Source organism: Maylandia zebra, linkage group LG9, assembly GCF_041146795.1.
Source record: "Maylandia zebra isolate NMK-2024a linkage group LG9, Mzebra_GT3a, whole genome shotgun sequence".
Lineage (NCBI taxonomy): Eukaryota > Metazoa > Chordata > Actinopteri > Cichliformes > Cichlidae > Maylandia > Maylandia zebra.
Genome location: NC_135175.1, coordinates 5,778,754 through 5,848,044, shown reverse-complemented (window position 1 = coordinate 5,848,044; position 69,291 = coordinate 5,778,754). Strand labels below are relative to the sequence as shown.

The following is a 69,291-nucleotide window of genomic DNA, read 5'->3' as shown; positions in this document are numbered from 1 at the left end:
TTAGATGGAATGTTATGGTTTCAGATCTGTTAGATATTCCCAGTTTAGGTGATTCCTTAGTTTCCGTCCTTCCCATCTCTGCTCAGTCTGTATTATCACCACGTATAAATAAAGCTCACTCATCCCATCTAAGCCAGTGCCTGCATTTTGGGTCCATCTCTCATTTCCACATGGTTGCCTCGCAAATCGTGACAGTTTTGAGAACTGTAAAGTAAGAGATACCAGCAGCCATAGTAAAATGTTTTCTCAGGGCTAGAGCAGATGACATTGAAGGACCCCTGAAACTGCTGGATAGAGATCATTTCAAATTTTGTAAAATTAGAATTCCCAGGTTCTTAGCTTCTTTTGAATGTTTTTATTTGTATTATTTGTCTGTGTGATAATGTTGGTGCTGTTCCTTCAGAAAACATGTGCAGTAATTTTGGGCCTTTTTTACTGACAGTAAGGATGATTTAGGACCATTAGGTTCTATGTCTCACCGCCTCAGACCCCAGTGTTCCTCCTGGTTGCTCAGCTGTCGTGGAGACCTTGAATGAATTATCTATGGCAGTTCATCACCGAAGATCATCACACTGCCAGAGACTGTCTTCCCCCAAAATCTGGTAAAAAATATTTTTCATGCTATTGGGCCTGTTTCCAGAAATTAATTAACACTTCCCTAAATACAGGATGTACCTCATCATGCTTTAAACAGACTCAATTTTGGTTTCAGCCTTGTTTGCACTGTATATGTTGCCACTGTGCTCTATTTGATCACATTATAAGGTTTTATTTCACTGTTTTGCAGATGACATTGAGATTTATTTGTCTTTAACAACAAAGAAAGACTCCATTTAGCTATTATTGTGATGCTTTGAAGATTTTAAACAGTGGTTGTCCTTCTTTTTTTTTTAAATGAAATGAAATGAAAACAATTGTTGTGGAATTGTCGTTTTTAAGAACTTTGTTAGTATATAAATTGACAGTGCTCTGGGCCCCTTATCTTCTTATTGTAAGTCAAATGTTAAAAACTTTGTATGTACCTTGATGGTTCCTTTAAACTGTGTAGGCAGCTGAGTGCAGTAGTCTGATCTAGTTTTATCTATCTGAGACAGCCTTCAGCCATCTTCTAGCTAATGTCTTTGAATGTGCTATTGCAGATTGGACTACTGCAACTCTCTGTACTTTGGTTTGGACCAGTCCTCTATTTATTGTGTCCAGGTGGTCCAAAATGCAGCTGCTCATCTCCTCACTGGTATGAAACAAAAGGAGCATATAACCCCAGTGTTGGCATCTCTACACCGACTTCCTGATCCTTATAGGACACAATTTAAAATTTTACTTTTTTAATAATAAAAATGGATTGCATTTATATAGCGCTTTTCGGGGCCCTCAAAGCGCTTTACAATTCCACTAATAATTCACTCTCACATTCACACACTGGTGGAGGCAAGCTACAGTTTTAGCCACAGCTGCCCTGGGGCAGAATGACAAAAGCAAAGATACCATATCGTGCCATCGGCCATCACCAGTAAGCAAAGTGTCTTGCCCAAGGACACAATGACTGAGACTGTTCAAGCCAGGGCTCGAACCGGCAACCTTCCGGTTATAAGACAAATTGCCAACTCTTTGAGCCACAATCACCCACTAAGCAAAGTTACTAAACAGCTGAGCCCTTTCTTACCTACCTGAGCTATCTCTTCATGCTCCAGAAAGAATCATGAGGTCTGTGTTATCAATTCCAAGGTCTAAACTAAATCTCACCGAAACAGAGCTTTCTCTGTGGCAGGTCCCAGACTCTGGAAGTCTGCCGCTAAATATTAGATCTATACAAACACTGGAACATTTTCAATCTCTACTGAAGATGTCTACTGAACATTTTGATGGACTGGCTTTTAGCAAATGTTGACTCAAAGCATTTTTTTTTGTTTTACCAGCCTTAGTTCTTGTTTTTAGTTCTTTTTATCTTATTGTATAATTATTTCTGTTATGTTTTTATTGCTTCACTGTCATGCATTTTATGTAATTTAGTTGCATTTTTGTTTCTAAAGCACTTTGTGCAGCATGAGTTGTTGAAAATGTCAAGTAACTTATTATTTTATTTTAACTTTATGGGGAAAACCTAGCCTTGTTAATAGAGGTGGGATTTATCCCACTTTGGATGGAGCAGCTCTCATTTTTAGAAATGTGGCTAAATATATGAAACCATGAAAACTTGACTATCCAGGTGCCAGGATGTTGAAGTCTGACATGCCACACTGGAGCTCTTCTCCTCCTGTCATGCCCTCATAACCCTATCCCCATAGAGACTGTGAATAGAATTTCAAAAAGACCCCGGCAAAAAGGTAGCAATTAATGGGGGGGGGGCTTTTAGGCTTGAATATTAAAATTCATTATTATTGAGCTGTCCTAGAAACACCCTGCTGCAGCATTCTTCAGTTGATCCAGAATGCTGGAGTGAGAGAACTCACAGGGACTAGAAAGAGAGAGCATATTTCTGCCATACTGGCTTGTCTTTATCAGCTCCCTGTTAAGTTCAATTCAATTCAATTCAACTTTAGTTATACAGCGCCAAATCACAACAACAGTCGCCTCAATACATTTTATATTGTAAGGTAGACCCTACAATAATACATAGAGAGAAAACCCAATAATCAAATGACCCCCTATGAGCAGCACTTTGGCGATAGTGGGAAGGAAAAACTCCCTTTTAACAGGAAGAAACATCCGGCAGAAACAGGCTCAGGGAGGGGCGGGGCCATCTGCTGCAACCGGTTCGGGTGAGAAAAGGGAGACAGGATAGAAAACATGCTGCAGAAGATAGGCAGAGATTAATAACAAGTAGGAGTCAATGCAGAGAGGTCTGTTAACACATAGTGAGTGAGAAAGGTGATTAAAAAGGAAAAACTCAATGCATCATGGGAGTCCCCCTGCAGCCTATGCCGATTGCAGCATAACTAAGGGAGGATTCAGGGTCACCTGGTCCAGCCCTAACTATATGCTTTAGCAAAAAGGAAAGTTTTAAGCCTAATCTTGAAAGTAGAGATAGTGTCTGTCTCCTGAATCCAAAGTGGAAGCTGGTTCCATAGAAGCAAAGTGCTCTAAAAAGGGTGATATGGTACTACAAGGTCATTAAGATAAGATGGGGCCTGATTATTTAAGAACTTGTATGTGACGAGCAGGATTATAAATTTAATTCTGGATTTAACAGGGAGCCAATGAAGGGAAGCCAAAACAGGAGAAATCTGCTCTCTCTTTCTAGTCCCTGTCAGGACTCTTGCTGCAGCATTTTGGATTAATTGAAGGCTTTTCAGGGAGTTTTTAGGACTTCATGATAATAATGAATTACAGTAGTCCAGCCTAGAAGTAATAAATGCATGAACTAGTTTTTCAGCATCACTCTGAGACAGGATATTTCTAATTTTAGAGATTCAGTTCAGAATTCATCTTAAAATCTCTCTCAGTCCTTTTTTCTTACATCTCAAATAATCAGTCCCCATCTTAGCTTAAAGACCTAAATAGTTCCACATGACCCCAACAGAGCGCTTCATTCCCAGACTGTTGGCTTACTTGTGCTTTCTAGGGTATTTAAAAGTAGACTGGGAGGCAGACACTTCACTGTCAGCCCCTTCTCTTGTGAAATCAGCTCTCAGTTTGGATTCAGGAGCCTGGGTAGTGGTGGAACTCTATTTGTTTCTACACCACTCTGCATTTATTAATTAGTTACTCCTACTCTCTGGCTCTCTTCCAGTGTGTTTTTTGTCCTGTCTTCCTCACCTCACTCACAACCAGTTGGCAATGGCAGGTTGCTGCTCTTTCCTCAGACTGGTTGCTTAGAGGAGGTCATATGATTGTAATATCATTTTCAGGAGTGTTGATATGTGAGTATTGATGTGACTGAATGATTGTCTGTCATTCTGTGTCATCCCTGTGACAAAGTAGAACCTATCTGGGATTAAACAACCTCTCACCCTATGACAGCTGGCATAGGATCCTCCTGGGATAGGTTACTTACATGATGACTGGCCAAAATGAAATTCGGCTGTTGATTTCCATGTAAACTTTCTGCAAGAAGAACTGATAAAAGAGGACTGTGCTTGGTTTCTTCCAGTATTATTGGACCACAGATTTACCAGATGGCATACCAACTTTTTCCCATTTGTTACTCCTACATATTCCTTAGCAGGTAAATTTATAAAACAATGAACACCTGGTAAATAAACAGAAGTCGCGTTTTTATGGTGTATTTCTGACCGAAAGAGGAGCCTTTATGATCCTGTGAGGCATACTTCTAAAATGCACATAAATCTGGTCCAGGGGTTTCAAGTGATGTCTCTATAGTGATTTCTTTCTGTGATGGATGATATGCTGCTAACAATAACCCTGCCTCTGTGGATTGTTATCTAAAGTTGTGTGTAACTATGACGAAAAAATAGTGTAAGCTCCTGTATGTGGCTACATGGAAGCATCAATGGTCGCTGAAGTAATGTAAAAGACCTTTCATCCCTCATTATGTGCACTATTTTTAGTTTACTTTTATTATAATTAAAGTAACAAAAAGCAAATACTTCTTAAATATGAAACTGTAGTCTGAAATCCATGCTAAGACAGAGAGACAGCCACTCATTCACACTCACATTCAAACCTATGGGCAAATTAGAATCACCAGTTAACCTAACCCCACTGTATCCCACTGAAGTGTGTTAAATACTAAATGTTTTAATCTTTTTTTTTAATGAAAAAATGAACAATATCGTCATGTCAATTCTTTATAGCCCATAGCAGATTTAAACAACAGAAGCTGACCCAAAGTCCTCTAAAGATGAAAAACACTATATAGGCAAACTGTGTTAACTAGTTATTGTGGGTACCTAAAATCACAACGCTGTTTTGTTAGTGTTCATTAAAATATCTACAATGATTCAGCTCATAAATCATTACACACTGCTCTCCCTTACATAAGCTCCCTTTACTGGTTATTTGCTTATTTTGTATCAGTATTGGTATCGACAATACTTCTCTTAATTTACTTGGTATACTAAAATTTGCAGTATCGCACAGCACTATCAATTAGTCTGTTGGTTTGTTTTCTTTGTATTATTGTAGGGTCTTTACCTTACAAGATAAAGTACCTTGAGGCAAATGTTGCTGTGATTTGGCACTATGTATATAAAATTGAGTTGAACTGAACTGAAGTCTAAATCAAGCTTGAGGCAAAGTGAGATTTCCAGGCATTACAGGGAGTTTTTCTTCATTAACTTAATGACTATAGTCCAAAACTCAGTTACAAACTATGCTACTCACTGATATACCTTTCTTAAATTTAACAGGTGTTAGCTGCATCCTCCTTTTTTAATGGTTTTGCACTTTACAGTCTCCATTGACACAATAGTTCACTAGTGGAATTTGCAAAAAGGGAGATTCAGCAGAGTTTAACTGGATGATTGGTTTCACAGTCCTGATGGAGAGAAAACAGAAGTTAGAGGGAGGAATAATTGTGGTTTGAGTGGCTGTTCAGTTCAGTCAGCTGATTGATTCTGAAATTGTGTCATGATTAAAATGGAATGCAGCAATTAGCAGAGGAGGGAACACGATTCAGGGGGCCACCAGGGAAGCCAACATCAGTGACGAAGAACCCAGTGGCCAAAGCCACTCTGGTGGACTCGAATCTGCACCACTGCAGGCTTGCCTGGAGACCTATGTTGGTAGAGGTGATGGGACACCTCAGGAGACTTGGCAATGGGCAAAGGTCTCCAGAGGCCTGCATCAGTGATGGAAACCCTCCAGAGGGTCTTAATCTCAGTTTCAGGTGCAGTCAGATATGGAGCCTTGGGCCCAGATCTTTTTTTAACTCTGGACTCTTGGATCCACTGAAGACTCTGGCAACTGGGGATGCTCAACAGGGCATCGCTGGATTCAAGTTTAGCTGGCTCTGGAGACCTTGCAGATTCTGGGTCAAGGCAGGTAGAGGGGACCTGACGTCAGCAGATGCAGGTGCAGTAGCAGTCTCTGGTTGGGGCCCATTGTCTCTCAGGTTGCATAGGATTCTCAGGTTGCACAGGCTGGGGCTGCACAGGGGCATAGGACTTGCAGTCAACAGCAAGCCCTATGCCCCTGTGAGTGCCCTCAACAGCTGGGGCTGTTAAGGGGACTCAGCAACTTTGGAGGATGGGGCAGCACAGGGCACCTATTCACCACACGGAGGCTCTCAGCCATTCAGTGCAAGTAGCACTGAGTTACAGGTCATGATTTACAGTTTTCCAAAAACTCCATGAGCCATAAAATGCTCAGAATAAATAATTAAATGTAAACAAAACACAGTACTAATTTAGTATTGTTTAATTTAAACATATTCCAGTATTTCTGATCTGATTTGATCTTTTCTTAAATTATCTTATCTTTCTTTAACTTTAAGGCCTGCCTCACTGCTTGTGTCCACATTGGTAGCTTGCCACCACAACAGGCACAAATAACCTTTTGACATAGGCTTCTATTGTCTCTGCAATGGAGGCTTCAAACATATTGCTTTTGGATTTAGGATACACAATAATTGAAGATGTGGTAGCTAAAGAGCTGTTAACCATGGATCATATACCAAATGTGTTTTTTAAAAAGCTGACTTTTGATAACAAATAAAATATAATGTTTTTTCTCACCCAGCAGTGTTCCTTCACAAATTGTGTGGCTTTATAATAATGTTTACTACTGCCATAATTTCAACAACCACAATGAATCCATACATGATTTTGAGGCACTGACTAAAAGAGTAGATGCCACCCTTCTTAAATTACTTCCTGCATGGCTCTGAGTTTGAAAAAAAAGAAAATGCATTTTTTTAATCGGCTCCCTCTAGAAGTTTAAGTTTTGATCTGAATTACTAAAATTAGTCATAAATGATGTCAACAGAATACACTGCCCTTGAGCATTAGCACTAATACAGAAGGGATGTCAAATCAATTTGCAGGTACAGATTTAAGTTACTCCAGAAGATATATTGTGAATTTAAAACAGCTGTACATAACTGCACTGAGTAGGAGATAAGGTCAGGTTCTGTTCAGGCCCTGCAGGAAGTATGACAGAGCTGTCACAATGTATCACCTTCAAACACGTAGAATTATTATTTGATGCCAATCTTTAACATCTTATGTAAACAACTTGATACCAGAGATAAATCTCACTAATAAATGTGGATTTGCTGCATGTACCTCTGTTCTTCACCTATTTTGACAACTGTTTATCTAACCTATTTTAAACTTGTTGGGTGTATTTCTGGGTATCCAAATGCAGTGTTATGTTATTTGGATGACTGGTTGTGTCATTTTGGGGGGGTTGTCCGTCTGTTGCTAAGGCAACATTATCAAAGGCACAGTGTAAGGTCGCACTTCTCTGCAACCTTACAATGATTTTACAAGTCCAGATAACATCTATTTTGATCCTCATGTTAACATGTATGCGAAAGGTGTCATTGCACTAGAGACAATGTAACACTGGAATTGTACAGCCTTTGTCATCTGTAAGTTCATTTTGTGTGGTCCTCTTGTTCTGTGCTGTGAGTCTGGTTGTAAACAGGGTTGCTTCTACCCATACATGTGGAAAATATATTCAAGCATTGCAAGCATTTACCTCCTTTCTGTGTATGTGAATCTTTTTGCTTGAAACTATGAAAGACAAGATGCATACAAACATTAATACAAAATGATAATAACTAATATCATACATCCAGTGATCTCAGTAGAGCAGAGATATGAAGAAGGGTTTCAGAGAATGCTTAGTTTGAGTAATAGCACACTATCATAAATGAAGATGCTCTTATCACAAGTTTAAAACACGTAATCTCCCTTGGATTGACTTTGTTTAACATTTAATAGTTAATATAAAGGTGTATTTTAGACTGTGCATAAAACCAAATGTTTGTTGCTGTGACTTAAGCAGACAGAAGACTGCATTCATACCCAAACACACAGACACAGACTCTCACACCACTCCTTTAGCAGCAGTTTTCCTCTCTCTGAATTAGCCTGCTGCAAGGATGTGATGAGAACTGACAGCTACTATGGACTGTTTGGACTGGATGTGATCCACTTGGCTCACTGCTGATCAAATCTCCAACAACAGACTATTAACTCCAAGCAAATTGTGCCAAGTAGTTTAAAGGGATCCTTGTCTGTTTTAATAACTGTGATATCTCAGTTTGTTGACAGAGTGTAAAAAGACTCATTTTGGTTAGCCTGATAGCAAAAGCACACAATCTGTCACAGTCTTTGTCTCTCCACCTCTATCTCAGCTTTTCCCCTTTTTTATCCTACTTTTTTAGTGTTGTTGTTTTTGTTTTTGTTTATTCCAAAATTCTACATAATGTTTTATTGAACGTTTTAAGATAATTTGTCCTTTTTTTTAAGACACGCCTTCTACCATGCATAAGAATTAAGATTATATATGTACTTCAGAAAAAAAAACACATTTCACCATATTGCATTCAACTCTTGCATTTACCCTTCATTCTAATTTGTGCTGTACAGTTATTTCATTTTTAACTTTAATTTTTATATTTTATTTTATTTTATTTTATTCCTTCCTAGTTAAATTTACCCTTTTTAATTTTCATATTTATTTCCTATCTTATTCATACCCTTTTCATTTTTCTTTAGGTCACGAGCAGTTGTGTAAGCATTTCACTGCATATCGTACTGTGTATGACTGTGTATGTGACAAATAAAATTTGAATTTGAATTTGAACTCAGTCATTAATCTGATGCAGTACATGCAAGTTATTTAAATATTTACGAGCTTGTCATCGTATTACATCTGTATCTGACTGACAGTGCTGATTTCACTGTGACAACACTTATTTAGTGTGCATTTCTCTTCCTTAAAAGTAAAGGTAGAAAGCACAATGAACAAACAACACACAGCTGCAGTAGCTTGACAAAGAATGATAAAAGAAAAGAAAAAAACAATACACTGATGCCCATGATGTCCATGGAGTGTGGACTCGAGGCAGTCACTGCAGCGCATGTAATACATGATAGAAATTTTAATTATGAGCTGGGAACTTTTTGGCATGCCAAAATTCCAGTGGTGGATCCACCTGGGTTTAACCTTTTCCATTATCACCTGACATCTACCCCTTATATATGGTATTTTCACAAATATTACATAAAAGGAAACATTATAACAGAAGATGTTTAATGCATGTAAGAGAGTTGATGTAAAAGGATACATGTTTTGTAATAATAATAATATTATTAATAACAACAACAATAATAATAATTTATTTGTCTTTTAAATGTGGATAATGCTTAAGTCTTAGTCTGATGTAAGAAAATATTCAGCAGAGCACTGAGGTGAATAAAACAAATATGAGGTAAAGGGCTGGCAAAGTTGTTCATCATGCTTTAGTTGGGGCTCTGTCCTTTCAGTTGATGGTTTGGACGTGATGGATGTTTCTTTAGTGACAGTGAAATCAATGCATTCCACTGTTTCTACTGTGAGCTATCTAGAGCTCAAAAATATATATATGTTTGAGAGCAAACACTTAGAAACATTGCAGTGTTATATAGGACATAGTGATGTCTCACTCCTCAAAGATGTTTATTTCTAGACACAGTGTCCCAGTTATTCAGGATGATGTGTATTTGCTGTTTATCCAAGTAAAAATGGGTCTTGAAACATCCAGGGTCAGTCAAATCACAATAACATGTGTATTGTGTATTGCGTAGGCTTTAGGAAAAGGAGACAAGGTCCACTCTTGTTTTATGGGAACAGTCTTTACTTGCTTGTCATGATGTCAACAGGGTAAGTAGTCAGAGTTAGGCTTTGTTAAACAGAGTGTCTCCTAGGACAAAAGTAGATTGGTATGTGTGTGTCTTTAAATTTGTGTGCATTTGATTGGGAGGGGACAAGATGGTGGTGGGTTTCTCAAAATTAAATGGCTTATCGCTTTCTTGTCAAAAGAAAAATCAATTGTGACATTCTCCTGACAGGGTACACCACATTTAATTAGCACAGAGATGCCTTGGAGAAAGCAAAATTATCCAGTAACTGAGGAGTAGACAGTGGTTGGTTTGGGCAAGGTGAAGAACAGTAATGCAGGATGCAAAAAGAGAGTAAATGGTAGATGATAGAAAGGCAACACAGGGGTCCAAAGTTGGAAAGTAGGAAGGGGGGAATGTAACAATAGAGAAGATGAAGTGAAAGAGGGAAAGTGGATGCAATGAGAAAGAAGAAACCAGGGCTGAGGCAAAAAGAAGAAGGGAGAAAAAGGGAGATTAGCGAGTAAGAGTAAGCTAAGTTTAATTCAGTTTTATTTATATAAAACCAAATCAAAATAACCAGACTGTGTCGTTCAATGTGAATATTAAACAAATGAGTAAGAATGCTTTCTTGTATTTCTGCAACATCTCCAAAATTAAAAAGTATCCTCTCTCCTCTGAGACAGGATATTCATGCATTTATTTCTTCTAGCCTTGACTATTGTAATTCATTATTATCATAAACACTCCCTGAAAAGACTTCAGTTGATCCAAAATGTTGCAGCTACAGTAGTGACAGGGACTAGGCAAAGACCATATCGGCTCCCTGTTAAATCCAGAATCCAATTTAAAATCCTCCTCAAATACGAGGTCTTGTATAATCAGGCCCCATCTTATCTTAAAGACCTTATAGTACCATATCACCCCAACAGAGCACTTTGCGCTCAGACTGCTGGCTTACTTGCGGTTCCTTGGCTATTTCAATTTTATTTTATTTATACAGCGCCAAATCATAACAACAGTCGCCTCAAAGTGCTTTATATTGTAAGGTAAACCCTACAATAATACATACAAAGAAAAACCCAACAATCATATGACCCCCTATGAGAATGCAGTGGAAATTTAATTAACAAAGTCAGCAGACATGGTCAACTGCAATCAACACTCTTTATTATTATGGGCGTATGAAAGAGAGAGCGCGCATCCAGCAAGTCCGTCAAGCAGACTCCTAGACAGAAGTGGAAGTAGAAGAAATTACAAACTGATCATACCATACAACACACGGCCCGCTATAAAACCCAGCGAAACACTCCACTACAATGGGCATGCTGTTTCATGCCCTTGCCATTATCAGCACCTGAACAAGGGGGGTTGTTTTCTTCAACTACTGAGGCCGAAATAAGTTCAGCTAGTTCTAGACTATTCAGTAGAAGTTTTCCGTTACAGTGTCACAACTGAGAATATGCAAAAGTGCTTACAACTTAAATGAAAATAATAGAAAATTTCAGTTAGAAGCAAGCACTTTGGTGACAGTAGGAAGGAAAAACTCACTTATAACAGAAAGAAACCTTAGGCAGAACAAGGCTCAGGAACAGTGTTGGGTAAGTTACTTTAAAATAGTAACTTAGTTACATTACTAGTTACTTCTCTCAAAAGTAACTCAGTTACTTCAAGTTACTCGTTACTTTCAAAGTAACTAGTTACTAGGGAAAGTAACTTTGGTTTTACTCAGAATTCTCTAGTTAATGTGTTTCTTCCATAACTTTGCCAGCCTTCTAGCTTGCTTACTTGCCACAAGTGCACTGTGCCACCTACCAATAGAAAGGAAAATATAATGTATAATGTATAATGCATATTTCCACGAGAGAAATCCCACGCCTGGACCGTCATTGACTGCTGCCATGATTCTAGCCTACGTCACAGCGTCATGTGCGCCTTTTACATGCAACACAAAAAATGCAGTCGTGGTGCTTTCGATTGTACTCAGAACTCAGAAATTCTGCCTTCTGAATAGGAAGATGTAGGCAACACCAGACTGCAGATGAGCTGCATACAGGGCTGGACTGGGACAGAAAATTGGCCCGGGCATTATAGGAAAAATCATAAAGCCTTTGAATGAAAACAAACACTGTTGTGACAGTGATGTACACTGTTTTGATGGTATATATGCATCAATCTATCAATCGTTTGTTGTAAGACTCAGATAATTATTTTTTAAAAGCGAGACATTTTGAATGAGAATAAGAAAGAAAAGTATTTCTTTGTGCCCCCCTTTCCCTGTTAATGCCCTACATGCCCCCCTGGCAACACTTTGCTAGAGCCGCCCCTGCACAGTTACCAGCTGTCAGCTACCTAAAAAAGGATCCTGGTGTTATTTGTCAGAAACAGTTCATAACTTCTCTTCAACTCATTCATGTCACCTAAAAGGTAAACCTGTTTCTCCATCACCTGTTCAGCTCTGATGATCCAGTAAGGACATCTCCTGGTTTCATCTTCATGTTTCCCTCTCACCAGATAACCAAACCATATCATGACCAGCAGGTTTACAGCTGTGGCTCCAGCAAACATCAGCTGATACTAGAAATTAATATTAAATAAACTCTAACAACAGCTGATCAAGCTTAAACGTGCTGCTGTTGTTTAGCGCGACATCCGCTGGTTTCCTCTTTCGGCGCAAAGTGAGCGATAAACAAACAAGAGAGCCGATCAGCTGATCATTGATCAGTTTTCATGATTGAAGTAGAAACGGGAGAGGGAGGGGGGAGAATGAAAGAAGAAGAGGCAGCTGTGCAGCAAAGACACATAATAACTCCAGCTTTGTGTCTTTTTCATTGTAGCTGAATTACGGGACAAACTGTTCCTTTTCACCTCAATAAGAAACGCGTAATATTTTCTCTGAATACCAGACGGGACGGTTGGCAACTCTAATAACTTATGAACAAAATAAAGTTCAACATCAGTATCATAGCACCCACCCAGCTGTATAGAAACTCTGTCATGCTAGTACGCATGACAGAGTTTACGCAGTACGGAAAAAGTCAGAATAACGAAAATAAACTCCACCTAAACTTGGTTCATATCTGACCCAGAGAGACTGCAGGTCATAACTTCTCACCTGAAGTTCAGTTCACACTTGGACCGGCAGCCGCCTCGGGTCTCTTTTCCTTCTGCGTCCCCTTTCCTTCATCCACCTGCTGGCCTCCACCACTTGCTAATGTTACTGAATCTGTGGAAGCTCCGCGATAGCCACCACACGAAGTAACGAGTAACGACCCTATCTAAATCCCAGTAACGACTAACGCGTTCCTGATTTTGGCATAATAACTAGTTACCGTGCTCGTTACCACAATAATAACGTAGTTACTGTAACGCGTTACTTAATAACGCGTTAGTCCCAACACTGCTCAGGAATGAGCGGCCTTCTGCCGCAACCAGTTGGGGATGAGGGAAGGACGACAGGACAAAAGACATGCTGTGAAAGAGAGCCAGAGATTCATAACAAGTATGATTTAATGCAGAGAGGTGAAAGGGAGGATTCAGGGTCACCTGATCCAGCCCTAATATATGCTTTAGCAAAAAGGAAAATTTTAAGCCTAATCTTAAATTAGAGATAGTGTCTGTCTCCTGAATCCAAACTGGAAGCTGGTTCCACAGAAGAGGGGCCTGAAAACTGAAGCCTCTGCCTCCCATTCTACTTTTAAATACTCTAGGAACAACAAGTGGGCCTGCAGTATGAGAGCGCAGTGCTCTAAAAGGGTGATATCGTACTATGAGGTCATTAAGATAAGATGGGGCCTGATTATTCAAGACCTTGTATGTTAGGAGCAGGATTTTGAATTCAATTAACTGAAGCTTTTCATGGAGTTTTTAGGACATCTTAAAACAGTAGTCCAGCCTAGAAGTAATAAATGCATGAATAGTTTTTCGGTGTCACTCTGAGACAGGATATTTTTAATTTTAGAGATATTGCAAAAATGGGAAAAAGTAGTCCTAAATATTTCTTTAATATGTGCACTGAAGGACATATCCTGGTCAAAAATGACTCCAAAATTCCTCACAGTGTTACAGGAGGCCAATGTAATGCTATCCAGAGTAAGAATCAGGTATCTAACCAGATTCTTACTCTGGATAAGATTTTCAGGGCCGAGTACAATAACTTCAGTTTTATCTGATTCTAGAAGCAGAAATTAAAGGCCATCCAGGTCTTTATGTCTTTAAGATGTTCCTGCAGTTTAACTAATTCGTGTGTGTTATCTGGCTTCATGGATAGATAAACTTGTCATCTGCATAGCAGTGAAAATGTATCCTATGCCTTCTGGTGATATTGCCTAGGGAAGCATGTATAATGTAAACAAAATTGGTCCTAGCACTGAACCCTGTGGAACTCCATAATTAGTCTTAGTGTGTAAAGAGGACTCTCCATTTACAGGAACAGTTGGAGTCTATCAAGTAGTAAATATAAAGTTTCTTTATATTTCTTTCTTTAGAGCTATTGATATATTATATATTTTTTATTTTCAATAAATTTGCAAGAATTTCAAGCAAACCTTTTCTACTTTTTCATTATGCAATATTGTGTGTATAGGGTATTGTATAGAGTAAAAAATTTGGAATAAGGCGGTAACATAACAAAATGTGGAACAAGCACTGGTTGGAAATAATGGTTCTGGAATAATGGAATAATTGTTTTTCCTCTAAATATATTTGTTGCAATTATAACTCCCTTGAGACCAGAGTCTAAATGTGTAGTAGGGTTCAAGTATTTTAACTTAAATACAGTATATTGAAGTTTCTGCATTTAAAATACAATATGAATAAAGTCATTTAAAAAAAAGCAATGGAAAAATTTTGACTGAGCTCAACAAACAAGTGTAAACACCACAAAGTATCGATATTAAAAGCTACTTTAGGCTGCCCCTTGTCACAGGGGATAAACTGATAATACAGGAAAAACTCCCTGGGATGTTTAGTAGTTTGGAATTTCTTAAGTGCACTCTTAAGGTTCAGCTTTCTTCTCATTTGCAGCTAGCTGGTGCCTGCTCAGGTTCAGATCTTAAGTGCTCCCGAATTAAACAAATGAGTTCAGTGCACACAAAGGTTTACTCAAGTGAATGATGGAGGAAAGGGACACGACGTCCTCCTCTGGCATAGTGGAAACTCAGAGCAGCTTCTCAGGGTAAGGTGATCAGGTTTGGGGTGCTCCAACATCCCCTACACAGTGAAGAATTGCAAAGTAAATAGCATTTCATGGAATCTTAAAACCCCAGCCTATATAAAACAGATATGTTATTGCCTTAAAATCATTTCAGTAGGGAGAGATCACTTGGAATGATTTAACATGATTTAATGAGACAGAGAAATTAATGTTTTTGGCTATTAGACTTTGATGACCCATCATGGCAGAACAAGACAGGACACCCGATTTACAGATTTACTTCCTACAATTTAAGTTCAAAGAGTCATGTACACAGATTTCTTTCATTTACTACAACAGCATTTCTTTATAATGTAGGATAACTGGGATTTACTGTCGTAATTGTGCTTCTTTTCTTATATTAAAATATCTCATTAATTAAATGTGTAGTTAAATTCTGTACACTGGCAGAAGAGGGAGTTTCACTGGTCCAGCTTAAATAAAATCACAGTTTTCTGTAAGTGGCTCACCTTGTAGCCACTTTCTCTGTTGATGCTAATGTTGCTAGATGAACTTGACTTTACATTGTAATTAGTGCTATTATGGGTTGTTTTAAACCTTTATTGCTTTAATAAACTGAAAGAGAATTGAATTGTTTGTTTTTGCTGGTTACTTTTGTTCTGTGTTAGTGTACAGCTGCAGGTGCTGCCTTGCAATGCACCATCAGTGCCTATTATACTTTGTAGTATGTCTAAAATCACACACACTTAAAATTATGAGGCTAGATGTACCAAGTAAACTATAATGTATGATAATGTGCTATTATTCACTAGAGTTCACTTTAAAGCTAAACGCACATAAAATCCATGTTAAAATATATATGGCTGATGTTTTACAAGCATAACTGATGATTAAATAAAACCTCAAAAAGTCACAATATATAAGATATAAAAAGATATGATACTCTGTGAAAACTGCAGCACTAAAATAGGCATTGCATTAAAGTATAGATTTATTAATGTGTTAGAGAAGTATTTTGATAGTTCATTTTAAATGAATAGCCATTGAATACTGGTATTTATTGATTTAATGCAATAACATCTGTTTCATACAGGCTGGTAACATGAAAATACCATATAATTAAGAAGACCCATGCTTTTTTTCACCTTCTAATCCTGAGGAGCTGCTCAGAGGAAGAGGAGACTATGCCCTTTTCTTTCATCATTTACCTGAGTTCACCTGTGTGAAAGCACAGCACCAAACAACCTAACTTATTTGTTTAATTCAGGAGCAATTTAGAGCTGAACCTGATTGGATTGGCTTATCTGAGTAAAGCTAACTGACTACAAATCAGAGGAAGGTTGAAACTAACCCTTTTCTTGAAAAGTTTAATAAGACTTTTTATAGATGTTTTCTTTATAAATGGTCCTCACTTTGATGAATTTGGCCAGATTTCTAGAAATGAGAGCTGCCGCTTCCAAAGTGGGAGGGATGCCAACTCTCCTAACAAGACCAGGTTTTTCCCAGAGAGTTTCCCAGTCATCTATAAAGCCCACATCATTTTTGGACACCCCACAGACAGACAGCAATTAATGGAGAACATGCGGCTAAACACGGCATTACTCATCCAACTGAGGAGTGGATAAGTGACAACTACAGAGTCCGACTTGTTTAATAAAGTTACACACTGACTCAGTATTAATTTTGAAAACCTACTGACACAGCCAGGTGTCGTTACTGCCGAGATGATAAGAATTTAATGACATGTATGTTTATTCCTAGCCTGCACTTTGAGTTTCTTCAGTGTCACCTGCTCTAGGCCCTAGAGGACAATCAACTATGGTTGGTTGAGTCTCTAGTTTCACATCTTGAGTATTAGGCTTATATTCTCATTGACAGAAGCTCCTTCAATATTAAAAATAAATAAACAAATAAATAAAAAAGTTTTAGCTGATTGAGTTTGTTAGGTGTGAAAACTGATTTCAATTTAGCTTTTTGTTTTCTGTCTGTTTATGGTATGTGCTGTATACAGCTTTTTTCTTAGGGCACATAGCTTAACATAATAATTAAAAGACCAGTCACTGATAAATTGTTTGTACCAAGAAAGTTTACATCTGCAAACTGCTCCTGCTGATCCTCATTCCCGCTGCTTCACACTCGGCTGCAAACCGTTCCAGTGTGAGCTGGAGGCCCTCACCCGATGAAGCCAACAGAACCACATCATCCGCAAAAATCAGAGATGAGATTCTGAGGCCACCAAAGCAAAAGCCCTCCGCCACTTGGCTGCGCCTAGAAATCCTGTCCATAAAAATTATGAACAGAACCGGAGACAAAGGGCAGCCCTGGCGGAGCCCATCACCCACCGGGAACGAGTCCGACTTATTGCCAGCAATGCGAACCAAGCTCTTGCAACGGTTGTATAGGGATCGAATGGCCCGTAGCAATGGGCCAGACACCCCATACTCCCGCAACACCTCCCACAGGACACCCCGAGGGACACGGTCGAATGCCTTCTCCAAGTCCACAAAACACATGTAGACTGGTTGGGCAAACTCCCATGCACCCTCAAGTATCCTCAAGAGGATAAAGAGCTGGTCCAGTGTTCCACGACCAGGACGAAAACCGCATTGTTCCTCCTGTATCCGAGGTTCGACTAACGGACGAACTCTCCTTTCCAGCACCCTGGCATAGACTTTCCCAGGGAGGCTGAGGAGTGTGATCCCCCTGTAGTTGGAACACACCCTCCGGTCCCCCTTCTTAAAGATGGGGACCACCACCCCGGTCTGCCAGTCCACAGGTACTGCCCCTGATCTCCACGCAACATTGCAGAGGCGTGTCAACCAGGACAGCCCTACAACGTCCAGAGCCTTCAGAAACTCGGGGCAGACCTCATCAACTTGGTGGCAGACCTCTGCCACCAAGGAGTTGTTTAACTGCCTCAGTGACCTCGCCCCCGGAAATTGGCGGGTCATTCCCCTCATCCCCAGACTCTGCTTCCTCCTCGGAAGACGTGTCAGTGGGATTAAGGAGGTCCTCGAAGTATTCCTTCCACCGCCTGACAATTTTCTCAGTCGACGTCAGCAGCGCTCCGCCAGCACTATACACAGTGCAGGTAGAGCACCGCTCTCATCGATACCTGTCGGCTGCCTCCGGAGTCCCACAGACTAACCAAGCCCGATAGGAGTCCTTCTTCAGCCTGGTGGCTCCCTTCACCTATGGTGTCCACCATTTGGTTCGGGGGTTACCACCACGGCAGGCACCAACCACCTTGTGGCCGCAGCTCAATGCAGCAGCTTCGGCAATGGAGATGCTGAACATAGTCCATTCGGACTCAATGTCCCCAGTCTTCCTCGGAATGCTGTTGAAGCGCTGCCGGAGGTGTGCGTTGAAGATCTTACGGACTGGGGCCTCTGCTAGACGTTCCCAGCACACCCTCATTACGCGATTAGGTGCACCGGATCTGTCCAGCATCCTCCCCCGCCACCTGATCCAACTCACCACCAGGTGGTGATCAGTTGACAGCTCAGCCCCTCTCTTTACCCGAGTGTCCAGAACATATGGTCGCAGGTCTGGTGATACGATTACAAAATCGATCATCGACCTACGGCCTAGAGCGTCCTGGTGCCACGTGCACTTATGGACACTCTTATGTTCGAACAAGGTGTTCGTTATGGCCAAACTGTGATTATCACAGAAGTCCAATAACAAAGCACCGCTCAGGTTCAGATCAGGGAGGCCGTTCCTCCCAATCACGCCCCTCCAGGTCTCGCTGTCGTTACCCACGTGAGCATTGAAGTCTCCCAGCAGGAAAACAAAGTCTCCAGGTGGAGCACCTTCCAGCACCCCACCCAGGGACTCTAAGAAGGCTGGGTACTCTGAACTGCCACTCGGCACATAAGCGCAGATGACAATGAGGACCCGTTCCCCGACCCTAAGGCGCAGGGAACAAACCCTCTCGTCCACCGGGATAAACCCCAACGTACCGGCAGCAAGCCAAGGGGATATTAGAATACCCACCCCAGCCCGCCGCCTCTCACCAGGGGAAACTCCAGACTGAGACAGAGTCCAGCCCCTCTCCAGGAGACTGGTTCCTGAGCCCAAGCCATGCGTAGAGGTGAGCCTGACTATATCTAGCCGGTACATCTCAACCTCACGCACTAACTCAGGCTCCTTCCCCACCAGAGAGGTGACATTCCATGTCCCTATTGCCAGTCTTGGCAGCCGGGGGTCAGTCCACCAGGGCCTCCGCTCCTGGCCGCCACCCGGGACACAATGTGGGTGGTGGGCCTGCGGGAGGATGGGCCCATGTCTCCTCTTCGGGCTGTGCCCGGCCGGGCCCCATGGACTAATGCCTGGCCACCAGACACTCGCCCTCGGGCACCCTCCCCGGGCCTGGCTCCAGGGCGGGGCCCCGGTAACCCTATCCCGGGCAGGGTAAATTGTTCCCTCGATGTTCTTTTCATAAGGGTCTTCTGAATCACTCTTTGTCTGGTCTCTCACCCAGGACCAATTTGCCATGGGAGACCCTACCAGGGGCCAAAAGCCCCCAGACAACATAGCCCCTGGGATCCCTGGGACACACAAACCCCTCCACCACGATAAGGAGGAGACAGGACAACCTTTTAAAAAGATGCAACACAGGAGGGGTTACAGATTTCAAATATATGCTTATATAAATAAGCAAAATTTATGTTAAAAATATTTGCTATAACTGAAACTTTTCTACGACCATATTCATCTACAGTGTTTCCCGTTTTCATGCTGTGAAAATGTGTTTTACTAACAGTTCTTGTGATTTCAAGAAAAGCTAGTTAGCCTTCTGCATCCAGTTACATATTTTGTGCTTTTGCTTTCTGGCCATTGTTCTCCAGATCCCTTTTTCAGGAAGATATGTCACATGTCACATGTCACAGTGTCCCAGCTGAATACAAAATCTTGAGATGTTTTCTAGAAAGTTGTTCCAAAATCTTGCTCAGTCCAAACCTATTCTTTAAACCCATTTCAAATTAATTTTTGAAAAGTCACACTGGTGGTTTTCTCAGTATGTCAGAAAGACTACAATAAAATCCACACACAGCCATAGCACGATGAAAGGGTGAAGTTATTAGCTAACAGTTGTAGGACTGTGCAAATTGCAAACAAAGCCCCTGGCTTTAAGGTTTAATAAAACCCAGTTGCTAACTAAGGGTACATCACGACTGACAAGAGCCTCACAAGAAACATCTGACAAATATTACTACTGAGTGACAATCACATGACCAGTCTGTACAAAGATGAAATCTGCAAAGTCATGTTTCAATTTCTTGAAGTGCAGCAAGAAAGCAGGTCTGTTACTTGTGACCTACTGCTACAAAGCCTAGATATGCAGGGCATCTGTGAGGAAATGTTACATTGTTACATCATTGGCATTGCAGCTGATGAGGAAGCCACTGGGTAACATAAAGTGATTAGTGTTAACGCTAAAAGCTGCAAAAATAGGTTGCTGTAAAATGCTTTACAGAGTCATTTTTTTTTACATATGTATGAATTCCCAAAGTCCAGAAGTCTGTTTGTCTCCTTCTCTGTCTCCTTCTCTGTCTCCTTCTCTGTCTAGAGATTTGTAAAGATGATGGTACATGAGGGTAAATGGCTGATGCTTTTTTGATCCTATCCTATACTATTTGAACATTCCTATGAGCCTAATTCACCTAAACATATATTCCTACAGGGACATGATTTTTCTTATGGCTTTGGCTTTTATCTAACATCATATTATTACTCGCACTCTAATTACAGCAACTGAGTATTTGGTGTACTTGCATGTACATGCAGATACAGCACCACTGAGCATCTGGTGACCTTCTGACTGGTAGACAGTCCTCTCCTGAGGCACAGCCACCCTGAGGTGACACATTACAGATGAGACCTCCTCAGAAAAGTTGAATGAAACAATCGGGCATCAACACAGACTGCTTTCTTAGGCTGAATCTACTGTTGCAGAATATTTTATTTATTCTAATTGACAGCATGTTGTGGTGCTGCATTTGAAATCTTTTTAGATCAAATATTAAAGGGAAGTGGCACACCTCTGGCCAAATGGTGATAACCTCAGGTGTGTGTGATCTGACTGGTTCTGCCACTAAACTCGTGTTATTTATACATTATGGTATAATTACTTCACTTTATTTATTAACTCTTCTTACAACTTTTCCTTTTAGCTCAGTTTTTAAAATTGCACATCTTTTGCATTTAAATAAACCCACTGACTAAAGTGAAAATCTCTAAACACAACGAGGTCAACTAATGATTTTTTTTTCTTTATATGGTACACCAAGATATAACAGAGTCTATGTGCAGTTTGGTTTTACTTGATCAAAATACATGATAAAACTTTACTGAGATAAACAGCTTTTGATGTGAAATTAACAACATGTGTGATGCCAGAAAAAGGTTTGACAGGCAACAACACAACTTAATGAAAAAGGAAAATAACTAAATTTAAGGTGAAATTGTTTCAGCTTACCCACAGGCTAATCTTAACCCATTCTTCCCTATAAACCTGTGATTGGTGTTTGCTGGCTTTTGTGCTGCTGTGCTGTCAGTCAGACCCCAGGCCTCCATCTGGATAACTAGCAGAGGTGTGAACATGGATATCAACAGTCTCCTTCATCGCCCTTCACCGCAGGCTGCGCTTTAGAAAAGGTGCTATGGTAAGTTGCCTGGACCATAAAGAATGAGATCAGTGTCATTGGAGTCTGAATCTCAATAAGTTGTGTAAAAATGGATTTATGTTTCTGCCTGAAATGTTCAAAATTCTTTTTTTCTCTCTTCACTTTCCAGTCAGCACAAATGATTGAAACTGATGGCTGCCCTCCTTCATCCAGGGCCTCTGCAGGGCCTCCAGGTCCAACCCTCATTATTTTATGTTTTTTTATTTTCAAATGACAAATTTATTTCTGATATATGTTCAAGAAAAATCCATTTAAACCTCGTTATAAATACTTTGAACCCTATTAGATTGCAAATATTCTTTCATGTTTTTTGGTGTCAAATAAAATCAACTCACATTTTTAGCAAATTCTCATTTAATGACAGGGTGTTGGCTTGGTTGCTACAATGTCTGAGAGGAGTTTCCATGTTTTGGAGACTCAGCCAGTAGTTTGATGGTGTTGTACCCTCACTGGGATCTTTGATAATCAGAATTGTTTTGCCCTGTGATAGCCAGTCTGGATCAGCACCTGCTGTTAACACCACCCTTATTTGTGCTGCCAGGCATCCATAAGCTTCTTCAGACAGTAGGCATGGATCATATCAGGTCCTGGTGCTCTCCATCTCTTCATTCTAGAGACTCACTGTATGTCTGCCTACGCGTGTGACTGGTTCTTCTTCTGGGAAGTTGTGGTCTGCTCTTAAGTCAGCCACCTTGCATTTTTTTTCACAGAGGTTTTTTCTAGTATTGCCCAGTTTTAGATCTGGGTGGGGCTGCTGTTGTATCATTGTTCCCTTTTAGCAGAGAGTACAACCTGGGTGGACCTTTGAAGAGCAGTGCATTTATTATCTTGCACTTTTCTCATATATCACTACAGCCAAGTGACCAGAGTTGTGAGCCTGTGATTGGCCATTTCTAGAGCCTCAATCTTGTTGTAATTTCTATTCAACCATGACATCCAAATTAACCAACAAACATCATATTGGACAACCAACCTCCTTGAACTCAAATATTTATCAATCATTTAGTGAAAATTGTAATGATTTGTAATTCTCTCTTCCGGGTGCTTGAGCAGGTACTCGGGTGTATGGTGGAACAGATGCTGTAGGAAATAATAATATTAGCTGCAAATGTGATTGATTGTTGTGGTTTACATAAGTGTGACTGTATTTGTGCAATTGTGAATTGTGGATGATGATTTATAGTGTAGCAACCACTCACCTCTTTTCTCCTTCTCGTTCCTTTCTGTCCTCTCAGAGTGTTCAAGCTAATGTGTCCCTGCAGGTCTGAATACTGTTTGAAGGTTCTTGTAGTTGAGTGAGGGAAATGCTTGGGGTTTTCCTAGGTGTTATTTGGGATTTGTAGGGTTATTTGTTTTATATGTTAAAAAAAAGTGTTATAGATAGATTTAACTATAAAATGTAATATATAAAATGGCGAATGGTCTTGTTGGTAGAGTGTGGGAACACCCATGGCAGATTATGAGGAGGATGTGGCAGATGGGTATAAAAACCTTCTTAAATAGCAACTGGCAGCCCAGTTGCTATTTAAGAAGTTTTTTTTTGCTGCAGGTAGAGCCACTCCATTATGTTTGGAAAATGGAAGTTCAAGTAACGCTCCATCCATTTCATATTGTCAGTCCTTGTCCATGTGTACCTTGTTCCAGTAGCCCACTTTCATTCAGTATGTTCTCAAGATGTGTTCTCTCAACAGCTGATGTGGACCTTGTTAAGCTGGGTAAAGTCAGCATGGGGTAGCATAGGTGGCAGAGCCTGGGGACTCTCACTAAATGCATGGCCTTGGCTTTTGATGAAGAATAGGATTTGACCTATAAAGACAGTTATGTTGCAAACATATAATAGTGATATCTCAAATACTTTGAAATTCACACACAGACACAGTGTTATTTCTATCCATTTTATTGAGATATTTTTGAAGTAATACTACACAGGGGACTGTTGTAAGACAGGAGGAGTGTGCAAAGTTTTCATAATATTGCACACACTTTATCTACCACACATACAATGGTCAGGCTATGACTTTACAACAAGTAATTATTGAATTAATAAGAGGATTAACTAAGCATCTCATTTCATCTACACTCTTCCAGAAAACAAAGAACATATTATATCAATACAGCATTTACAGAAGATTCCAGTATGAGCAACATTTTCAGACAGTCCTTGCATGACACCGTATTGTTGTCATATTGTTATGTCTGCATAGTAGTTCCAGTTCACATTGCAGTTCAAATATACCATATGAGCAGTATGCACTCACATTTGTACTAACTTCAGGGACTGTAAAAACTGCACTAGAAAGAAAAGTGATCTTGGACAAAGGCACAGGAAATGACAGTTTTTAAATACTTGGATACCACTGATGCTGATAACACCATATTAATATTTGTAGGTATGTATGACACTTGTTTACATGCTATATAAATACAAAGGTTTTGTTAGAAAATAGGCCATGATAAGTTGTGTTCAGCACTTATGGCTATGATATTAGTTGGTAGACCAGAAAATCTTAATTTGATTGAGAAAGATGCAGCTTTAGTGAGGCTATGATACGACAAGCACCGATGCATTTCTATTCCAGGGTGTCAGATACTGTTTTGTTAGATTGCCGACATCTTCAAATTACACGTTTGTTTGTCTTTAGCAACTCCTTCTGAATTTCATTTTGATCTGTTTATGCTGCCGTTTAGATAATGTACCATGCATCTTCTTCCTTTCCAGTTCCACCTCATCTCAGGGCAGTTCATAAAAAAAAAATTAGACTCTTGATTGACCAGTCACAGTTTTTCATGTTTAATCTTTTCTTCCAAATTCTCTCTTTATTGAAATGTAATGCAACAGGGTCCTTCACAGGTGCAGTTGTATCACAGCTGCCTGACGCCCTTGGGAATGAGAACTGACTGCCTAAGACTTAGCAAACATGGTTACCAGGGCACCCTACGTTTCTTCTAAAGCCAAAAGAGGAAGTTCCAGGGAGATTCGCAACCACCCGAAAACTCCCTGCTTGCAGGCTGAACATTGATGGGTCAAGTATGCCAGCATACATTTACCTGCAAACCTACAGTTTGTGATTTTATTTTTAAATTTACTTTCACTGTGTTTTAAAAAAAAACCTTGGTGCAAAAAAAAGCCAAACCAAAAAAGAAAAAGAAATTGATACACAGAATAACAATTATTCTAGGTCCCCTAAAGTTCTCTGCATATGCTTAATATGCAGAGAACCTTCTGTGTGAATTAGGTGAGAAGGTCTTGGTGAGAAGACCTTGGTGAGAAGGTCTATTCCATAATTTCATTAAGGCTATCATGCCAGTAATGTAGTGTGAAAGGATATTAAAGCAATTTACAAAACGATTTTATACATATTCATGATTACACCTTTAATTTAAACTTTATTCAATGTAAAGAACCTCTAATATCGCCAGTTTTTAATACAATTCTTTGATAAGATTACGGTTGTCAAGCAATTATTTCTGCTGGTACAAACACAAGTCCATATGTCAGCCAACAACCCATTAAAATATGTTGTAGTCTACATGCTTTTTAAAGTGACTTATACTGTGAAATATGGTGTATCGAGATCATGTATGACATTTTACCATCTGTTATTTGACTAATCAGTACCAGCATCTCTTTGAAAAAGACAAAATGCATAAACATAAAATTGTGAACATTTGTCTGCGCTGTCTCGGTCATCTTCATTTGTAGACTAATCAGTTGTACACTGTTAAAACTGTTCAGAAATTGCAAAACCTTTCAGAGTTTGTGCATAGTCACTGCACCTACACCAGACAAGCAATAGCAGCCATACAAACTGCTGTTAAAATTACAAAAAACAAAAAACAATTTCCACTGGCTTTTAGCTTGTGTATAGACTGTAAGGACAGAACTGATCTATGCTAGATGCAGAGACATCAAACTGACCTCCTCATTAGACTGGAGAGACTGGGACATGACATGAAGTTTTGAGTCAAACGTCTTCCAGTAAATGCAATCCTACATTTATACATCAACATTCCCATCGCCAGGTATATCAGATAGTATATATTTAACTGAGTGTTGCATTATATTGGGTCCAAAAATGGGAAATAACATGACAAACATGAGTTTTAAGGTGACTAGGAGTGAAACACAAACTACTATTCTTCTGTATATGGAGCAAAAACATTTGCATTCATATTTGTTCTGATTGTGCTGTATATACCATTTCATTTTTCCATTAAATTGCTTTAATTTTTTTAGATATAAACAATTAAATGGTTCCAACTTGTAAAACCAAAAACACTAACAATCAAATCAAAAATTTTTGCATCAGCAGACTTAACTGGCCTTAGTTGTTGTTTTCACAAACAACTTTCTTAATGTCATGTTTATATTTGATTTCCTCTTTTCCACATTTACTTTGTTGATTTAAATGTTTGCTGGATTTGTTGATATGCTGCCTGTGATGATGTCAGATTCATGACAGAATTGTCTTCAAACCTCCAACCCCTGAAACGCCCTCCACCCCCGAGCTAACCACCATTACCCCACAAGTTCTACTATTGGAACAAGCATGTCAGTGTTAATTATGACATGATAGTATACAGACAGGAAATGTTTACAAAAAAAGTTAAACAATTAATTTTCCTGTCGAGAGATACTTTCAACAAGTATCATGAGAATAGCAAAACATAGGAAATACATTATGCAGCTTTCTCTTGGTTTCTCCACAAAAGTTTTAAAAAAATTACATTTGAAGAAGATGATTTGTGGAAGCGCTGAGCCAGAAGGCCAATAATTGAAAGCCAAAATGTAGTAATTATAGTTTAATCAGCGTAGATAATGAATCCAGAGAATGTGCTGTACTTGTTGTTGTTGCCTCCGTGAGCTTTTCCTCCATCTAGTTTAATGTAGACCTCATCTCCTGGCTCTAGATGCAGAACAGCACTGTTACTGGCATAGTCGTAGTTCTGGTCTGCATCCTGGGCTATGGCACTGGCACGTACCTACAGAAATACGTGAAATGCAGATACACACACAAACAGACAGAGTTGTGTTTCATCATGAGGACATTAAAAGGACTTACATTATATTTCATAGAGACTTACTACTATTTGTCTACCCCTGATTTTAATCAAGTCTTATTTCAAAATGTAATGTGTAAATGTAATGATTTGCATTAAGAGGAATTTTAGTTTGGCCCCAAAAGGGATGCAGGTCCCCTGTAATGTGATTGTGTAAAAAGATGTATGTCAACAACATGAGTAATAAGAAAAAGAAAAAATAGAGAAGCATACATATTAAGTGAGCATAAAAGCTCAAAAGAATTAGAGGGGAGCTACTGGCTTTAAAACAATAGAACAGTCAACCCCATGTGTTGTGGTACCTGTGGATAATTTGAGGATAAGCCCTAGCTATTCCAAGAAATCATGTCATTATAAAATAGTGTAATATAGTACATATAGTATGGCATACAGCTGGGCTCATCTATTCAATTCAATTCAGTTCAATTCAATTTTATTTATATAGTGCCAAATCACAACAACAGCCGCCTCAGTACAGGGCGGAGGTAGAGAACTTGTCCCACTGGTGCTCAGAAAATAACCTGACGCTGAGCATCCATAAAAGAAAAGAACTCATAATGGACTTCAGGAGACACTCCCACTCCCCTCTTATTATATATGGAATCTGTCTACACCTCCAGGTTTCTGGGCACGGTTATCCCTGCCGATCTTACCTGGACCCACAACACCTCATTAGATATCCACTTTGCTCTAACAGTTAGCAGTTAGACCAGTAAATACAATTATGATCAAAAGTTTAAGACCACTTAAAAAATGGCCAAAAAAACCCCATATTTTGCATGGTTGGATCTTAACAAGCTTCCAAGTAGAGCTTCGACATGGAAGAGGAAGAAATGGGAGTGAGACAAAACATTTTTTGAGCATGCAATTTATTGAAAACAACATTTAAACTGAAACAGGCTCTGCTCATCAAAAAGATCAGTAGAACCTCTCCTATGAATTTTTTCCCCCAATTTTGTGGTATAATCACGACCACTAACCCTAACTGAAAAAAGTGCAGGCCTTACAGTTAGTAACCCTAACTGTAAGGCCTGCACTTTTTAGATCTTGTTTTCAACTGATGGTTTTAAAATCAAAACAGAAATCCAAATCTGACTGATGGCATGTTATAGCTTATACACAATGGAGAAAACCGGGAACAGTAGTTAACTTTCTCGGGAGTGGCAGCCTACCAAGATTACTCCAAGAACATATCAACAACTAATTCAGATCACAAAAGAACCCAGAACAACATCTGAATTGTATGAAGGTATGGTCTACATTAAGGTCAGGACAGGTTCCAAGGGGAAAACCACTGCTGACCGAGAAGTTTTTGGATGGCATTTTGGATAAAATGAGGAATCATCAGGGATGATCTTTTATGAATTTCTGAAATCTGGTGTCTGCATTTTCTGGGAGATTTTGCAGTGGTTTGAGATTAAACTGCACACATGTAGAGCAGAGTCAGAAGAGGAATCTGGGCAGAATCTCATGTTAACTATCAAGGATGATTCGTAATAAATTTTTTATTTTTGATATGGGTGTTATTATACTTCATTAACTTTGTTCAGTTTGAGCGGAATTGTCCGTTTTACCTCAACGAAAAGTGCAGAAGCTTGAGATGAAACTCAGCACACAGTGTATAGGAATGTGAGAATTTCATGTCAACTATCAAGGATGATTTTTTTTAGTCTAGTCTTATTTAACCTCCTGGACCTGGCGTCCACATATGTGGACATCACATTTTGGGTTATTTAGACCAAATTACTCAATTTTGCTCTACAAGGACCTGATATCCACTTACGAGGACATTATACTGCCACTGTTCTATTGAAATTTTAAACGAATATCCTCATATGTGGCTCTCATTTTTCTTAGAAAACAAAATTAGGTTAAAAAAAAAGTCATTCTATGCCCAAATATCACAGAGAAACTAAAAATGCATGCCCTGGAAGAGTTCGGGTCTCAGGAGGTTAATTCACTTTGTTCAGTACAATTAGAATTGAAATAAATTGAAATAATCGTTTATAATATTTTCCAGGAACATTCAACGGATATCAAGTGAAATTCACCACAAACGTAATGCAGATTACATTGAGGATTTGAATTTATTTCTAACGGAAGCTGATCATGAACAAAAAAAGTTCATTACCAGGAAAATTCAGAAGAAAAATTTAAAAAAAGCACATCTTGCTACTGAAATGTAATTTCTCTTAATTTCCTCAAAATAACACGAGCCATGTCTCACCCTCTCCCTCCTCCCCCTATACACACACTTTCCCCTATCTCTCTCTCTCTTTCACCCACACACACACCCTGATTTTTGTCTTTAAATACACAACAACAATATATCTAATTTTCTGTCTGTTAAAGAAGTAATCAGCAACAAAAGAGAAGCTTTAGCTTTTAAATGACTGGTGCCCTGAGGCCAAAATGCTGCAAGCCTGACTGCTCATCATTGCAAGTCAAGTTCATGGTCTGGCTGCTGCAATGGGGTCTAATTCACTCAGCTTTAACATCATTTTGGGTTCTTGACTACCTTTGCATGAGCTTGCTGTCTGTGCACATGCTTCCAAAGAGTTCGAGTTGTGTTAGCAGTATTATGCAGTCAAGTTCATGGTCTGGCTGCTGCAATGGGGTCTAATTCACTCAGCTTTAACATCATTTTGGGTTCTTGACTACCTTTGCATGAGCTTGCTGTCTGTGCACATGCTTCCAAAGAGTTCGAGTTGTGTTAGCAGTATTATGCAGTTCCTATTGTCCTATACACACTTTGCATTCCACAATACAACCTTTGGAATAAAACTACAATATCCAATCAAAAACTGTTCTGCTATTTTCCTCTTCTTGGCACGTGAACTGACATTAGCTGATTGTAGCCCAACCAGGCAGAAAGAAAAAAACAAGAGTCAGTTTGAGTTCTTTTTTCCCCTTCCTATCCACCATGTGTGCTTGTAACTAAAGAGCCTTTGAAACGCAGGTAATGATATAATTGTACCTTTAATGTAATTACTGGGTTTAGTCCCTGTATAACTGAAAAATGTAGTAACACATTACTTTGGAAGGCCTTAAACCCAACACTGACTGTGGATTAATGAACTCCAGTGGACATTTAAAGACAATACATAGAATTCTTTGTGTGAAATAAATTAAATGGTAAATGGCCTGTATTTGTATAGCACTTTACTTAGTCCCTAAGGACCCCAAAGCGCTTTACACTACATTCAGTCATCCACCCATTCACACACTAAATATTAAATATTAAAATGTAGTCACAATAACAGTGGAAGAAGAATAATTACTCCAAAACAGTATACTGAAAAGTGAAAAGGAAAATATAAATTTACAAAAACAGAGGTGATTGTCATGGAAAATTTATTTTACCTAATGTATATTTTGTACAAATTGTCTTTTGTATGAAGACTCTAAGCTTTGCTCAAGGCCATGACACACTTCGTTACCAAGCTGGTGCCGACATGACAGTGAGCACTTCACTCACTGTCGAATAGCGAATAGACAAAGATTGCATCGACACGACAGAAGCTGTTACAATTTTGCCTTTTTGTCAATGCTGGTACGAACACTGTTCATGCTGTATTGATCCCATTGCAAAGGTTTTAACTTTCTTTCAATAAATCTCAGAAAATCAGTTGGGTTTCAATGCTCAAATTATTTTTCTACAACAGCGATGTGGCTGTGAAGGCAGATGTCGTTAAATATCTCATCATCACATCACATATAATTAATTGGCACATGACTACTGCATTGTTTTTATACCCAGGAAAGGAGAGAGAAGGGGATGAGAGAGCAGTGAAGATTAAAATTGCAGCAGATTGATACCAAAAGAGCAGGAAAGGTGAAGAAAAGATAAACATTCAAAAGACAAGACAGAGATGGCCACATTTAAAAGGTCCCATTATGACACCATAGAAGCAGAAGCTCTGGTAAAGTTGGCAAACAATGCTGAAGAATTTAAATCGCACTGATTGTATTATTTCAGTAGAATTCTGCAAGAGACAGCCTAATACTTACAGTGTTTGATATTTTATTTTAATTTTGCTCAAAAATATCGTGAATAACTTTAGAAGAGGTGCTGTTAATGCTTTCAGGGCTATGCTCAGCCCCAAGTGTTTCAAGTCAAACCTTAAAAGAAGAGAGGTCCCTGTATCTTAAACCCAAACTGTTAGTTCCACCAGGTGAAGGCTCCTCCTCCAATTATATTTTTTTCTAAATAGGGTTGGCAGCAATGAAATAAGTCGTGAAATTGAGCTTGCGCTATAATAACTTATCATCAATATGGGTGTTTAAGTTTACCATCACTAAGTTTTATAAATTAGTGAAACTTCTAGTTGAAATATATCCGTAGATTTACTGGGTGGGCCTGGACCCCATAGGCCCCTGCATAACACCGATGCTACCCACAGGTCCCCAGTCTAGGAGCTAAATGCTCTGTTAAGATAACAGAGTCCAGTTAGATCTTTAGGCTTTGACATGTTTTTATTATTCAAGATTTGTATGTAAGGAGAAGGAAGTTGAATTCAGTTCTGAACTCAACAGGGAGACAATGAACGGGACTCAGGAGTTATGGGGAAATATGGGCTCCTGTTCTAGTCCTAGTTGTTACTCTTGCTGCAGGATTCTGGATCAACTTTTCAACTGAAGACTTTTCAGGGAGCATTTTAAGCAGTCTGATATTAATGAATTACAATAATCCAGGCTAGAAGTAATACATGCATGGTGTCAGCCTCTCGGTTCTGAGTTCTTCTTATGCTTTGTGTTGTTTTTGTTATTTGTTTTATTTTGTTAGTCTTTTGTCTCGTGTGAGCTGGGTTTACTTTTTTTTCTTGTCCAATCTTCTGAGAGGAAGAGAAGGAGTAAAAAAATCTGATTTCAGCCATAAACTGAACCCCCAGCTCAGAAATTGTAAACTGCCAGTGTTTCTTCAGACTTTAGTCATTCAGCCTAATAAATGATACCCAACGAGAGTCAATAGGGGAACAAGCTGTTTGTTTGGCATTGGCAAAGAAGAACTGGCAAGTTTTCCATGGGTACAACCCACCCATGCTCAACTCAACTCATGCTCAACCCAGAAATGCATTTTAGTTACAGAAAACAAAGGCTTTCCTAGATTTGTTGCCAAGAAGCATTGTTACAATAAAGAAATATTTAATCAAACACCAATTTCCTTACCTTTTGTGCTAAATTTAGTTCATTATTATTATTAGTAGACGTAGCATACATTTAATTTGTTGGAGCTTTAGGTGATGCCGTTATAAGGCATCACCTTATAACAAAAAGCAACACGAACAATATTAAAAGTAGAGATGGACGGATCGGTCCGATACTGACCTAAATTACTGGATCGGATATCGGAGAGAAATAAAAAATGTAATCCGATCCATTAAATATCAAAAAAGCACCTCACAAAACTTGCGACACGGCGTAACTCGGCTCGTCGGAGCAGTGTGCTCACGTGATAGAGCGGCTTTGTGTATTTCAAGGTTCATACAAGCATAACACACAGTGAAATGTAGCCTGACACGCACCTCGACAAGTACAAAAATGTGGGGGGGGGGGGGTAGAGGAAGAACATTGTGCAGTAGTAGCAGCAAGCAGGTGAATTCTGTACATTAATATGAATAGACATCTGACTATTTTACAGAATAGACTATATAAACATATTTAAAATTAAAGGAATTTGGAATGTACATTGTGCCTGGGTTTAGAGTGTTTGGAAGAGAGTCCTGTCTCAGTCAATTATAGATGATGTGAGAGGGCGGGTGTGTGTGTTTAGGGCCCGGATGGCTTGGGGATAGAAGTTCCTCTTGAGTTTTTGTAGCCTCTAGCAAACCAGCATTTCATCTCCGAGGAAGTTATCCCAGAGAGAAGTAAAGCAAGTGTGTAAGTTCATCTCTGAATGTTTGTAAAGCATTCCCACATTAAGCTTAACAACCGATATATGGAGCCAGTGCCTCTTCTTGCTGCTACTTCAATTGTGAAACTGATCAATGATCAGCTGATCGGCTTTTCTGTCGCAAGTCTGTCTCTCTTGTTTGTTTTTACCCCACTTCGAGCCAGAAAGAGGACACCAGCGGCTGAACAACAGCAGCACTTTTAAGCTTGATAAGCTGTTGTTAGAATTTATTTAATATTACTTTCTACACCAGGATCTTTTTCTACGTAGCTGACGGCTGGTAACTGTGCAGGGGCGGATCTAGCAAAGTTTAGCCAGGGGGGCCGATAGGGCATGAACAGGGAAAAGGGGGCACAAAGACATACTTTTCTTTTTTATTCTCATTTAAAATGTCTAGCTTTTAATAAATAATTATCTGAATCTTACACCCAAAGTTTTAATCTTATGTAAAATATAGGGACATAAAAAAGTGGTATCGTGCAAACTCTAATTAAAAGATGGGGAAAATAAAAATATAAAACATACAGAACATATAAAACAGGGTGATTATTGATGATATGCTAACTGATATTAATTGTGTCAAAGTGCTGTGTCCTTGATTCCAATGTTAGTCAGACATTTTAACAGAAGAACTGTGAAAGAAAAACACATAGGGCAAAGTACCAAATTAAACCAAAAAAAACAATGCAAACTATAAACTCTCTAGGTAACTAGTGGGCACAAAGACCAGAAAGCAGAGTAACACTAGGTAACTGAACATTATGAAGGACAAGGAGAGACTGGGACAACATATACACAGTAGGGTGATTACGGAAAGGGGAAACAAATGGAAAACATGCCAGGAGAAAATCAAGAATAACAAGACAAGGGAAGTTAGACTCAACACAAATAAATTAATGCCAATACTGCAACTAGGACATGCAAACCTGACAGCGTGATAGACACGGAGACAAAACAGAGAGACCAGACAGACAAGGTGAAGGAATTACAAACACAAAGCACTGGGTCCAAAACACAGGATCCTAACAAATTAATTAGTAACCGTATTTTTCGGACTTAAAATCCTTTAATTTTCTCAAAAATCGACAGTGCCCCTTAAAATCCGTATCATGTATAAATTCTGGTTGTGCTTACCAACCTTGAACCGATTTTATGTGGTACACAGCGCTCAAATATCTGTCAAAAAATGTTTTAGTACTACTTTAGTAAGCTATGAAGCCGCAGCACTTGATGGATTGTTGGAGCATTACGGCTACCGTAGTCAGGAGTCTTGTGGAGTAATCTGGGTCCAAACTCTGCTTCAGGTCCCAAAGTCAAACGAACACTGCAGCATCACAGAGAGTTAAAAACTGTCTAAATTCTTTCATCTTTAATAAAATGATCAATGTTGCTGCTTTACCAGGTGTAACAATTACATTTAACATCCAGGCATCCATGAAATCAGAATTTATTACATTTAATAGAGTTAGAAGTTAGCAGGAAGTTAGCGTGCTAGTTTCCACCTAAACATCATATAGCATGTTCTGACTGAGAAATTTCTGAAAAAATTAAAACGCACAGCTCTGCTATCACTTCCAACATAAATGAAGACAGAAAACTAAACAACAGTGACTTTTGTAGGGTTACTGAAGTTGGGTTAGCTGGTTTATAATAATGTGCTACGTGACTGCTAGCGACACAGCTATGTTAGCATAATATAAACACAGTGAAGCTGGAGGATGAACGCTAACTTTTTTCCACTCGATGAAAGTTAACGTGAGGGTTCCTGATGGTTAGGGACAAATGCAATCGCGTGGCAGGATGCTTTAAAGGGAACAAACTTCAGTCAGGAGAACAACTGAGATAATCCATCCACAATACGAGGTTAGTCATTAATGGGAACATGGGAATAGAGTAGCTCTATTCAACATTACTGAATCAATGGTACAGAAGTGGAGGAAGCAAAAAGAATGAGTTGAGCAAAGTTTGACTTATCTGACTGTTTTGTTTCGCTTAATACACCTTATAATCTGGTGCGCCTTATGTATGAAAACAGATCGGTTTATCGACAATGTACCTTATAATCCAGTTATTATAATCCTTATAATCCGATAAACAATACGGTAACTGTGTAGGTTCTCAGTCAGCCAGGTCATTGTAATCTAAGGAGCTTCGAAAGATTTAAGATTTAAGTTTCTCGAAGACTACCTCTTGTCCGAGAAGCTTTTTCACACCTTGGCTTATCTGATGAGGCACATGATCAACAACCCTCTTAAGGGACAACTCCCACTAGGGCTTAAATATCTGGGAATCCCCGATTTGGTCTTAGAACTGAAGCTTCTGAAATGAGAGGTGAAACGTTTTCAAGAAACTTAAATAAGTCAAGTCGCTTTTCTTTCCAAGCTCCTTGGATTAGTTAACTTTTTGAAAACTGTTCTTTTAAGAGTTTCTGAAATAAATATATGTGTATGTGACTTTGTCACAAAATGTACTTGAAAATGAGGATAGGAAGCCGCAGTCTATGTGGATCTGGATCCTGGATCTAGGAGTTCCAGGCCATCCGCAGACCACCAAGAGTAAGAGAAAGTCTTCTCAGTAAGTAATTGATTAGTAATTATAGCACTTTCTGAAAGACATACTGTTATGAAATGTGTGCCTGTCACCCTCTCCGTCCCTCACTCTCTCACCCTCTCTGTCCCTCACTCTCTCACCCTCTCTGTCCCTCACTCTCTTGCTCTCTTCATCCCTAGCTCTCTAGTCCTCTCTGTTTCTTCCCTCTGTTCCCTGTATTTATTCAGTCTGCCCTTTAGTGTGTTTTTCCTGTTTTAGTCTGGCAGTCTCCTGTCCGGTGTGTTGTCCTGTGGACAAGCAGTTAAGTCAGTGGGTAATAGATGGCATAATAGAACATTTGCCTGTGCCACAGCTCGTGTCTAAGCTCATTTCGATCCTTTAGCCTGCATTTTTTAATCAAAATAAATTTTGTCCATTCATAACTCCATCGTCACTGACTACTCTTGTTCAAATAGGTATCCACAAAGACAGTACAAGAAGATTTACTGATAGAGAAGCAAAAAACAGAGGAGTAACTCTAGTTAAACTCCTTTTCTCTGTGTCTGTGTGGTTCTTGGTTATCTGGGTCATGGTAGTCCTGAGAACTTGAAAAGAAGGCAGCTGGTTTTCTTTAGGTTTTTTGAACACTTTCTACCTCTCTCACCTCTCCATGAAGCTTCTTTGGTTATAGAAGAACTGGTGGAGAGCGCCAGGTAGTAAACCACTTGTCTGAACTGTCCCATTCGAGGTATTCCTGAGGGTTGTTAACCATTTACTTGGTAACCTACAACTTGACCATGTCCTCACATGAGGCATGTGTGAAAAAAAGATGTCATTCCCATCACCTGAGCCAACAGGTTAATATTCTGTGAGACATTACCCCACCCCACCATTGTTTGAGCTATTGAGGTCACCTGAGGCTACTAGTAAGTGAGAGTTGAGATTCCTGGGAAGGGATCTCGGGATTCAATTGTTGGTGACTGACAGCTGGTGCTGTAAACCATGACCTCACTTCAACCATGGTCATACACAGTGGACATAGATAGCCTCCTTTGCTCCTCTCTGGTTTGATCCCTCCAGTCTGCATGCCAAATATCCTTGGGTAAGATGCTAACCCAAGTTCCTCTCCAATGAATCCATCAGAATGTGTGTGAATGTTACACAGAAAGCACTTACATAGAAAGAGCATAGAAAAAAGAAGTGCTTGTGTCAATGGGCAACTAAGGCAAGTTGTATAAAACCGCTTTGAGTCCTCAGTGTAGAAAAGCGCAATATAAGATCCTGTCTTCTTAGTCCAAAATGTGAGCAATGGCACAAAACAGAGAAGGATATGACAGAACAGACGTTCATGGTGTGTGGTGGATGTTGTTATATTGTATGGCTATAGAGTGAAAAGTAAAGTATATAAGGGCGTAGAATAAAGGGTAACACTTTATATAACATAACATTATATAATATTGTCACACTATTAAGCATTAGTAAGATATTAGCAAGTACTCAATCAATTATATATATCATTTCTTCTCCCTAGTACAGTGGGGCAAAAAAGTATTTAGTCAGCCACCGATTGTGCAAGTTCCCCCACTTAAAATGATGACAGAGGTCAGTAATTTGCACCAGAGGTACACTTCAACTGTGAGAGACAGAATGTGAAAAATAAAATCCATGAATTCACATGGTAGGATTTGTAAAGAATTTATTCGTAAATCAGGGTGGAAAATAAGTATTTGGTCACCTCAAACATGGAAAATCTCTGGCTCTCACAGACCTGTAACGTCTTCTGTAAGAAGCTTTTCTGTCCCCCACTCGTTACCTGTATGAATGGCACCTGTTTGAACTCATCATCTGTATAAAAGACACCTGTCCACAGCCTCAAACAGTCAGACTCCAAACTCCGCCATGGCCAAGACCAAAGAGCTTTCGAAGGACACCAGGAAAAGTATTGTAGACCTGCACCAGAATGGGAAGAGTGAATCTACAATAGGCAAGCAGCTTGGCGTGAAAAAATCAACTGTGGGAGCAATCATCAGAAAATGGAAGACATACAAGACCACTGATAATCTCCCTCGATCTGGGGCTCCACGCAAGATCTCATCCCGTGGGGTCAAAATGATCATGAGAACGGTGAGCAAAGATCCCAGAACCACACGGGGGGACCTGGTGAATGACCTGCAGAGAGCTGGGACCAAAGTAACAAAGGTCACCATCAGTAACACACTACAACGGCAGGGAATCAAATCCCGCAGTGCCAGACGTGTTCCGCTGCTGAAGCCAGTGCATGTCCAGGCCCGTCTGAAGTTTGCCAGAGAGCACATGGATGATACAGCAGAGGATTGGGAGAATGTCATGTGGTCAGATGAAACCAAAGTAGAACTTTTTGGTATAAACTCAACTCGTCGTGTTTGGAGGAAGAAGAATACTGAGTTGCATCCCAAGAACACCATACCTACTGTGAAGCATGGGGGTGGAAACATCATGCTATAGGGCTGTTTTTCTGCCAAGGGGACAGGACGACTGATCCGTGTTAAGGACAGAATGAATGGGGCCATGTATCGTGAGATTTTGAGTCAAAACCTCCTTCCATCAGTGAGAACTTTGAAGATGAAACGAGGCTGGGTCTTCCAACATGACAATGATCCAAAACACACCGCCCGGGCAACAAAGGAGTGGCTCCGTAAGAAGCATTTGAAAGTCCTGGAGTGGCCTAGCCAGTCTCCAGACCTCAACCCCATAGAAAATCTGTGGCGGGAGTTGAAAGTCCGTGTTGCTCGGCGACAGCCCCAAAACATCACTGCTCTCGAGAAGATCTGCATGGAGGAATGGGCCAAAATACCAGCTACTGTGTGTGCAAACCTGGTAAAGACCTATAGTAAACGTTTGACCTCTGTTATTGCCAACAAAGGTTATGTTACAAAGTATTGAGTTGTATTTTTGTTATTGACCAAATACTTATTTTCCACCCTGATTTACGAATAAATTCTTTACAAATCCTACCATGTGGATTCATGGATTTTTTTTTCACATTCTGTCTCTCACAGTTGAAGTGTACCTCTGGTGCAAATTACTGACCTCTGTCATCATTTTAGGTGGGGGAACTTGCACAATCGGTGGCTGACTAAATACTTTTTTGCCCCACTGTATGTCATTTATAAAAACAGACATATGTTACTCTTAACCACTGCTATAACTGCTACTACATCACGTCTACATGATCATAGTTAGATTTCATATAACTGTATTTATAAATGGCATACTACAGAGGAGTAATGCTATATAAATGAAGTAAGCACTTGCTAATACCTGAATAATACTTAATAGTAGGGATGGGTATCGTTTAGGTTTTATCCGATACCGGTGCCGGTGCTTAAACGGTGCTCAAACCGGTGCTTAAAGAATGGAGAACACCAACTTTGTCCAAAAACCTCTCATGTTCAGCTGTTTTTTTTGTAAAAAGATAACAATGTTAGCCTTTTCTGCAGCTATAGAGCATATATGGTATCACTCTTGGCTGGAAGCAGTGCTTAATCAATGGAAAAAACACAAACTTTGTCCAAAAACCTCTCATGTTTAACTGTTTTCCACTTTTTCTTTGGTCATTTTAGCCTTTTTGGCCAGGGTGAAGGGAGTATCTGCCATCAAACAAGAAGACAGCCTCATGTAGCTACGACGGTGTTTGCTAGTTCACCTTACATGCATTAATTTAATAACGTGGTTAGCCTACTCAACGTAAATTACACACGAACAACATTAAGCTACTCACGCAGAGAAGAACGGCTGCTGCTGCATCATCATCCTCATCATTTCTGCTACACTGGCAGGGCTAGGGGCCAGGACTCTCCTCTTCGGGTTTTTGGGGGATGTTGCTAACTCCGGGTCCGATAACAGGCACCACACCCGCAGTAGATGTGCACGGTGTGAGGTCTCGCAGCAAGCTATCAAATACAGTGCATTTCTCGGCTTTAAAAAAAAACGCTATGAGTCGCCAGGTGTTTCATCGGATTTTGAGGTGTTACCTCCTTTGACAGTATCACAGTATCAGCTTAAAGCACTTGTTGCAGGCTGCTGAGTTTGCATATTTTGCTCTGAAGTACAGCCAGACTTTGACCGCTTCGCCTTGGGCATTTTTAATCTGTAGCTCTGCTCTAAAAGAACGTACGTACCTGGCCCGCCTACTATCCTCGGAAACGTAAAATGATTGGCTAGAATCTAAAGTGTATCACAGCTCAGGAAAAAAAAGCACCGAAATAAAGCACCGAAATGTGCGCTGCTTTTCGGTCTGGTTACTACTGTTTATGTCAGAACCAGTGCCATCATGGCACCGGATACTGGTACCCATCCCTACTTAATAGTGTGCCATTATTATAAAGTGCTGCCAAATAAAGTGATATTTAAATGTGTGACTAGACACTTAAACACTCTTACTGCTTTACAAATATGCTGGGTTACCTGTGCAGTGTACATTGTAATACTAGAAAAAGCAGTAAATAAATGTATATAAGTCTGTATGCACTGCATATACTTTAATTGTTCCAAAATAATATTCCACAACTTTACAGCCCTAATTTTAATATACACAGTTAGTCTAGTCCATGCTGATTCTATTTTGCAGATAGTCCAGCTATTTCCATCCAGAATAGAGCAGGTCACATTTAAATATTTCTCGAGGCTCCACATGCACAATTAGAAGTTCCTTTTGCTGAAAACATGGAGCTCAGCTTTTCAGCTGAATTCACTGGACTCTTACTTTGAATTGCAATCACATTAGAGATAAATTCTACAGTAATGATCAAAAGTGAACATTTTGTCCAAGTATGCCAACAATATTGCTTTAATCATTCCTTAAAGCTTTTTCAGCTGTGGTGGAGGTTCAGCATAACAAATAGTCACAAATGTTTTGTGAATAGTTAATATTAAAACAGTACTTCTGAAGTACGACAGAGGTGTGTTTTCTGCAAATTGTTTGCATCCTCTTTATATGTTGTGGTCACCAATATTAGGCCAGTTTGTTTTTTCTTCTTAGCTCTTACTTTTAGACATATTTTTGGACAAACAAACGTGTCCCACTGGAGTGTGCAGTATGTAACATATGCATGGAGCCACCAGAGAGTGATTAAAAGCTGTGTCCATTTGAATACCCAGAGGAACGCGCCTCTCATTTCAAAATAAAATTCTGATTGCATCTGAGAGAAAATGAGGTAAGTGGATAAATTCCTGATTAAGAAGTATCTGTTGTTGAATACAAAATAATACAAAATAAAGTACAATTTGTAAATTATGGTTCCAATCAAATTAAAATACTACAATTAAATTGTGCTTTAGGCAACTTTGTGAGTGACAACTCATTACAGTATGAATGCAGAGTCCACCAGCTAGTCAAACCTCTGCTTGTTTAGCCTGCAGTTATACTACAAGATGCAAAATGTTCTTCACTAACTTTGACTAGATTTTTAATTAATTGCATAGAGATTAATGAATGCACCTTAATAACACAGCTATCTCCTGTTAACATTAACTTACTGACTTCACATCTCTCATTTGAATAAATATGTCACAGTTTCAAAAGACCGGGATGGTGAAGGGCAAAAGGCCACACTAGTGGAGTCGTTGTAGAGTGTACATCGAAATTTTATTGTTTTGCTTAACTTTGAAAACCGAGGGAGTGTGGCTAAAGGAGGAATCCATTAAAATGTTAATCTCTATGAGATGGCTGTGGTTAGAGCAGATTTAGATAGTATTAAGATAGTATGAAAGCGCATCACAAAACCCTTCAGTGAAACATATTTTTTATGTACTTGAAAACAGCAAAAAATTTCAACTTCAACGCAGCATGGCGTAGTGCAGTTCCAGCAAGAAGTATTTATTTTTATTTATTTATTTATTTTGTATGCGTTAGTCTAGAAAACTACTAGAAGATGAGATTATTTCCACATGCATATGAACTCAATGCTGACATCCTGTCTTCTATGAGTCAGCGTGGTTTCCTTTAATCATTATTGTTATTGTTATGAATATAAAATGAGTGGATTTAGTTCCTTTGATATTACCTTAACCATACAGGTTTACTGTATTTGTTGGCTGTTCAGCATTACAATAGGTAAAGTATGTTTGTGTTATTTGAGAAGAATAAAAGGTTTTGTATATATATATTGCATAACGTCAGCGTTACCGTTACAAGTAGTGTGGGCAGCAAGATGCTACAGTGGTTATTGCTTATCACCTTATGGCAAAACGGTCCTGTATTCTAAGCTGGTGGACAGCTGGCTAGTTTATTCTGCTTGTCACAGGGCCCCAAATTGCTCCCACTGGATTCACTGCTGTCGCATAATAATTAATCCCTTAAATGCATAGAGTACAGAACTGTTTGAAGGTGTGTGTCTGAATATTACTTTTAAAAAAATCCCTTTGAGCGTTCATATAAAGTAAAAAGTTTAGAACATTTAAAATATCTATCTAAACTCAGAAGGCGGTACAGTGGTTAGCACTGCAAAGGTTGTGGGATCGAAATGTTCTTTCTGGGTACTCCACCTTTCTCACACAGTCCAAACACATGGATAGATCTGTAATATAGAATAATTCTATTCAATTTTATCTGTGTACCAAATCACACAATAGTCACCTCAAGGTGCTTTATATTGGATAAGGTAAAGATCCTACAATAATACATACAGAGAAGAACCCAACAATCATATGACTCCCTTTGAGCAAGCACTTTGGTGACAGTGGGAAGAAAAACTCCCTTTTAACAGGAAGAAACCTCCAGCAAAACCAGGCTCAGGGAGGGGCGGCCATCTGCCACAACCAGTTGGGGGTGATGGGAGACAGGACAGACATGCTGTGGAAGAGAGCCAGAGATTAATAATAACTTATGATTAAATGCAGAGAGGTGTACAAAAACATAGTGAGTGATAAAGTTCAGTGAAGAGGAAACACTCAGTACATCACGAGAAGCCCCCAGTAGGATAGACTTATTGCAGTGTAACTAAGGGGGGATTCAGGCCCTAACTATATGCTTTAGCAAAAAGGAAAGTTTTAAGCCTAATCTTTAAAATAAAGAAGGTGTCTGAGAGCTGGAAGCTCGATGCCTCCCATCCTACTTTTAAATACCTTATGAACCACAATTAAACCAGCAGTCTGAAAGCGGGTTCTTTTGGGGTGATACGTATGAGGTCTTTATGATAAGATGAGCCTGATTATTATTGTATGGAATACCTAATGTACTATAAAACAGCATGGAATTAAAGAAAAGTACATAAATATTTATAATTGGTTTACGACTATCACTGTAACATCTTGTTTATTTGTGGTTACTGTTAGGTGTCAATTTACATTTTTAAAGCTTGTTTTATTATTCGGTCATATAAAAGTCATATTGAGAAAAGGCAACAACAGAAAATTTAAAAATAATAATTTAATCTTACAGAGTCAACAATGAAATGCACTCACAGTTTAATTCTGCTTCTCATACTGTTGCACCCAGACTGTGGACTATTTCTACGGTGGACTCGGTGGAGACCTTCAAAAAGCAGCTAAAGAAATTTTATTTCAAAAAGCATTTAATTAGACCAGGGTTTTTATGATGTATTTATGACTGTATTGTATTGTGTATTGTGTTTTTTTACCTTTCTTGTGAAGCACTTTGTGACATATGTCTGTGAAAAGTACTATATAAATAAACTGTGCTTACTTACTTTTCTTCTAAATTAACTGACTTAGTGGGATGACACATATGCAGTGAACTTAAATTGTCTCAAAACATAAATGTAAAAGAACAAACTTGAAACTCAGACCAGGATTAGTGCACAGAATGCCACAGAACTTAGGATATGATAAATCTTAACTCTATCTTTTTTTTTTAATAAGTTGGCTTAAAATATGGAGTGGTTTCATCAGTATTTAGCAAATGATATCTAAGAATTTTTTTCATAGCCTGATAGAGCCTGCATATGGAGGAAGAGGCAAAGACGGATGCATCTTTCTTTGCAGAATCTGAGAAAATCAAGAACCGGAGAGCTTCACCTTTACTTGACAGTCACACTATGCAGTCCACATTTAACACACATAGTTATATGTAAGATGTAAGGCCACTTTACATTTTGAAGATAAATCATGTTTGAGTTTTTGAACAGTCTCCTCAGAATTTCCTTTTCAATCTAAAATATGTCTCAAAGAGTTGTAGTACCTTCCAAAGACAAAATTACTTGATAAGGCTGATTTAAATTTTTTCACAAGTATATTTGTTTTTGACAACATTTTAGGAATAATCGTAACAATCACTTCAGCAGGTCTTGCTTATTTTCCTCCATGACACTCTGAATATATGGTCAAAAATCCCAATACCAGTAACCCTAATTGAAATATGTATTTCAGCATCTGATTTGTCATGGTGTGCAGTTCTACTGCATTAATCCCAAAGATGTTTGCTGTATTCCTTGTGCTTTGCAGCAGTATTACAGTAGTCGGCTGACAGGCAGAAGAGATGTGCTTGGTGGAGCGGTGCTGCAACACTGGTTTGCCCCACAGATTAGATCTATCGCTGACAGCCTGATCACTACAGAGACGCACAGAGAGCAGGACACCGTGATGGAACAAACACATACCAGATGAAACAGAGGCAGTAAATGGCTTCTGTAGTTCACTCGGTCTGTAATTATTATTATTGTTATCGTCATTATTAGTTTTTTACTTTTATTATTATTGTTGTTGTATCATAAAATACCTTTATGTGATGTACTTTTGGGGTAAATTATTGTCGTATATTTCATTTTTCTTTCTTATTTCCTTTATTCAGGCCGTGGATTTGGAATCCATATTACTTGAGATGTTGGACAGTGAGTGCAAAATCTATTGTTATGTATATTCTTTAGTGATTTATTTTGCTAACATGTAGAGGTTTAAACAAACTACGGTTACATATCTTACTACCTAAACAGCTAAAATTAATCAAATGCACAAATACCATGGCACTCTATTGTTTGGAATAGAACTCACTAGCCAGTTTGAAGATTAGACTTGTCTAAATATCATTATAAAGTACACTGGTAAAGTTGTGTGGGTTTGTTTGTACTCCTAAATATATGTGGCTACTGGATGATAAAAAACACTCTTGTTCTCATTTAATCAGTCAAAAAGCATTTCAAAGAGAAGCTGTACAAAGATCCTGTCGGATTCTTTATTGTTTCTCTAACCATTGCACTTAGTATAAATATTACTTAGTGTCATCTTCTCTTCTGTCCTATTAGGTGGCCAACACTGTATTTTGCCTCTCGTAGAAATGCATTGCTCAGTCTAAGCATCACTGCCTTGCGGTTTCACCAAAAACCACAGACTCCACTTCGTTTAGTTCCACTGTTTCTCTGTTAGATTGGCTGACAGCACGCTTGTTCACCTCTTATTTGCATACTGCAGGTCTATCAATAGGCTTTTACATTAGTTCAGTTGCTGTCGAGAACTTTTAAATGTTTTTATATTAGGATATATATGGCTGCTAACTTGTAGATAGTCCAGAGATGTATCAAATGTACCTAACAAAATGTGACGTGTTAAATTAAAGTCAGATACTGTGGACACGCACGCCTAACAATGGAAACCTCGTGGAACTGCAGAGTTTGCTTTAAATCTTTGCTTCTACGTGCCGTTTGTTTTACCTGATTGTTTTTGCACAGATCAGCCCACATGCTTGTGCCGTCCCCTCCGCGCATCAGGACGTGGTAAGCGAAGAAATAAATCCCAGGGATGGAACACGTGAACTTTCCAGTGGTCGGGTCATAGTGGTTTCCCAGGTTGGTCACCACGTCGTCAAACTTGAGTACTTCGTAACCCTCGTGCTGTTTTTTCAGCCCTGCGTAAAACGCAATCTTGGGTACGGTGCTGTAGGTGGCCGCGCTAATAGCACTGGCAGCACCGCTCGGTCCCGGAGGTCCCGGTAAACCGGGTCTGCCGGGTTCACCTCTTTCACCAGGTGGGCCGGCTGGACCGGGTGGTCCCTGTTCACCTGGCAATCCCTTTGGCCCTACCTTACCCGGACGGCCCGGTTCTCCTTTCGGACCTTGGATAAAAGTGGGTAAAGACTGCATTAAGCTGTTGTCGCGCACGGTATCGGCTGTGGCAGTGCTGGTTGGAGATTTGGTGCCGTATGGGTCACACACCATCCTACAAGTACCGAGCATCTCGTAGTGTGCAGCTGTCCCCGCTGAGCTGACTAGAACAGGGATGAGAATGACCAAAACCAGTACCATAACGACCCCCAGGACCCCCGCCGCCACCAGCCGCTTCCTGCCGACCAGCCGCGTCAGCGCAGGACGATCCTGTTGTCTGCTTTTAGGTGAAATTTTGCTGGCTAGGTAGCAGACCCTTATAAAGAAAAAAAATGTAGCACAGCTACACTTTTTTGCTAATGTTAATTAACTTTTAAAGTACAGCCCCCCTCCCCTCTGTATCCTCACCTCTCCCCTCTCCACACTTTTCCTGCTGATGCACTGATTATTCAAGTCTCTCAGAAAGTTGGTCCGTTTAGAAGTCTGCGATTTCCCAAACCGTTTGATTTAGCATCTCCGACACGCTGTCCAAGAGAGATACGCGGTCTGCTCCTTTTTGATCCACAGACCTCAAACTGAAGGTGAATCAGGATCAGTTAAAGCGTCTGCAGGGTGCTCCAAGAGTCCACGCAGAAGCGCCGGGGAGGGGGGGGAGATGTTCTGTTATCCAATAGGAATAGGGAAGGTTGTTTAAAGAAAAGAAATGTCCGTTTTTTTTCTTTCTAGATCAAATGTAATCCAGAGATTTGTCATTTGCCTTCTGTTTAGTCTGCTCTGAAAATTTCATGAATTTTATCAAGTCATTAATCGTCCTCCATAACCCAGAGAATGAAACAGCAGCTGTACAAGCTTGAGAAGAAATAGTCTATATTTGCCATCTTAATAAACATTTAATTTAAGCTGCTGAACACAAAATTCATATAAATTCCTTCATATGGATAACAGAATGTAATAAATCGAAGTTTGGGGAGATCTTAATGTCAGAAACATTTCATCATGATTTAAAATCAAAAGAAGTTATTTTGTAGACTTATTTAACCTACCTTATAGCAGATTTATATCATGTGAATATTTTGTACATTTTCATATTTTTATACTTTTACGTTTATGATATTTAGTAGTCAACTATAATGTAATCATTTAAACATGTAAGCAATTTAAACAAATTAACTTCTTAAGTAAAACTGATAATTGCATTGATACATTTATTATAACAATGTATGAATCATGAAAGGACTTTATAGACATAAAATTCAGTAGAATTTTTTTTTCTACACTCATGTTGTCACATACAGAATCAAGTGTATCACATACACTCACAAGCCACGTCTGTTTACCTGCTTGTTAACACAAATAACTAATCAGCCTATCACATGGCAGCAACTCAGTGCATTTAGAGACAACCTGCTGAAGTGCAAACTGAGCATCAAAATGAGGAAGAAAGGGGATTTAAGTGACTTTGAACATGGCATGGTTGTTGGTGCCAGAGGGCTGAGTATTTCACAAATTGTTGATCTACTGGGATTTTCCCGCACAGTCATCTGTAGGGTTTACAGAAAATGGTCTGAAAAAGAGAAAATATCCAGCAGGCTGCAGTCTGAGCGAAAATGCCTTGTTGGTGCAAGAGGTCAGAGGAGAATGGACAGACTGCATCAAGCTGATGGGAAGGCAAAAGTTACTGAAATAATGACTTGTTACAACCAAGGTATGTAGAAAAGCATCTGTGAATGCATAACACATCAAACCTTTAAGCAGATGAGTCATAAAAGTCCACACTAGGTGCCACTTCAGTCATCTAAGAACAGTGAACTTCAATTTGGACAGGCTCAACAAACCACATTAATTAAGCTGGTCCCACATTTAGACGCTAGGGTCAAAATTTGGAGTAAATAAGCACTAGCCTTGGTGAGCATTCCAATCAAAGTCTAAAATGCAAAACATGGTTTGTAGATTATAGCCAACATAGTGGTACAGCACAAGGAGATCCTGGGTTCAAATCATGCTCTCTCCAATTACCTCTGGGTAGATGGCGATTCTAGCTGCGTCAGACTGGCAACCTGTCCAGAGTCAACTCCAGATACTGAACACCTTCATTAAAGAAAATGCGCTTTGTGTTCACCTGTGTTATCGTTGCCGAATATTTGCATTTATTTGATGATTTAAAACATTTAAGGTGTGACAAACATACAAAAAATAAGAAATCAGGATGGGGGCAAATATTTTTTCACACCACTGTATGTTATCTGCTGCAGTGCAATGTTAGATTAAATAAATATGTGCAATGGCATTTAAAAATTAATAGTGAAACTGGACTGATTGTAAAATGATTAAACAATCTAATGATGTTTTCCATGATTTGCACCATTTGTGCCTGTTGCTTTGAGTGTCTGTAGGCCAGCTTGTGAATCCTACAGAACTGTCTTGCCACTCTGCCCTGCCTCCTGTAAATTCTGCTTCCACATAGTTTTAGCCATTTCTCACACCTCTCAATTCTTTTTCACTTCTGGACTGCCTTCCCCAATGATTCTGTTGCTCAATTCCTCCTTCTGAACAGTCTTGCCCACTGAGCTTTTCAACTTCCCCTTGATTACAGAACTGTGCAGCCAAGAGATCTACAGATATTTGCAGCAGCAACTCAGAAGCTTCAGCCTCTTCACACGTTTCTACTATTCACACCCAAATGTACAGGGAGTGCAGAATTATTAGGCAAGTTGTTCAATAATAAAATTATTCCTCAAAAATACAACAACCATGTTCTCAATGAACCCAAAAAACTCATTAATATCAAAGCTGAATGTTTTTGGAAGTAGTTTTTAGTTTGTTTTTAGTTTTAGCTATTTTAGGGGGATATCTGTGTGTGCAGGTGACTATTACTGTGCAGAATTATTAGGCAACTTAACAAAAAACAAATATATACCCATTTCAATTATTTATTTTTACCAGTGACACCAATATAACATCTCCACATTCACAAATATACATTTCTGACATTCAAAAACAAAACAAAAACAAATCAGCGACCAATATAGCCACCTTTCTTTGCAAGGACACTCAAAAGCCTGCCATCCATGGATTCTGTCAGTGTTTTGATCTGTTCACCATCAACATTGCGTGCAGCAGCAACCACAGCCTCCCAGACACTGTTCAGAGAGGTGTACTGTTTTCCCTCCTTGTAAATCTCACATTTGATGATGGACCACAGGTTCTCAATGGGGTTCAGATCAGGTGAACAAGGAGGCCATGTCATTAGTTTTTCTTCTTTTATACCCTTTCTTGCCAGCCACGCTGTGGAGTACTTGGACGCGTGTGATGGAGCATTGTCCTGCATGAAAATCATGTTTTTCTTGAAGGATGCAGACTTCTTCCTGTACCACTGCTTGAAGAAAGTGTCTTCCAGAAACTGGCAGTAGGACTGGGAGTTGAGCTTGACTCCATCCTCAACCCGAAAAGGCCCCACAAGCTCATCTTTGATGATACCAGCCCAAACCAGTACTCCACCTCCACCTTGCTGGCGTCTGAGTCGCCCTGGAGCTAGGCCTGAGCCCAAGGGCAAGCGTCTGGTGGCTAGGCCTTTGTCCATGGGGCCCGGTCGGGCACAGCCCGAAAAGGTGACATGGGCCCATCCTCCTGCAGGAGGAGTTCCTGGCAGACCAATCCTCAGCTACCAAGATTGGCAATCTGGAATGGATAAAAATAATACTATTATGAACAGTGGTTAACACAAGCACTGTCCTTGGTACAGAAGAGTGGTCACTCAGTATGTGTGCCAGCACAGTGGCACAATAATTAAGATACTGGTTTCAAATCCCTGGCTTATTTCCACAGCCCACAAAACTGTCCAGGTAATGTGGTTCAAAGATGTGACCACATCAAGACCAAATCTTTGACTAAGCTCTGTTTCAAGTCCAGGATTTCATTCTCCACCTTGAGACAGATTTGGGTATTAAAATTAATTATTGCTTTAATAACTTCAAAAATAACCTTAATTTGTTCCAGTGATTGTTTTTTACTGGCCACCATTTTATGAGGAATGTAAAAGTGGTGGCCTCACAGTATTGTGTTCAGCTTCTCTGCAGTCAAGCCAGATAAGTGGCTTCTCACTGCAGAAGGCCATTGGTCTAAGCACAAAAACCAAATTCAAAGCTTTAGTTCATAATTTCAGTTGCTTTAAATATTTTCCCTATAGTGATGTTAAGGCAAACAATAAATCTTCTTGCAAGTCATCTTGATGCACTACACATAGACAAGAAAGCCTAATTTCCACATCTGTGAACACATAAACATAAATTGTATATCATAAGGATGGACCTAGTAAAAACATTTTCAGCTGCCTTATCAGTTTGCACCTTGCCCAGCTTTAGCAGCTGCAGCTTCCAGGCATATGTCCTTTATTTCTCTCCAATATCTAATGGCATTTCCACCCCTTGGTAATAGTATTAGCTACTAGATATGAAGCCTTCAAGGCAGAAAGTTTAACCGAGTTAAGGGCTTGCATTTGTGGACACCATTCCTTAAGCAAAAAGAAGAGTTATTTCTGGCCAACATATAAACAAGAATCTTGGGATACTGGAGTAAGGGCATAACTTACTGTCCTTTTGTGTGATGGAGATGTGTTGAGAAAGTACCACAGAAAACAATGTGAAGTTTCAAATAGGATAGGCTCAATTTTCAGCTGTTAGCCTCTGTTATAATAGATAGGTGGCAGACTACTACCTACTGGGATTCTGCAATTTCTATTTCTATTCCTGGATAAAGACAAAGGAGAAGTTGGGCGTCAACTGCCAACTTTTTTCTTTTTTGTTAATATGATATTACTTTGATATTGATAAGTTATTACTTTGGTAATTGAGTTCTAATAACTTGTACATTATATAAATATATTTAAATTACCACATTATTAGATCTTATTTCTTAGTTCGAGTTGACAAGGTCTCTCCAAATGTCTTTAGAATACATCTGTTGACAGAAACATACAGAGATGGATTTGCTGGTATGTTTCTGACCATTGTCTTCCTGCATAACTGAAGTGCACTTGAGCTTCAGAGCCAGAACATTCAGGATTTTTTGGTAGAGAGCATAATAATTAACTTAGGGATTAATGAAGTATTCTGATAGTGATTGAAATTGTGATTCATCATTAAAATGTTCACTTGCGAATATGGGAAAAACCTTTGTGTTATTTTGGTCACCAGTGGTTTTTGCCTTAGAACTTTTCCATGGATGCCCTTTTTGCCCAGTGTCTTTCTTACTGTTGAATGTTGAACATTGACCTAAACAGAAAAAAAGTGAGGCCAGTAGTTGTGTAAATGTTGTTCTGGGTTCTTTTGTGACATCCTGAACGAGTTGTTAATGCACTCTGAATAAGATTTGGTACCACTCCTGAAAAGGTTCTCCACAGTTTCAGGTTTCCTCTATTTGTAGATAATAGGTCTCGGCCTGGTTTGCTGAAGTCCCAAAGTTTTAGAGATGGCATCGTAACTTGCTACACTGGTGCTAAATGCCTCCCACAAGGCTGTCAGACCCACAGCCTGTACAGCTGGTGCCAACCTTGGTTTAAATGATGGAAGATCTGGCAGCTATGCATCAGAAGCAGGCAGTGGCGGACTTGAGGCAGCAGGACCTATTGCAGCCTCAGGCTAGCAGCACACTGAAGGCAATATTTAACTGGCTCCTCTTCCCATGGATGCAAGGCTCAAGGTACGTGAGGCCCGTGGAAACAGACGAGAAATTTTTCACTGGAGTTTGCCCTCAAGCAAATGTTGACATTGAGATGATGGCCAAATGGTATTTTGCAATGAGTGGGACAGAATTTTTCAATTGAGTTGTGACACTTCCAATGGGGAAGAAAACACCCAGCTGTTGGTTCCAAAGAGCTGTCAGGAATAATTTTCCAGGCAACTCATTATACCATTGTCTCATTACCTGATGGCTGTGACTGTTACAGGTCATCACTTGAGTTGACAAACTGTTTTCAGACAGTGCTCCTGGGCCCTTGCAGTGATTTCTTTGACAGAGTCATGCCTGTTTTTAAGGGCCTGAAGATGACAGCCATCCAACACCGATTTTCTGCCTTGTCCCTTGAACACAGATTTCAGCAGATTCTCAAAATCTTTTGACGATACAATCTTATGCTGAACGTTCATTTTAAATTGTTCCACAATCTGTAGACAGCTTTTTGCAAATTAACGAATCTCTACTCAAATTTATTTCTAAGAAACACAGTCTCCCTAAGATGCTCTTTTTATACCAGTTATGCCGACCAGTTTTCAGTTAGCCTGATTAGTTGCCAAATGTTCCTCCAGCTGTTTCTTTTAAGTATCACTTACTTTTTCAGGCTTGTTGCCTCTATCCCAACTTTTGGAGAAATGTTGCTGGTATCAAATTCAAAATGAGCTAATATTTTATAAAATGGACATGTCCAAGTTTGTGAATATGATTGTTGAATTGAATTAAGTTGAAGTGTTTTAAGTGTTGCGGCTCAACCAACCAATGGCCGCGGCAGGCTAAACATGAGGACACAGATGACGCGCAACAATAAACGCATAAAATACACTTCTGTATCATTTGCTCCTTTTATTCCACATGCAACTGTCCACTATACAAATCGAGGACATGGGATTAACAAATGCACAGACTGCACAAACAAATAACTGCAACTCAATAATAACTGCACTAACTACTAAATCAAATTACAACTTGGTCTATGGTATCAATTAGTGCACAAATATACAAAACCATCAAGTTACAGTTAAAATACATCAAATCATTCAAGCTGCGCTCAAGCTGCAATCAACAGAAAGTTTTGCCTCCTGCTCACCCTACCTTTCTGCTCATCAACATCAGGTGAAGTGAACAGGTGAGTGCAACCACATTTATTATCTACCACACCCATGAGACACACCCAACACCCATGCACCAATATAGTGAGTCCATTTAAACCAACCCACTTAGTCAGACGGAAACCACTCATATGGCTCCTACATTAAGAATAAATGACCTAATGATCATTAGTTGAGAGTTCCAAGTCTTCTTTAATATGGCAAATTGCTGACATGTAAACATTGGTATAATGAAAATTTAATTGAAGTCCCAAGTTTCAGCTTTAATTTAAGGGGGGGGTAATAAAAAAATTGAATTAACTTTTCAGGAATCTTTACTGTAACCACTTGGTTACATTGGTCAGTGTATTTTTCCTTTTTAAAAATCCACCAGGTTGTTGATTTGACCATTATAATTTTTCGTTTTTCTTTGATAGGTTTTTTTGCTTTATAATGACATTCGTTTTGGATCTTATATTGAAAGTTCCAGTGAGCAAAGGGACAGTTAGTGTAAGTCTTTTATCTGTTTAATGTGGAATGGCATAGCAAGGTGAAACACCTCACCTGGCCATGATATGTCTTCTTAGTCAATTGTCCAATTATTTTTCACTCCCTATAAACTGGGGACCATATAATTCAGAAAATGTCTGTAATTTCAAAACAATTGCAATCCTTTTGTTAAAGCTCATTAAGTCTGCAATTCAATCACGTCTTGATCAGTGTTCCCTCTTGTGAAGTAGTCAGATTCGAACGTCAAGGAAGGTGGTAGGGAAGCAGACTACGCAAACATTTCAGGTTTCAAGAGGTGAGCAATTTATTTACAGTGAACTTAATTTAATGTGTAACTTAACAAAACTTCCCCCAAATTAACTCAGTTAACAAAACTCAACAGACCATGGCTCTGGTAACACAGCTCACCTCTCCTCTCTCTTGAATCTGGTAGAGACTGGCTTTAAATAGGGCCATCAATTTCCCTTCACTTAGCCCAGCCAGTACCACTCTCTCAAACTGAGGGATCTAAAGCTCTACAAAGATGATTAAAAAGACACAAAATCTCTTCACACTTTTAATATGCACGTTTACACAACTAAATAGCAGTATTAATGAAAAGAAAAACATTCAACAAATCCCTTTAAACCTTAACACAAACAAAAGGAAGCGTTTCTATTGACAAAGAAACCCCTCCACTTGGTTTGACCTGCTGATGTCATGTGTGACATCATCAGGACTTTAAAATGAGGAAATGCTAGGCAGTTGTTTCCCCACACCTGACCCTCATGAAAAATGAAAAGACAGAACAAAGTAAGTATGAACAAATGACTTAATCTGTAACATAATAAAATATAAAGAAACATCTACCTGAGTATTTGCCTTAATTTGCAGAATGTTTGATTTGCCGGCAACAAAACGCTTACACAAACAAACCCGGGATAGTGAGTGCAGCAATGTTACTTGACAAATAGCAAATCATAGCAAATACATAGAAACAGAATAATGTGCATAATGTGCAAAAAAAAGGTCAACACATATGGGACAAATGGAGAGTATTGCAACTGCTCATCCCCTTTGTCACACCTCTAATTTTTCATGTGTCTGAGCGAACACACAAACTCCCTGAGCGTCCCTTGGACCACTGTGAGCGACATCAGACGTGTGCACTGTGGTCACGCCAGCATCGAATCATCCAAGTTACATGGTTTATTAAAATAATCAAATTACAGCATTTATGTTAGACTACTTTTAATTAACTGCTTTAGCCCACTTACAATGACAATTTTAAAAAATCTTGTTCATGACCTGTGTAGTATGTTAACACTACTGGAAGTAAAAAATAACTTGAACTCCAATTTTGAAAACGCAAATTTCTTTTCTTTTTTTTTTTGTATAAAGCTCTGACTTGTATTATGAGTCTGTGGTCTGGGAGAGAGTCCTGTAACTCTCTGTTTGCAAAATACAGTATATAATGACCAATGTTGGGCAATTAATTATATAGTTACTTCTTCAAAAAAGAAACCGAGTTTTGCAAACGACAAAGTTTTTTGCAGCTGTTTACCTAAAAATGCATCCAAGGCATTTTTTAAAAATAAACATTTCAAACTATTTACAGAACAATCAGGTGTTCTGCATCAAATCTGATGTCACACAAATTATTTGTGGCACAACTACACAAGATTTGCGCTAAACGTCGCAAATCTCTCACATCTCAAAACACCACCGTCACTCCTAAAACCTCCCCCTTCCTAAACAACTAAATGCCATTTTGCCATATCATTTTTTGATTGGTGACATGTTACATTTTTCGACCAATAGGAAAGGGTGGGGGTTTTTTTGGTTTTGTTTTTGCTCACAGGTGGAGAGTGCTGTCGAGCACTTTCCTTATAAAACACCGTTTTTACTGTTTAAATATAAACAACGTCAGTATTCTGGAAGAAAACCAAACATTGCAGATATTTTTATCATAACTCTGGTTTCACGTGGCCGATCAACACAATTTAAAAACTGGTATAAAGTCCACACTTTTTCCGTCAATTGTTCCGTCTGTCCTGCTCCTGCTATTAATGGTTGTACACGTTGTCATTAACGTGGCTTCACTCCACATCAGTCACGCCGCTTTGCTAGCTAAAACACTGGTGTCGGCACATAAGGACGAATAAGGACGTATATACGAATGTGAATCGCATCACTGGCTGGACCATGGGATAAGGTGGCATTGTTCTAATCCCATACAGGAGCAGCCAGTCACTTACTGACTAACACTGCAAAACAGAATTGTTGAAGTATTCATTTTAATTTTAATTTAGGTTCGATTTTTTTTTTTTTGTGCGTTGCGATGATGTACAGAGGAAGCAATGCAAAAAGTGTGTCACTGTCCAAATATTTATGAACCTAACTGTGTTAGAACATGCTTTGTACCTTTGGTTGTTAAGCTAAAGAAAAACAGCAGCTATATAATCGTGGTTCATGCTGTGGTAAGCTGGGTGCTTATTTCTCAACCCTGTGTCACCATCCTCATTAAAGTGGCACTCTGCAGCCTCCCTTATACAATCAAGTCTGCCCTAACGTGCACGCCACCTATAAATCACCTTGTGAAAATCAATGGGCTTTAGTAAGCCTGGGACTATTGTATCCTTGGAAAAGTGTGAGATGAATTGAGATGAAGTAAGGGCAAAACTGGTACAACATCCACCAAATGAGATGCAGGAGAAATGACTGTAAATAGAGTGGGCTTAAGGATATATGTTTGTAACACATCCTTAGTAACAAATCTTCAGTTTTACAAATTATATATATAAAGTTTTTAACAGAATTCTTCCTGTTAAAAGGGTGTTTTTACTTCCCACTGTAGCTCCTAGACTGTAGCTCTGTAGCTCTCTATTATAGTAGGGTCTTTACCTTTCAATATAAAGCATTTTGAGGCAACTGCTGTTGTGATTTGGCGCTATATAAATAAATGAAATTAAATGAAAACAATTCAAAAGATCACATTCAGAAGACAGGCAAAAAGATTTTACTTTTGCATCAAAAACACTGATTCTTTTTCAGCTGGTTTCCTTTATCTCAATTGCCGTTGCTGTTTCTAGAAAGAAATACATGCAAAGAAATCTGCACCTCCACTGTATTTTGTAGGAAGTAGAGTACTCAAATCTAAAATGAAAAATACAAAAGTACCCTTTTTTATTTGCAAATGCTGAAATGCAGTGAGTACAATTAATGACCAGCATGTTTTGAACTGGCATAAAAGCTTAACATGGATTACATTCACACATTCAGAAAGATCGTGAAATATTTGGCATTGAAAAACAGAATGTGAGAGAAAACGTGAAACGGAAAGCACAGAGGGATTCAAACATAATATTTCATGTTCATTTGAAATTCTTCTCATTAGTGGAATGAATACAGTTAATGGCAGATTTCACCATAGGTGGACGGACGATAATTCCAAGGCTAAAGCTAGTGTATACCTTAAATCTGTATTCCTTCTAATGGACATCAGGTCCTCAGATTGCAGCCAGATCATAAACATGATCATTCTGATCACTTGATAGATATCCTCAGCCAACATTTCCTTTAACACTAATAATTGTTAATTTCAAGTCTTATAACATGGTGTTAATTTTGTACATTATGGTCCCTAATACTGTAAAAAGCATGATAAATCAGGGGGTGATTTTGGGCTGGCATGCATGATTGCAGTGTCTCTCAGTTTCATAGTTAGATCTCCTTTGCAGGTTGTGTAATTTTTCCAAAGATGAAGATGGCTACAGAAAAAAAATTGATGCTTCATTACAAGGCATTGGTAAACAACAGGCAACATGATAGATATACTGACAATGGCTTAACCGGTTTCCGTAGTTTAGGCACGAATAAAAACAAATGTATCGAAATGTATGACAACATCTAAATAAGCTGTTAATGCATTTTTTTATATGCACCATAATATTACGCTAGATTATAATAATTAAATAGGAAAGTTTGAAAGTAACAGAACATGTGTATCTGAACTCTCCTAACAATGTTTCTGAAATACCTAAAAGCTCTTTTCACACAAAAGTAGAATCATCCTAATTCAGTTTTTTCCTTTGGTATATAGAAAATCCTTTTTTCCTAAAAGATAACATTACAGTAATTTGTTTTGTACTTAAATCAATTTGCGCTTTTTTGCAATCTTTATCAATTCTAACATGTCAAGTTCCTGTAAGTAACAAATCATAAATACAGAGACTCTGAGAGTTAACAAGCCCAAATGACACATTGTAGGCAGAAACACTCTTCATATATTTAACTGCAATACAGGGTTTTAACAAAAAAGGAGCACAAAAGGCACATGCAGTGAATCTGGCTGCTAAATAAGTGTTGATTTTCCATCCTCTTATTTCTTCTTCACTTGTTTTTGGCAGCCAGTGGTTTGCGGCTGATTTTCTTACTCTTATCGTTGTTCTTTTTGGGTGGTTCTGGGTTGGCCTGCATGTGTCTGCCATAAAGACTGAGGAGAGGAAAAGAGGAAGGAAGACACATTCAATATCAACGTACATGTTTATGATTACATACAAAAAACTGCACAAATGTTTTTCAGAAAAGATCATGTAAAACTCAACCAAAAAATGTGAATTTTACTGGCCCCGGATAGTGCTCTGTTACACATGAGTCAGAATAAATTACAGGTACAAGGAAATTTTTTATGCATCACTAGGACTTGTGAATTAACTTCCATTAAAAAGTAGCCTTGTCTTCCTACAAATACAATTAGAGATAATTTGACTAAGCTGAGCAATAACTCAAAGACATCTGTACTATGAAAGCTCTGTGAAAATGACTTCTCAAAATGCTACATGGTGTAAAACAAGTCTCCAGACACAGGTGGATGTTTACTTATAAAAAAGGGGAAATGATGAAGCAAACTAAAATAGATGTACGGCCGTTACACCCTTTTTAGCAAGGCCAAAAACAAGCTATGAGTGGATCAGTGGAACTATCCAGTGATATGGTGAACTGAATTAATTTTAACTAATTCACATGAGATACGAGTACTCTCTCTGCCAAGAACCCTAATAACCTGTGTGTTTTAAAGTCTTTGCTTACAAACATGAGAGGGGTATGCACAAAAGAAAAGGTATGAAAACTCGTACTGATATACTGCCTTTCTACTGAATTTGAGATTCACCCAATCATACAAACATTCAGGTGGTGCATTTATCTGTACCTTTTAAGCCTTTTTATCTAACATTCAAACATACTCTAGGGTTAGGACCTGCAAAAGACCTGCAACTGACAAATAAAGGCCATCTCATCTCATCTCTCATACTCTGACAGATGGATCGGGGAAACTCAGGGTTCAGTATCTTGCCTAAGGATACTTTGATACATAAAGAGGAGGGGTCAGGGGTCAAACAACAAATTGCCTGAGTGGTAGATCTGAACCACACCCAGCCCGACAATTTAAGTGTAACACGAAAATCAAGAAAATCATCAACAGTGAACACACAGTTGTTGTGTTCAGTATTGATTGTCCATATTATTACAGTATACCTTTTAGTGTAAGTTACACACACCACCACATACATGCTCCTCTCACCCCACTGCCACCTTTGCCGTCCCATGGGTCTCATCTTTGCACAGAAGCAAGAGAGCTCATCGGACTGGAAAAGAGTTCTCTGCTCCTCACTGCAGGATGTTTCCACAGATAAACGTGTTGTTTTTCTCTCTTCTAGGCTTAACATTTTAAATAGTATTCAAAATATAATAATAATGATAGAGGCTGCCATATCGCTGCCAACACCAGTAGGGGGTAGGGTAAAGTGTCTAGCCCAAGGACACAACAACCAGGACAGAGAGCAGGGGAATCGAACCGGCAACCTTCCGGTTACAGATGAGCTTGGCTCTGTGGCAACCATGGTTATATTTTATTGTAAATAACAGTACAAGTAGGAAAAGGAATCCAGGGTTGAAATTCTGCCTTCAACAGCAGAGATAATCATGTGCACACAGGCCAGCAATGGCTATAAAGCTACAGCCAAACAAAAATGTTGTAATTATTCAATTATCTGTGTTTAGACATTGTTTCAGGTAAGAGTATAAACTGTTCATTGCCTCATTCCTTCTGAAATGAGACAAGGAATTCACCCTTTATCCTCTTCTATGATTAGACAATGCTTAGATTAGGGAACCATGTACAATTGAATCGGGTATGGGGCATGGAAATTGGGGTGAAGGGTGTACATAATGAGTATATCCCTTTGTGGAAAAATGAATTATGCAAAGGACTTCTTAAAAATGCGTTAGTATTCCAACTAGTAACTGTCCTATGCTAAATATCAACTATTTCTATTTTCCTTTATCTGGTGTCAGTTGTTTTATTCCAGCTGTTACGATGCCTCAGTAAATTTCTCCCTTTTCCAGCCAACTGGTATCTAATGCTCTTCTACTTGTATCTCCTGACCCAAGGCAACCTTGCACACATGTGCATTTCAACACTGCCAAATAGATGAATAGCTTTAGTTAAGAGGACCTGGAGTGACTTATGGGATGTAATGGAATTTCTAGATGCACCAGGTCAAAGTGCCACCAAAGTCACAGTGTGTCTGTTCTCTCTGCGATTGATATCAAGACAACAGTTTCTTTCCTTAGCTGTTGTTATTTTGGATAAACAATTAAAGCGATGTACAGTGTAGTGCACATAAATCTGGTTTCTTTTAAACTGTTTTGTATCTCTAAATTGAATTAGTACATTTAGTACAAAATATATTTTAACAATAATGTGTTTCCAAAAGTGAACAATTTCTATCATGCATGGATATACCAGAAAAAGCGTAATAAAACAATAATGTGTTACAAATATGGCCAAATGCCATTTTTAGACAGCAGAAACATAAATTGTGTATCTATAAGAGCTTATCTCACTATCAGATCGCATTTCCCAACAGTTTCTGCAATAGCCATTATTTACACTGTCCTTTGTTGGCATCGACAAAGGGAGATGTCACCGTCATCTGAGGTTTATATAAAAACTTCCAAACTGCTGAGATTTTAATGAGGTCACAGAGGAGCGCAATATCCACACACTTCTTTCGTCTTTAGTAACACACCTTTGAAGTCTGAATAGAATTGAATGAACGGTTGTAGTGATAGGCTACACAGATAGGCTAGACAGATGTCAGACAGACATACAGAGATCCCTTCATTTGTTAGTTTGGTTTGAATGAGATGAGTCTATGCAACTGTCAGGCTTTTCTCTTGAGTGGTCCGTGGACGGGGTGACTGTAGGCATTCAAACTTCATAAACTGGAGGGTCAATGCTGAAGTGTTTGCTTGCATACACTGAGATGCGGTTATGAAAGCAGATGACCTGAACATTTAAAAGGAGCCACCCATGATTTCCTTCTATACGTATAAATGCAAGTCATTTTAAATACAAATCCCTGAATACTAATTAAAAACTCACACCACAAGAAATTACCTAGAATAATCATAGTTAAATAACGGACATTTGTAATCCTCTTTTAGCCAAAGTTCTCTGTGAATGATTTAAGATCAAGCTTAATGGGCTAGGCACCGCTATCCACTGTTTTTGTCCGTTAATCATCCCAGGGACCATGTCAATAGACATTAAGGGCCCACCCATGGTCTTCTGTAATATGGCCTCACCATAAGTCCTGATACAAAACTTGTAAATTAACCACAAAGTTAATGTTTCTAAAATCAGATTACATAGAAATGGAGCATGGGGGAATACCTGCACGCAAGAATGTAACAAGACTGGGACTAGGAAGTCATCAAAGCTAAATTTCACCATTTTTATTTGGTTATTAGATAACATTCAGAATTTCAGCTAAATTAAGGCTGGTATTGTGCCAACAAGCAATTTATTGTGGTCTACCAAGCAATACAGAGTTCTTGTGGCAAGACTTAATTTGAAGAACAGGAATGGTGTGTTTGAAGGTGTTTCCAGGTCATGCTGGGAGCAATTTTCTATCATTGTATTGATATCGCAATATTGCTGTCATCGGTCAGAAGTCTTATAGCCTAAACAGAACTTGGTGCTTCTCACCCGGCATTGATAGCTGAGGTAAACAGTGAGTAAACAGCTTTCTACGGATAGGGGAAAAACTCCAGGAGGATCCAAACAGTAATGGAAACCTGGTGGCTGCAGCCATTGTGGGGCACAGTGGTACAATGTTGATTACACTGTTTTTCCTCTCACTAGGCTGCAATCTACTGATCTAGTGGTGAAGTGATCTAGTGGTGAACCCTTTAAAGTTCAACTTTAAAGGGTTCAACTTTAAATTTGGTCAGGCTGAACTACAGACCTCAGCCATGCTAAATTGTGTAGCTTTTGTTGTAGTGCACCACAGCAAATTTTAAAAATTCAAATCATAAAATTTTAAATTAGGTGTCACGCATACATTTTCTAATTGACACCCATGTGAATGGGTACATAAAGCCCTGAACCCTGGGGTGCAAGGGCCCCATCATTATTATAATTATTATTATTATTATATTTTTTAAGAACAGATTGCTAGAACAGATAGCTGTTATTTATGGCCCTAAAAAGACAATGCACACAGAAAACTAAAATACATACTTCAAAACATCGCTTTCAAAACAAGACACTGAAGATACTAGAAAAGCTTAAGCATGTCACTGAATTTCTACAGCTAATGCTGCACATGCACACGCACACACATACACACCCTAAGAATGTGCGTACACAAATCCACAATAGTGAAAACTGTCAGTCTATGATTGAAGTGTCTCGTTTTCTTCACCCTGCCTCCATCCCATGTCAAACCTCTCATCTGGGAATTAAATATGCCAACCCCCTCCCATGCTGCCCATCAAAGCAACTGTAGCCCAGGGCAGAGAGACACACAGGCCAGAACAGAGAGGAGTGGGACAGACAGAGATACACCCAGTGGAGGAATAGCAGTAGGCAACTCTTTTTCATTTTAACATCAGTGTTTGCTTTCCATGGGCATTTTGCCTTAACTCACGCAAAACCCATTTACGTTTGGAAACAGTACAACAGCAACTCTCTAGCTAGATGTAGTATTACAAAACCAGCTGGGTTTTAGCCATGTGCAGCAACAGCTCAAAAGGAGTGAGTTGCTCACTAATTGGAAGGTCAGTATATTTACCCTTAAGTATCTCAGACGCACACAGTTGTGAGTGCGAGTATTTTTGATCAATAAAGTGCGGTGTAAGGCTAAAGAGATACCTATTTAACATTTCCCTACTTTAAAAAGCCTGTCTGTTTGGAGAAACCACATCACCATTTAGGGTCTGCAGGGATACATATCAGACAGAGAGACAAGTTGAGACAAAGTAGGATCCTTGTGCTTTGCAGAGCTTTTGCCCACTAGGGCCATCCCAGAGGAGACAATGGGGCAGGGGCAGGTGCCAGGAACCTCCTGGGAGTGTCTGGAATCAGCCAGGCATAGGGGCAGTTGACAGTTTTTACCATGTAAACAGAGCTCTAGGGATGGTACTGTCTCACTATTGGTCCTCAGTTTTGTCCAGGCTGAATTATGTCAACATCAACAGGATGGATTACTGTTAAACATGGTCCACTCATGTTAACCTCAGGATGAATTCTAATCCCTCTATGATCCTTTAATAATTGTAATCTAGTCTGTAAACACAGCTATATATTGTGTATACTCTCTGGATTATGACCAAATATGAGGCGTGATCTCAAAGTTTCATGACTCTTCATTTATATGGCAAAAAAACAAAAAACAAATATATGTTGTGACCAACAGCTCAAAAGGTCAAGGTCATCAAGTCAAAAGCATGGGGATTAAAGCAATAACGATTTTGTTGCTTTAACAGAATTCATGGAATTGTGGACATAGTTCTACCTTTCAGTGGAAACAAGGTGAACTATGGGATAATACTTAGTGCTGCTGCATCACAGAAAGAAGGTTCCGGATGTAAATCTCTGATCTGTGTTTCCAATGTGTGCCCTGGCTTCCTTCCATAGTTCGATAGCATGCTTTGGTTAACTACTGATTCTAAACTGGTGATAGGTGTTGATGCAGGTTACAGATACTACTTAGGAGCGCAGAATAAAAGTATACCAAAATACCTCGGGTTTACACTGGCAATGTGAAATCAATTGGACATCATTAAAAAAGAAGACGTTTTATAGTAACATCAACAAAATTTCCTTGTTAACCACTCTAATTGCTACTTTGTCTGTCCATCAATCCTCTTAACCACTTGTTCGATGTGGGCGGCTTTAGGCTATCCAAGCTCTTAGTTGGAGAAAGGTATGGTACACTTTGACGTGGTTGTTGACAGAGTTTATCGTTATGGCCAAAAAGGAAAATGAAGTACAAAGGCTACTATTTTAAAATAGTGTAGTAATTCAGGCAATTCTTTAGCTGCCCATCTGCATCTGATGGTACCCCCACCCCCCACCCATCAGGGTCAGGGAGAGACTGGGTAAGAGGCTAGGTGCAGGCTGGACAGGTTGCCGGTCCATCAAATACACTTTCATTTCACTCATCACTGGGACGAATATCTTGGTTGTTTTTTGTAATGTTGTTTTGTAAGGCTCTTTGAGTAATTGATTTGCCCATACCCCCAACATAGGACGACCTCTAACTGGTGTGGAAAGGTGCTGTTAATAGGCCTCCTTTGCTCTTAAGCATTGCAATAATGTTAATAAGTCAGGAGATCAGAAGAACTATTAATATTTCATAACAATTAAGAAAACGTGAATATTTTTGTCCATCCATCCATCCATTCGCTTCCGCTTATCCTTTTCAGGGTCGCGGGGGGCGCTGGAGCCTATCCCAGCTGTCACAGGGTGAAAGGCGGGGTACACCCTGGACAGGTCGCCAGTCTGTCGCAGGGCTAACACACAGGGACAGACAACCATTCACACTCACTCGCACATTCACACCTAGTTGTGTTATCTCAAATAGATGTCTCTTCTAAACTGATTTTAAGTTTTGTGCTTTTATGTCTTAATGTAAAAAAAAGGTGTGTATCTATTTCATAAAATTAAATTGTATAATGTTTTAAAAAGATCTAAATCCTTTACAAAGATGATTACAATTTTGTCAGTATGTGAAAAAAGAAAGTGGAAACAGCTATTGTAATGAACACAATAGAGCTGCTTGAAAGAGCTCAGGACTGTGGTAACTGATTGAATATGCTCCTTTCAACAAAAGTGATTATTCATTAAGTCAATATGTGGACAGCCAATGCAGCACACTTGGTGTTGTCAAAACAAGCAGTATTCGCATAATTATGGGTACCAAGCATTGATGGATGAGAGGCTCATGGATAAAATGGAAGAGGGGGAGCGGGAGTAGAGAGAAATGATCAGTATGTCATAAAGGAAAAATTAAATGAGTGTTAAGACAGAATAATAATGCAGCCTTATTGATGCTAGGATCCAGTTCATTAATGCTTTTTAATTTCAATTTTAAGTCACACCTATGTTAAGTTAAATAGAAGTAGTGTGAGCGGCTGTAGTGACAATACTGCCAATGAGATACCACCTCAAATAAAAATGTGCATTGCTCCAAATATGCTGTCATATTAGAACAAACAGTTAATCTAATTTTCATGGCGCTACTGGCACACCCACCCTGACAGTATTAAATGCAATTAATTAACGCTAATTACTTTAATAATGCTTCCCTCTGATGCATATCTGAAAAGCATTATCCATGCCATTAAATAAAATACAATTTCAAATGCAAATCACTTTACTGTATTGTTTTGAATCATGCAAAAATAATAACAAAAAAAGTCCATCGCATGTCTTGAGGTTGTCAGCATCAAGCATGCTGCTACTGCTGAATATCCTGTAGCAGCCAGAAAATGATCTAAAATCTACATATAAAAACAAAACCAAAAACGACAGAAAACAGCCACAAAGACTGATCTGCGTTTTCTGCAACTGGAATAAAAACTTACTATTAAGGCACACCAATTAGCATGATAATACAAAAATGTGTAGGATTTATTAATGAAGATTTAACCTATAGGAAAAAAAACCTATATAAAGGTAATCTGTGCTTGTTCTAAAATGAAGAGTGTTTAAATGGTCTATAATTTTATTAACAATACTTGACAATCAGAAACCAAATATCTAACTACACCAACCAAAATTAACATGCTAGATAATCTGTTCTGATTATCTTTTTTGATATGCAGTTTGCCTTTGCTAAATATAGCAACACTTTTTTATTTATTTATTTTTACTACATTTTATGCTATGCAGAGTGTAGCACAAACTCAGAACAGCTTTAATTTTTACTGTCACTATCACAGATACTAAATAACATCTCCACCACGTGGAGGTTGCAGAACCTTCTTCAGTTCTACCTCCATATCCATGTGGACCTGCAGGGGTCATGACTTCTCTACATGTCTAAGGATCACACAGACTAGCAGACATCTGAAGTGACAATCACACTGAGGGGAACTGCAGTCCTCACAAAATGGTGAGATCACAGTTAAAATTCTCCACATAGTGTAGCATACATGCTGTGGTGTGTGTATGATACCTGAAACACAGCAGACAACAGCAACTAGTACAAGTCATTTGCTAATTTGCATTTGACAATGCTGCTGTTCATCCTGTGTGGAGTGATGCGATATTTGTTTTATTACAAAAAAATGGTCAAAATTAATTCTGCATTCTGCATGTGTAATTTAATTTTGTGCATTTATTCCCTGTCATCACAGTTCTTTCAGATCGTGTTTTAGTGTGGGATGAAGGCCATGGGCGTAATCTCTTTTATGTTTTGGCCCTTTTATTTTCTCTGTCCTGAACCTGGAAACTCCCAGGAAGCTCAAAGACAACTTTCACATTTTAACGGTTTTTAAAAGTAAATTCTCTCATATGCAGCCCAGCAGTAAATTAAGCATTTATTGCTGCAATCTTGATGGAAACAAGATAGCAGCACATACAGATGTATGCAGCAGCACAGCGTCCCCAACTACTGTCCACCTAACGCGCTGATCACATACAGTCGTCGAACTAATACACATCAGCCTGAACCCTGACTTGGGATTGGACTGACAGTATCCTACCCAACTGGGTGCTTTGTGGGTTATTGTCTGGAACAGCAAGTGATGCAGATGGCAGAGAGAGAGGAAACAAAAACAGGGATGCAGAGCTGGCTATCGCTACCTTGCAGCATAACTATACAATGGTTTAAGTTCACCTGATCCATTCCTAAACCCATGTTGGTGAGGTTTAATACCTAATCTTCAAATCAGACAGAAAGACTGTCTCACAAATTCAAACTGGGACATGCCCCCAAAAAGTTGATTCTGTTCATCTGGACGTAGCATCTTCAGTCAGCTGATTGATTCTCAGCTGACTGCAGGTTTCGCCAACCTTATAGAGACTGCACAATGACTGAAATGAACACCACTGTCAATCAATAGCCTGTGATGTGAGTTTCTTCATTAATTATTGAAGAAATGAGTGGCATAACATTTCTCCCACTGAAAATGCTACGTTCAGATGAAGGGAATCAACTTTTTGGGGGGGATTTCCGTACCTGGATGATTGCGCATACATCAAAACAAACTGGGACATGGTTCCACAGGACAGGGGCATGACAGCTGAAGGCTCTGCCTCCCATTCAACTTTTATAAAGAAAACAAATTCACAAGTAAGACTGCAATCTGAGAGCAAAGTGCTCAACTAGTACAGTGGTCCCTCGCTATAACGCGCTTCACCTTTCGCGGCCTCGCTGTTTCGCTGATTTTTTGTGTGCAATTTTACATGTTTTTTGTTTTCTACAGCGCATTGTTTTCTGCGTCCTGATCGGCTGTAGACGATTATCAATCAACCTCGTGCTGCGGTCTTGTACGGTACAGAATGTGTTCAAGCTTGTCAAATTTACATAAATCTTCGATCGCTAGCAGTGTGACTCTGAAGTGCTGTACTGTATGTTTGTAAGTTTTCTCCCCAACAAATACAACAATGTCGATTAAATGTTTTGCACCATCAAAGGCAACTGCGGGTGCCTTTGGTTTCAATCTATAATACTGGACTTATTTTTCTACGAAGGTTTGAACTTTGAAAGCGTTTAAACAAGAGAGAAAAATGTGAAAACATTCATGCCTGTCTGAGAAAAGTGTATAAAGTTTGTAGTTGGCTACTTTATGGATTTCACCTATCGCGGGTTATTTTTAGAACGTAACAACGAGGGACCACTGTAGTTCAATTCCATTAAAAGGAATTTTGTCAGCGATTCTGTTCATAATTTTCATGGAGAGAATTTCTAGGTGTAGCCAAGTGGTGGAAGGCTTCCACTTGGGTGGTCTGAGAATCTCATCTCTGCTTTTCACAGATGATGTGGCTCTGTTGGCTTCATCAGGTGACGGCCTACAGTTCGCACTGGAGGCATTCGCAGCTGAGTGTAAAGTGGTGGGAATGAGAATCAGCACCTCCAAATCTGAGGCCATGGTCCTCAGCCGGAAAAGGGTGGCGTGCCCACTCCAGATCAGGGATGAGTACGGGGGCAGACCCAGCACACACTGGAGAGATTAAATCTCTCCGCTGGCCTACGAACTCCTTGGTGTTCCTCTGGAAAGGCTAGAGGAGATGGCTGGGAAGAGGGGATTTCTTGGCTTCTCTGCTTATGCTGCTGGCCCCGCAACCCGGATCAGGATAAATAAATAATAATAATGTAAATAATGGCTACTTTATTGATCTCTGTGGGGAAATCCCTCTCTGCATTTAACCATTCACTCAGTGAAGCAGTGGGCAGCCACTGGGCGCCTGGGGAGCAGTATGTAGGAACGGTACCTTGCTCAGGGGTACCTGAGGGTAGCCGTTCAGTGGATTCAAACCCCTGACCTTCCGATCATGGGGCCACAGCGCTACCTACTGAGCTATCCCTGCCATAAGCGAAGAAAATGGATGGATTCATTCTTTCAATTTTTTTGCGACACTGTGCAACCTATAATGTCTTGGGGACAGTGTTTGCACAATGGATACACATGTTGTGTCCCATGCCCCTACATTCATTTGCTTGTCGTTTTAGATTGTTACCCCTATATCATTCTTATTACTATGCCATCTGATATTTGCAGAGTTACAAGAACTTCTTCCCGTTGTTTTTTTTTTTTTTAAATATTAAAATCTATGACATGTAAATACAAGCGGCAGACATGTAGTCTCAGCTCCCACCTATTCCTTTCCTATCTCTCTTGCTCTTGTGCTGAGCAGGCTGGAACCAGATATTAAACCAGTTGTAAAGGCACATGACCAATGCAAGCAATCAAGAGCAAAACAGTTCTAGCTAGAGGTCAAGATAAAGATTTCCTATTTATTTTAAGTGTGTGTATTTCTGTGTGTGCGTGCGTGTGCTTTCATGTATAGCTCCAGTGATGAACTGTTAGGGCCAATTAAAATCAGAAGAAAAGAGGCGAATGGATTCAGTTTCCTGATGATGTCTTTATAGAGTTCTGCTATTCCACACGGCTTAATTAATCACAGCAAAGTTCTGTATGTGTGTCTGCGTGTGCAAAGAGAATAAAAGTTGGTATTTGATTTTCTTTTTCGTACGTGTGTGTGTGTTAAAAAGTTAAAAATATCTATGTGAATATATGCGTGTATGATAAATGTGCATGAAGGCCAAAGGCCATTGATCTGATGGAGCCGTTCCTCTTGCAGCCTCCTCATCTTCAACAGAGTTGCCGAGCAATTACGTAGTATCATTTACAGTCAAGTAATGTTTGTAGAAAGGAGGAGCTGCAGTGAAAATAAGAAAAGGGAAATGCAGAGAGGGACTAAAGGCAGAGGAAAGGAGTAGAAAGTTCCTAACTAAGATTCATGAGAAACAACTAAGGTTTTTAGCCAATGGTGGAAAAGTTCTTTGCCTTTATCATTAGTTACATTTCCTGCTGACCCACCAGTCTTCTGACAGATATGTAGTGCATGTGAGTACTACTTTAATAACCATAAATTAAATAAGTAACAAATCTTTTACCTTCGTTACACAATCATAGTGGATATCTTCTGCTACCCTACACTCATCAGTTTTTAACCAGATTGGGCATGGGCCCATTTCTACTAAATTCCTCACATGTACAAAATGTGGAATTTACAAAATTAGGAATGAAATGAAATAGAACTACATAAAAATGTGCATCTATTCATATTTATACATTTTGCAGGTTAATTTGGATATTTGAATACATCTTTTTCTAAAATGAAAAATATATATGAGCTCACCCCTTCACTCTTAGCAGCATTTATTACAAATATGTCGGTTTTCTTTAATCCGACAAACTTAGAAACTTGTTCAGCAACTTCTTTTTCCATGAAAAAGTGTTTGGTGACAGTACTGACTTTACATTCACCTATACTACTTCTGCTACAGACATACTGTGACTACTCTGTAAGTGTTCTGTTCTACAGAAAGCAATGGGTATAACCTTTGTTTCTGCTGCTTTTAAATTTCTTTCACTTTGAAGTTTTGAAGCTCTGACTGATTTCAGGACTGGACTTGTTGCAAAGTGGCATCCTATCATTGTACCACATTAGAGTTCAAATATTTGCATCAAAATAAAACTGCTCATCTTTATTCACCCAAATTCAGTGGCTCTCTTAGAAAAAAATTCAAAAATGTACCAAAACTTAACACAAAAATGAAATCAACATTGTACTACTTTACTCTGTGCTACAATTATGTAAAACAATCTTTACATATATATATTTAAAATTAATCTGTTTAACGTAACAACGAAGGACCAGTGTTTATTCAAAGAGCTCAAGTCCAGAAGTGCAATTTTTGGAACTTTAGGTAAAATTGATTGCACTAGGCAATAACATATCTTTTGTTGAATATGTTTACCATTTTCCTGAAGCCATTCGATACACATCTTCGGCCAGATGGAAT

At 39.2% G+C, this 69,291-nt stretch overlaps 2 protein-coding genes across 2 annotated transcripts in view; both read right to left on the bottom strand.

Annotated features, from left to right (window-relative positions):
* Window positions 1-23,474: 23,474 nt before the first annotated feature.
* On the bottom strand, window positions 23,475-45,695 carry c1ql3a (complement component 1, q subcomponent-like 3a). Its single transcript, XM_004573687.3, has 2 exons — window positions 44,703-45,695; window positions 23,475-26,558 (listed from the first exon to the last, which is right to left on the bottom strand). The coding sequence occupies exons 1-2, from the start codon at window positions 45,291-45,293 to the stop codon at window positions 26,379-26,381; spliced, it is 771 nt and encodes a 256-aa protein (XP_004573744.1). The 5' UTR covers window positions 45,294-45,695; the 3' UTR covers window positions 23,475-26,378.
* Window positions 45,696-55,556: 9,861 nt separating this feature from the next.
* Window positions 55,557-69,291, bottom strand: part of rsu1 (Ras suppressor protein 1) — a 39,640-nt gene continuing 25,905 nt past the window's right edge. The window contains exon 9 of the mRNA XM_004573686.3: window positions 55,557-56,894. Coding sequence (XP_004573743.1) covers window positions 56,792-56,894 — 103 coding nt within the window. The 3' untranslated portion in view covers window positions 55,557-56,791. The remainder of the gene's footprint in view (window positions 56,895-69,291) is intronic.

Bases quoted from the DNA above. Each gene is read 5' to 3' on its own strand.
- c1ql3a (XM_004573687.3), bottom strand. From the start codon at position 45,293: ATGGTACTGGTTTTGGTCATTCTCATCCCTGTTCTAGTCAGCTCAGCG. The intron at 26,559-44,702 runs GTAAAACAAACG...GTATTTCTGTAG, and splicing joins ATCTGTGCAAAAACAATCAG to GTACGTGCCAGTGCCATAGC.